Source organism: Nycticebus coucang, unplaced genomic scaffold (genome assembly GCF_027406575.1).
Source record: "Nycticebus coucang isolate mNycCou1 unplaced genomic scaffold, mNycCou1.pri scaffold_94, whole genome shotgun sequence".
In the NCBI taxonomy this organism is placed as follows: domain Eukaryota; kingdom Metazoa; phylum Chordata; class Mammalia; order Primates; family Lorisidae; genus Nycticebus; species Nycticebus coucang.
This window is the reverse complement of record NW_026515608.1, coordinates 11385-83473: the sequence shown is the minus strand read 5'-3', so window position 1 is coordinate 83473 and position 72089 is coordinate 11385. Positions and strand designations below refer to the sequence as shown.

At 35.2% G+C, this 72089-nt stretch overlaps 1 protein-coding gene and 1 long non-coding RNA gene across 2 annotated transcripts; both read right to left on the bottom strand.

Annotated features, from left to right (window-relative positions):
* Positions 1–16383: 16383 nt before the first annotated feature.
* Positions 16384–45497, bottom strand: LOC128579641 (centlein-like). Its single transcript, XM_053581609.1, has 5 exons — positions 45437–45497; positions 44543–44565; positions 40574–40768; positions 18548–18724; positions 16384–16536 (listed from the first exon to the last, which is right to left on the bottom strand). Exons 1-5 carry the CDS (start codon positions 45495–45497, stop codon positions 16384–16386), a joined length of 609 nt encoding a protein of 202 aa, XP_053437584.1.
* A 2417-nt stretch (positions 45498–47914) lies between these two features.
* LOC128579640 (uncharacterized) lies at positions 47915–70414 on the bottom strand. Its single transcript, XR_008378239.1, has 3 exons — positions 70282–70414; positions 69485–69664; positions 47915–48048 (listed from the first exon to the last, which is right to left on the bottom strand). It is a non-coding gene; the product is annotated as an uncharacterized LOC128579640 (long non-coding RNA).
* Between the last annotated feature and the right edge of the window lie 1675 nt (positions 70415–72089).

The window sequence follows — 72089 nt, the reverse complement described above, 5'->3', positions numbered from 1 at the left end:
TATCATATCGTTATTGCTATAATTATAATTCTACTTTATATACTGAAGAAACCCAAAACTTATGGCCAGCGCATATTGGATCCCACTGCAATCACTGCAGGACAATTAGCTCTTAGTTTGAAGTATTCAGCTCAAGTATCATCACCATTTATAAATGAAGCTATGCTTCACTCAGCATTTTTCCAAATCACAAGCAGAATGGAGTTTTCCTGCTTTATGTCACTACTATTCTCTCATTATTGATTTTATCACACTTCTGCTGTTCTTCCCTATGAAGTAGTGAGGACCTGATAAAAGGAGTAGCATATAATTTCTTTGTTTACCTGTGCCTAGCAGAATACCCAAAGCAGCATTTTATATAAGCTACAGATTTGTATATAAAAAAAATTACCAAACCACTTCAAATTCCTAATTTATTTAGTGAAGGATACAGAAAATGAATGTGAATGTCAAATGTGAAATACAATGAATGTCAGCACACCTAGGATTTCTAGCAAGGACATGCAGCTGTGGTTAACAATGTGCAACGTATGATTTGCTGGATTAGAAAAGCTTAATTTCCTGCTGCACTAGAGCCCCGTTTTATAATTTTGCATCACCAGTAAAAAAAAATACACACACATATTTTTGTACTAATGCTTTTATCTGGGAAAATGTTAACATCTATTAGACTTTGTTGGATCCTAAGTCTAATTTAGCATTGTTAAAGCAGCAACTTCAATTGAGTGAGAAAGCTATTGAGTCCACTGGCATTTCTGAAAGCTCTCTGGGCTTCTTATTACCTAACATCCACAGCACTAGCACATGCCAGGTACCCCTAAACCTTCTTAGAGTTTAAAACTGGAACTCTGTATATTCAGCCCCCGGTTTAGTGCCAGGCTCTGAATTATATTGTTTAAACATTGAGTGAATGAATAAATACATGAATATATCAATGCTTGTTAGATAAATACTAAAACAAGCAGCCAATTTATAGCAGTTCATAGATTGCTAAGTTCCTGGTCTTTTTGTTGAAATACAGTCATGACATGATAAGTAGATTTATTTCATAAATCTAAGTGAAATATTATAAAAACTATATTCCATGCAAAATTTCCAATTACTCAGATTCCTTTACTACTACATCAACTAATATTTCCAACCATACTCAATAGGAGAAATGGCCAACAGTAGCATTGTGATGTAGAAGTGCCATGAAATGTTTTATTAAAGTCTTTAAAAGTTAATGTTTAAGGTTGGATTTGGAACAACTACTTACTTTGGTTTAAAAGCAGCATTCCTATATTTTAAGAAAACTTGTTAACTAGCCAAAGGACCAGGAAAGGGGTGGATAAGTAAGACAAAAAATCATACTGATTACAGCCACCCTACTCCAGCTATGAACTAGTGGGGGAAAAATAAAACAGAACAAAACTAAACAAAACAGAATACAGTCATTCACTGTCAATGAAGTTATATTTCATAAACCCCAAATGTACCACTTACAGGTAACCTCTGCATAAATAGATTAAATTTCCCAACTAGTTAGATTCGGTCTCTGTATTTACTTCATCCGAGATCAACTTTTGTTTTGTAGAAGTCATTAAAGATTATCAGATAAAGCACTGATATGACATGGATGAACCTTGAGAACATGATGCTAAATAAAGAAAGTTAGTTATAAAGGTCCATCTATTGTATAATCTTGTTTATGTGAAGTGTGAAGAAAAGGCAAATCTACAGACACCGAAAGTAGATTAGTAGTTCCCTAGGGCAGAGGAGAGTGAATAAGAGGGTTGGAGAATTATAGCTAAATTGTGTAGGTGGTAGTGATGAATATATCCTAAAATTTATTGTGATAACATATGGTACAACTCTTTGAATGTACTAAAAGACATTGAATTATATAGTTTATATGAGTATATTATATGACTTGTCAGTTAAATTTCAATTAAGCTACTAAGATTATCAGGAAATGCTTCTTAGATAAATTTATGTAGTCTATAAAATAATTTTTAGAAGCTGGGCACAGTGGCTCATACCTGTAATCCTAGCACTCTGGGAGACCAAGGTGGGTGGATTGCTTGAGCTCAGGAGTTTGAGACCAGCCTAAGCAAAAGCGAGACCCTGTCTCTACTAAAAATAGAAAGACTGAGGCAAGAGGATCACCTGAGCCCAAGAGTTGGTGGCTGTGAGTTATGACGCCTCAGCACTCAACCCATGGTGACATCTTGAGACTGTCTCAAAATATATATTTATATACAATAATAGTTTTTAGATAAGAGACTTCATTATCAGGATCAAAAATGTAGCACTAGTAGAGTATATTGCACTTTGAGACATAAATGGAAGTATACATTTAAACTTGATGTCACTCTCTTAAAAGTTTATCATTACATGTAAAAGGTTGTAACCAAAAGTTATGTAGTATATAAGATAAGCTTTTGATTTATAGCTAAAAAAAATTCAGTTACACTTAATTACATTATACCATATGATGCTAAATTCTAGCACTCTAAAAGATATGCAGGCTTTCAAAAAAAACTGTTTAATCCAATTGTCAGATATTAACTCTAAATGAAGAAATAGCTAAATAACAGAAGCAGCTAATTATATTGGTCTAAGGCTTTTTCATCTCAATAAATAAATAAATAAGTAAAAGAAGAAGTGGTTTTTCTTTGGCCGAATTAATATAATAGCCTGTGAATTATAAGATCAAGCAAGCAAACTGTATGTTTTCTAAAATATGAAGTATCCTTCATCAAGTTTTATACTTAGGGCAGCTAAGAGACCAATGTGGAAAAATCAGCAGTAAGCCCTAAGGACAGGCAGTGCACAGCAAGAAAGAAAGCAATTCCCTCGTGTCTTTTGCAGGTCACTACCAAGGACCATGTTAGCAGATCCACACCAGACCCTTAACAGGCAGTTCTACTGCTACCAGTAATTAGCTTGGACAGTTCTGGCTCCAAGAGTAGCAGCAAGGCTACACCATAATGAGCTCAGCTGGGATTAGCAGGACAGGGCAGGGAACCAAGAGAGCTCAGGCATTCTGCATTGCCATATGTATCTAGGAGATCAAACAAGGATGGCTGGCTAGGTTATCCCCTCTCCACCTCATTCCAAAAATGAAGCACGGCAGTGTCTAAAATACAGGCTAATGAAGAGCGACACCTCCAACAGATGAGAGCCACATTAATTAACACAATCCCTAGATCATATTATACGGTTTCTGTTAGAGCTAGTAAATGTGCAACTTGTTATTGCATGATATATATATATATATATATATATATATATATATATATATATATATATTTCTTTTTTTAAAGCTAGCCTTTTCGTCTTTACTTTTATTGGGAAGGAACAGATTATTTCATTTTCAAATTTTATAAAGTATTTCTTTGATGGCCTTTAACGAAAATTCTCCCAAATGTTTATCAAAGTCCATACTGTTAAAAGATAAACTCACTTTTGAATCATTAGCTCCTGGTTTTCCCTTTTGAAATATGCCAGTTCATTCCATACAGCATCAGAATCTCCTTGTTGAAGTTGTTTGGGATCTGCTCTCTTTATCTTTCTAATTTCATTCCTGTTTTTAAAATAAAGTTGCCTTTTTCTTTAACATGTTCAAAATACAGTGTAATTTAATTTATATACTCTTTTGAATTTAAAAATATCTATTGACCAAATTACTAAGTCAAACTGTTTACTGGATGAATTTCCTAAAACTTACACATGTAGAAATTAAACTCCCCTATCATAATTTCCTAAAGCTCAACTGCTACTATGGAAAGCAAACTTTTTTTTTTTTTTGAGACAGAGGTTCACTATGTTACCCTTGGTAGAGTGCCAACTCTTGGGCTTCAGTAATTCTCTTGCCTCAGCTTCCCAGGTAGCTGGGACTACAGGTGCCTGCCACAATGCCCAGCTATTTTTTGGTTGCAGTTGTCATTGCTGTTTAGCAGGCCCAGGCTAGGTTAGAACCCGCCAGCTTCGATGTATGTGGTCGGTACCCTACTCACTGTGCTATGGCGCCAAGCCTAGAAAGCAAACTTTTAAGCAGATACATGATATTCTTAGTTCTATTCTTGTCATTCATCTTAATAGTAATAAAACATACACTTCAGAATTTTAGCAATCTCCAAAAAGTCCTATAAGCAACCAACTCATCTAGAATTTGCTGCCAATCAATCTGAACATGGTATAGATGCCCTATCTTATAAAAAGCTATTACCAGCGCACATGTCACTTTTCCACTGATTACTAAAAAGTTAGGTGAGCAAAAGCTAAATCTAGAACAAATTGCTTTATCACTGTTTTACAGGCAAGCAATATGAAACACTTCCATTCATCAAAGGAAAAAATAAGATGTGACAATTATCAACAAGTCACACTAAATGCCCTTTACATTTTTATTTTCTGTACGTAAAAGAAACTCTTCGTTCTTATTTTGTAAAAGTGCTGTACTGGACAATTTAGAAACAGTATTTCTCTATAGAGCAGACCAATGTGTATCATCAACATTGCCCTAAAGGATCCATCTCAAAAGATGAGAGGGTAGTAGATTTTCTGTACTCACTCAGTCCTTTGCCCTCTGTTGATACTGTTAACAGGGGAGCCACTTACAACTAACCAAGATCTGAACACCTGTTCAAAGCAATTGAATTGAGACTGCCAATTCATTCAGATAAGATGGAGAACAAACTGATGGATAGTAAAGATCTCCAAATTGCATACTAGGTTGAAATAGTTTTAAGGTAGTTAATTATATATGTGAATTTCATATTTCTCTTGTTTTTCCACTAAAACTTGAACACTTTCTGGGTTATAAACATTGTAATCCCATATTTTATTTATTTAAAAGCAGCTTTCCAACCACATGCATACTAAAAATATTTGCATTAAATTATATACTTTTATTAAGCTATTCCACTGATATTAAAAATACATACAGTAATTCATAATCATCTACATCTGATATCTGCAAATGATAGGAACATTTTTACTTACTGCTAGCACATTTCTGTTTTTATTTGTCATTTCTCCATCTAAATATTCACAGGAAAGATTTGACTACCAAATAATATCTTTAAAACCAAACAAAAGCCATTACAACACCTACATAATGCTACTCCATTCCATTTAATATTTACGAAAATGCCTTTATGAGCTATGTAACTCACATGCCACTGCCTTCTTCCCACTGTTTTAATTGCTCTTTTACTGCTCTGTAGTTGGTCTGTAACATCTGTGGCCTTTCCTTGCGTTTTTCATGGGCATCTCTTAGCTCATCATTTTCTTAGCTCTGTAAAACACAAAAAGCAAGTATGTAAGTTTGAAGAAAGTATTAGTTTAATGTTTCAATTAAAAGGTTACCTAACCAAAGATGAAATTTGAAAGAAAACAGTGTACAAATATGAATAAATTTATAATATTTAAGCAGAAGAAAGCAAAGAATTTCTCAAGTCACAGAATAGGTTTGCTGGATAAATTCAACCTACACTGCATTTTCTAAGCTGCTTACATAATGTGAAATTTTGCCATCAAGTTAATTTCATTCCTTTCCCTGTTGTTAATATACATACAAATATTCATAAGCCTATAGTATAGATTTTTAATTTTCTTTTTTAGCATATGCATTTATCTATATAAGCATGATTATTTTGTTAAGGTGCAAATACAACTAATGTAAGGATATTAATCACAGTAAGAACAATTCTTCAGCCGGTGCATTCATAATTAATATGCACAAAGCCCAAAGATGATAAAGAAGAAAGAAAATAAGACAAGGCCTGGCATGGTGTCTCATGCCTACAATCCTAGCACTTTGGGAGGCTGAGGCAGCTGGATAGCCTGAGCAAGAAATGAAAAATTAGCCAGCATCCTGAAGTGAGCCTATAGTTCCACTACTTGGGAAGCTGAGACCAGAGGATTGCTCCAACCCAAGAGTTTGAGCTTACTATGAGCTATGACACCAAAAGCTCTGTCTCAGAAAAAGAAAAAAAAGAAACTAGACTTATGGGAGAAGCAATATAGTTTAACCTTTGGGGGTTGTATAATAAAAAACTAAATAAAAAGCTAGGCTTATTACTTTTGAAATGGTCATAGAACAGGTAACTACACATTATGTTGTTTCAACACTAAGCTCAAACGATTACACTCAACTACTTCTAAATGTATAGCACATGTGATACATGTTCATTTTTAGATATAATCATAAAATCTACTTATAAAGACTTTATAAGTAGCAAATTCTTAGTCTTTGGACATATTCACATGATACATGTAGTATGTTTCACAAAGTAAAATAAATAGTGAGTTTTTTTCCCATAGAATTTCAAATATTTTAAAAACTTTTACTCCTATTTCTGTATGAATGAATTTGTATGTTTATTTGGTGGAGGCAACAGGTACTCTCTATTGTCATAGTGACGTGAGATGAGTAGGCACAGGGCAATCAGGAATATCTGCATTCCATCCTTGGAGCTTCTCCTGGTAGTTGCATTATCTTAATAACACTATTTAAATTAATTCAATTTCTTTTTTAATAAAACATGTAAAAACAACCAAAAAAGCAGGTTTAAATTGTGATGATTAAATTAAATTAGTGAACATAGAGCCCCTGGCACCTGCCCTTTAAAGACACAGAGCACAAGTGTCCTTATGATAAAAGGATTTTTTTCCTTCTGGGTAGATGCCCAGTAATGGGATTGCAGGATCAAATGGGAGGTCTAGCTTGAGTGCTTTGAGGCTTCTCCATACTTCCTTCCAGAAAGGTTGTACTAGTTTGCAGTCCCACCAGCAGTGTAAAAGTGTTCCCTTCTCTCCACATCCACGCCAGCATCTGCAGTTGGGAGATTTTGTGATGTGGGCCATTCTCACTGGGGTTAGATGATATCTCAGGGTTTATTGCAGCTCAATTTATAATCGCCAAAATGTGGAAACGGCCTAAATGCCCACCAACCCAGGAATGGATTAACAAGCTGTGGTATATGTATACCATGGAATACTATTCAGCCATTAAGAAAAATGGAGACTTTACATCCTTTGTATTAACCTGGATGGAAGTGGAAGACATTATTCTTAGTAAAGCATCACAAGAATGGAGAAGCATGAATCCTATGTACTCAATTTTGATATGAGGACAATTAATGTCAATTAAGGTTATGGGGGGGAAGCAGAAAGAGGGACGGAGGGAGGGGGGTGGGGCCTTGGTGTGTGTCACACTTTATGGGGGCAAGACATGATTGCAAGAGGGACTTTACCTAACAATTGCAATCAGTGTAACCTGGCTTATTGTACCCTCAATGAATCCCCAACAATAAAAATAAATAAATAAATAAAGTCACAGAGCAAAAATTAGCTTCTTTCAGTCTCCATTTCCCAGGTGATGCCAAATTCACTGTCTTCTTGACCATTTGCCTCCCATCTAAACAGTAAGGTAATACTTTTTACAGAATTTGCATTATTTGACTGCAATTCTGTCTGTTTCAGGGGTATATATATTTTGTCATTCTACTTTTAATACATTTCTAGTAGGATAATTCTCATAAGTAGTTATTAGCATGTACCATTTGTTTGTACCAAGAAATATTCTATATGCCATATGAAAATAGGAGTAGTTGATGGAAAAGCATGAGAATAGCATTAGTTGACAGGTGCAATCAAAATAAATGTTATCCTATAGAGTTTCAGAAGATACACAATTCACAGTTAATGCAAACTTGCTAAAAGTTGCATAACTTAAAACATCAAGTAAAAGTCAAACATTCAGGAAAGTGAGTTCAATTTTGTTCATTTCATTTTAAAAAGCATACATGAAATGCCTATGATGCAGAAGCTTAAGTGCCAGTAAGAGTTCAAATCTTGCTACTCAAAGTTAACTACATTTTACTTTGATACAATTACACAAGTTTAGTACATCTCAGTTTCTCTATCTTCAAAACATATTTATATCTCTTTTAAGATGTTAAGAATGATTTAACCTGGAAGCTAAATTTTTCATAATAAGTTTGATAAACCATCCAAATATCACTTCACATCTTTAACACAATAAGCTTTCTAATCTTAAGTAGGTTAAATAAATAAATTAGCCAAACAGAAGATTAACAATTAACTGTTAGATAGATCTACCTATCAGTTAGATAGATAAATAGATGACAATAAGCTAATTATGTTCATTGGTATTTCTTAAAACTAAAAAATAGATTAGGAATTTCAATACAGTGTATTAGAAATTTGCTAATAAAATAATTTAATTACAAGAAATTTATAGAGTATATTGGAAGAATGGTTCATGTAAAAACATAATTTCAAAATAAACTTACACTTGAACTATAACAAAGATTTCATTTTAAAGATTTCAAAATAGCTTTTTATAATTATTATTCATTGAATCCAAGTCTGTCTTCTAAAACTCTTATTTTACAATGAATTTCTTAAAAATTAATACATACAGGCCAGGTGTGGTGGCTCACACCTTTAATCTCAGCACTTTGTGAGGCCAAGGTAGGAAGATCACTTGAGGCCAGGAGTTCAAGATCAGTCTAAACAATATAGTGAGAATCTCTCTTTATGAAAAAGAGAAAAATTAGCTGGGCATAGTGGCATAGGCCTCCAGCTACTCAGAAGGCTGACGTGGGAAAATTGCTTGATCCCAGGAGTGTGAAGTTATAGTGAGCTATGATCACACCACTGCACTCTAACATGGACAACAGAGTAGAACCCTGCCTCAAAAGAAAAAAAAAAAAATTACTTATAAACCCTGTATTTGGGGAATCATTAAAGTTCTGGGTTAAAGTCATTAAAAACTCTTGAGTAAATAGACCCTAAAACATTGATCAAAAAGTGAAAATTAATAGAGTAGGATATACAAATTTTCTTGATTACTTTTCACAATGATCCTCTATTGAATTAATGGAACAAATTTGAGATTCTTTTTTTTTTTTTTTTTTGTAGAGACAGAGTCTCAGCTTATCGCCCTCGGTAGAGTGCCGTGGCGTCACACAGCTCACAGCAACCTCCAAATCCTTGGGTTTAGGCGATTCTCTTGACTCAGCCTCCCAAGTAGCTGGGACTACAGGCACCCGCCACAACGCCCGGCTATTTTTTTGTTGTTGCTGTTTGGCCGGGGCTGGGTTTGAACCCTCCACCCTCGGCATATGGGGCCGGCACCCTACCCGCTGAGCCACAGGCATATTTAGCATTTTTTAGTACTGCTTCAGTTCCTATTGATCACTGAATCTAATATCCAATGTTTTCCTTCATTCTCAAATAGCAATTGACTATCTTACACCATTAAACTTAAGAATAAACTCAATAAAAATCTCCCAAGTCCTATATATCGCTCATGATGTGCCTGTATCTAAACTAGGCATATTAATCAAAGCACTGAATACAGCCATTTTTGATTCCTAAAGCTTTAGTGTAAAATGTTCAGTATTAGCAAAATCTTGGCTTTCCTGTAGTAATTTGAATACATGACTAATTCGAGTAAGTAGTGATTATAAAAAAGGTTTCATACATGAGCTTTTTTACTTTAATCTTACTTGCTTCCTAATTTATTTTAATCTAACAGTAGAGTACTTATATAATATAAAATTATTAAAATCTAAACTATTAAAAATGAAACTCAACTAGTAATTATTAGTCCATCAATTTGACAGACATGATTTATAATACTAATTGTTTAAAAATGCAGTTTCAGTCATAAATTCGTGATTTGGGGATGCTAATTATCAAGTGTCATTCATGCAGGCCAGGCACGTAGCTCATGAGTTCATGAACCGGCCTGAGCAAGTGTGAGACCCCATCTATACTAAAAATAGAAAAACTAGCCAGGCATTGTGGCTGGCACCTATAGTCCCACCTACTACTTGGGAAGCTGAGGTAAGAAGATTGTTTGAGTTTAAGGTTGCTGTGATATATGATTCCAAGGCACTCTAGCCTGGGGAACAGAGTAAGACTCTATTTCCAAACAAAACAAAACAAAATGTCGTTCAAGCGGGGCTCGGTGGCTCACACCCATAATCCTAGCACTCTGGGAGGTTGAGATAGGTCAACTGCTTGACCTCAAGAGTTAAGAGACCAGCCTGAGCAAGAGCAAGACCCCTTCTCTAATAATAGTTGAGTGTTGTGGTACGGACCTGTAGTCCCAGCTACTCAGGAGTCTGAGGCAAGAGGATTGCTTGAGCCTAAGAGTTTGAGGTTGCTGGGAGCTATGACACCATGGCATTCAAGGGCAACAAAGTAAGACTCTGTCTCAGGAAAAAAAAAAAAAAAGTGTCATTCATGCATTCAATTAGTCCTGGAGACCATTATTTATTTGTCCTTCTTCAGAAATACACAGTAAAATTTCATAAAAATGTAAATAAGATAGAAAGATATAGCTCAAAGGAAAACATTTTCCCTATTTTAATGCTACTAGAACACGGGTTAGAAGTTATCCATCAAAAATTGTTAAGAAATTCTTTTTAAATAACCAAATACATTTTAAAACTAATCTTATAAGAAATACAGCTTAACTGTAGTTTGGAATACGATCTTTTAAATCCCATTTGACAAAGAATAGTCAAAATCAGGCCAGACACAGTGACTCATGCCCATAACATTAGCACTCTGGGAGGCCAAGCCTGGAGGTTTATTTGAGGTTGGAAGTTAGAGACCAGCCTGAGCGACATACCAACCAAAAGACAGAATAATTAGCCAGGCATGGTGGCGTGTGGCTGTAGCCCCAGCTACTTGGAAGGCTGAGGCAGGAAGTTTGCTTAAGCCTAGAGTTTGAGGTTACAGTGAACTGTAACAATGCAACTTTACCCTAGTCTGGGCAGCAGAGCAAAACCCTCTCTCAAAAAAGAAAGTCAAAGTCAAATAATAGTCCTTTATTTGGAAATATCTTACAACAAAATCAAAAGAATGGATTAAAAGATGCATTTTATATGACTAATTAATACATTTTCCTAAGAGGATACATGGGCAACTAATAAATGAAATCCACGCATTAGATCAACAAAGCATTTACTGAGTACTGTCTATAGATTTTGCAACTGAACTAGCTAAACTAGAGCTTCTAACATCTGAAAAACAACTCTGAATGACTGAACCACTACAAAATAGAAAAAAATTTGTCACTGACTTTCCTCAAAGATATTTCCAATTCTATTTTTTAATTCATAGAAACAGAATGATTTTTTATCTACTTGTCTGGTTTGACCAAAGTCTCCTTGCCAAGAATAAGGTTAACTAAAAGCATTAATATTATTCACAAATCAAGGAATGAGAGTAAGATTTAAGGGAAGAAAAGCCAACAAACATTTCTAAAATAAAATACCAAGGACTCTATTATGAATGTTCAGTTTTAGCAAAATGTATCCAATTCATGTGTACCAGAATATTGCTAAATAAGATATGTAAACTGCATTCAAAAGACATACTGATGTTATTAAAGGACACCAAAAAGTGTTAATAAAATCAAGTTGCCAAATACACAAAAGTCAGTAAGTAGCGATTCACTGCATTAGTGATCTCAAGAATAAAAATTTCAAGGGACAGGTGCAGTGGCTCACACCTATAATCCTATCACTCTGGGAGGCAAAGGCAGGAGGATTGCTTGAGTTCAGAAGTTTGTGACCAGACTGAGCAAGAGTGAGACCCTGTTTCTACTAAAAAAACAAAACAAAAAAAAACTTCAGAAAGCTCTGTTGTACTGGTTTCCAAATTATAGCTGCTAGAGTACTACATTAGCAAAGTCAGAAACATGGGTGGGATTCTAATAAAAATAGCTACAATTTCTTCCATTACTATTAGCTTAATTATTATGGCATTGGTCATCTATCTTGGAAATATAGACGACTAAGCACAAAAGTAAGCAGAGCAAGATAATGTGTTAATATTTTATACAAAATTCGTAACGAGTACAAGAATCAATTAATGCCGATATAATAAAGAACATCATTTTAATGCAAAAAAAAGTATATACACACATATTCCATGGGCTAGTGGTGAAATTTATTTGTCCTTACAAGCCTTCCATACAACTTGGGACTCTAAAGCTACCTACTGTGCCATGGAGCATGTCGTTAGTCCTTAGTTCAGCTAAACTTGTTCACAGTATGTTTCATGGAACATTACCAGCCTTTTGGAAAAATTAGCAGGCATAATATAACAAAACTAACCTGGAAAAAGACATATCTATAACTTTATGTTGGTTTACAAAGAACATTAATATGTTAAAGTTTCACAAAAAAGAAAGCTTTTACTCTATTGTTTACAATAATTATTTGAATGTGGAACATTTTTGTCTACTATGTTCCCATTAGCTTCTGCCAGAGCAGCAGTGTTCCACATACCTCCAAAGACCATGACAAAAATATTCAACACATATTAACAAGTAATGGTCTATAAAAGGAGTGCCAAGATCAACAAATGTATCTATAATGTAACTATAAGGCACCCTTAATGGGTTGAATTGTGTCCCTTCCATCCCAAAAATATGTTAAGAGTCCCAATACCCAGTACCTCAGAATGTGTTTTTATTTGGAGACACAGACTTTACACAGATAATCAAATTAAAATGAGGTCATCATGGTGGGCTCTGATCCAATATGACTGGTATCCTTATAAAAAAGGAGAAATTTAGGAGTGTCAAGATGGCCAACTAGAGATAGCTTTCACCAAAGGCTTATTCCAGAAGGAGAAAAATGGACTGAATCTATCTCAGAGGAGTTGAAGCTGAGGGGTTAAATACAAGAAGAAATCAAGGCACTCGGCGTCCACATGGAGACTAAAGAAAGTGTGAAAGAAGAAGGGAAAGAACAGAAAACATCTATGGAACTAATGGACTATAGGAGCCAAGTACCCAACAAAGGGGTAAGAGGAACCCTCCCACTGCTGGGGGCTTTCCAAGGGCTCTCTATGTACAGCCGCAAACACAGGATTTTTCACCTCATAAGAGACAGCCATGAAACCCCAGTTTTCCTGTACCTAGAAATTTCTACCCTGTGGGTCCCCATCCTGGCCTTACATAAAACTGAACAAACTTTGTCTCTGATGCCTTGTGCCCACAGCCCATTTCCCCCTTGTCAGTAAACAGACTGCCCCCTGCAAGGCCAGACTCCCAACGCTCTGGCAATTGGAGTGCTAGCTCTAGGGGCCTGGGAAGTCTGGAGGGTCTGCCTACCCCGAGGCACCAGAAAGGCAAAGGAACGCTGATTGGACCCACTGGGAAATCAAAGATCACAGAGCCTACTTTCTTCCTCACCACAACTGGCCAGATCCTTAACTGGCCATGGGCAAAAAGAGGTAGGTCCTACCCTCCTTACATATCTGGCAAGGTCTGTAAGGCTCCTCTACATTGTATGGTCTGGTGAACCCAGTGTGCTCTCCCCACCCACCACAAAAGGAAATTGTGGCTTGGCTGCACTGACTTCAATGAGGCAAGGTCCCTCCTGGGTGTCCCTTTTGCTAGAAGGGACGTGTTCCCTGCCCTCTGGAGTGGCTCTGACCACCCTCTGTTCCTACTGGGTCTCTCTTGGTGATTCAGCCCAGCTTCCTCCCTGCCAACATGAGGAGAGGTCTGGCATCAGATGAAGCTGCCCTGGGAAGGTCCAAGAAGCAGACTGCAGGTTGTAGTTTCCTTCTCCCAGCCATTGGTGAGGATCACAGTGTATGCAGTCAGCTATAGCCAGGACTCTGCTGAAAAATTCCAGTGATCTGAATTTGTTGGCAGGCATTTGTTCTGTGATGGGGCAGAAAATTGGGTGGGAACAGTTAGGTGGCCAGAGGATTCCCCACCCCTAGTCGTGGGGGTCCAAAGGATAGCAGTGGTTACATCTTTTACAGCAGTGACTTTGTGACATTTCAACTGGGGTGAGGTTCTAGCTAGAAGGGACCTTCTAGCTCCTTTTGGGGTGAGGGCGGGCTGATACTAGGACAGAAGCAGATCAGTGTGCTAACCAAGAGAACCTCTCAGCCTAAGAGTAGCTGATGGTCCACCCCCAGGTGCTACCCCAACCCAACTTAAAGAAAGGAAGACTGGCCCCCAGGGAATCTCATGCTGCAGCCTTGAAAGGAAGCTTCATAAGGCTGTGTGTGGAAAGGGCCACAGAAAAATAACTCATTTCAACAGGCAGAAGTTCATGAAGGAGTAGCAAGATCCATATCCTGGGGCCTCCGGAGCTGATTTCAACCTGCCAATTTTAGTTTAGTTGCTAAACAGGTCTCTGGGTCCCCAATTAGTTTACCTCTCAATAACTATTGCAGGATAAGCTAACATTTCAGCTAAAAATATATAATTAATATAAAAAATAAGCTGAAAATATACCTAGAGAAGAACCAGTAGAAGAATCCTGGCAACATGAAAAATCCAAGCATATCAACGCCTCCAAGATATTATAAGGGAGATAAAACTAAAAATACCACCCATAAATAAATCATTAAAGTATCAGAAATAGAGTTCAGAATATGGACAGAAAATAAGATGAATGGAATTGAAAAGATGGAAAAAGAAATCCAAAAAATAGTCCAAAAATTATCCCAAGAAATTAGTAAAATTAAAGGCAAAATCACCATGAATCTGGAGATAATTAGGCAATACATAGCAAAGCTTAAGGAACTAAAAGAGGCATCCAAGGAAATTCCAAGCACAGTAGAGAACCTCAGTGATAGATAAGAACATGGAGAAGAAAGAATTTCAGAAATCGAAAAGAAGACTATCGAAATAAAACAATCATTCAAAGAGGCAGAAAAAAGTGAACAAAAACAGAATATTCCCTGAGTGAGTTATGAGATTACTCTAAAAGATCAAACATTCAAATTATTTTAATTCCTAAAGGAGTAAAGGATGGTATAAAAGTATCGAAGCTCTACTTTAAATAAGACATCATGGTGGAGAATTTCCTAAGAATTGCAAGAGACACAGAAATTCAGATAGTAGATTGTTTCAGAACTATTGAGCACCAATTTATACAAAGCATCTCCTAGACACATTGTAATTAACTTTGCCAAAGTCAAAATAAAAGAGAAGAGTCTGCCAGCAGCCAGGTGTTAAGAAAAGTGTTACCTACAAAAGGAAAAATACCAAGATGATAGTGGACCTGTCAGCTGAAACATTTCAAGCAAGAAGAGGGTGACCATTGGCCTTTAACCTTTTTAAACAAAACCATTTCTGGCCCAGGATTCAGTATCCTGGTAAACTAAGTTTCATATTTGATGGAGAAATCAAATATTCGCAAACTTTGAAGAAATTTGCCACAATAATACCAGTTCTACAGGAAGTACTCAGACCCATTCTTTATACTGACCAGAACAATGGTCCATTACCAAAGTAAACACACCCAGAAATTAAACCACAAAGCCTAGCTTTCTCCATGGTGCAAGGATAAAACTAAGCAACAGACCTCCACAAAACAAGATGAACAAAACTCCACCATACCTATCAATTCTCTCAATAAATGTGAATGGTTTGAATTCCCCACTGAAGAGGCTTGGGCTGGCTGACTGAATAAAAAAACACAAACCAAATATTTACTGTCTCCAAGAAATGTACCTAACCTCTAAGGATAAAAAGAGACTCAGGATGTAGGGATGGAAAACAATATTCCAGGCAAATGGAAATCAGAAAAAAGCAGGGGCTGCAATCTTATTTGCAGATACAATTGGATTTAAACCAACAAAAATAAGGAAAAACAATGATGAACACTATATACTGGCCAAGGGAATAATATAACAGAAGAGATTTCAATCCTTAACATCTATTCACCCAACTTAAATGCTACTAAATACATAAAAATAACCCTAAATCATCTGAATTCTATGATATACTCCAACTCCATAATAGCTGGATAGTTCAACACCCCTCTGACAGAACTGGAAGAACTTCTGAGCAAGAGAATTCACCAAGTATGAATTAGGAAATATAAGCTCCCAAAGATACGCCAATAAAGCTATGTGCTTCTCAAAGATGGGTAAAATGCTAGAAATTCAAATTTCATGTGTTTTGAGATAAATTCAGATGAAATTGAAAAAAAATGCTCATTTATCTGTTTGACTATTTAATTTTTCTAGAAAGAATAACTGTAAATGACCTAAGCTAGGTTAATATGGTTTTAAACTCATTTTTGTTTTTATATGTTTATCACATATAAAGAACAACAATAAATTCCGTTTCTGCTTGCTATAGTTCTATTTTTTTGTCTCTGAAAAACTAAATGTAATTTATTACCAATTTTAAGCCAAAACATTCCCAAATAATTTTAAAGTAGTGAATAAACATGTAGTTTTCAAGTAAAAATATTTTTTATTACTTTGCATGCTTTTCACAGGTAATTAAATTCAGGAAAGAAAAATGACAAGTAATAATTTGTGAAATTTATGTTTACTTTGGTATATTTTTTCTATGCAAAGTTACTACAAAAGAAATGATTTAATGTTCACCTTTAGTTGTACTGCCTTCTCTAAGTTTTCAGTCTTTCTTTCAGCTTCTCTCAGCTTCCTTAGCTCCTCTGAGTCTGTGAAAGAGTTCGTTGGGGACAAAGACCTTGAATGTTTCACAGGTGGTTCCTGGAGAATAAAACAAGGACATGGTTGAACTAGTTAGAACACTGGATTATGAAAGACATGCAAAATTAAAGAACAAGTAATTTTGAATACTAATAATGAATTATAAAAAAAAAGAAACCTGCATGGAATACCAGAGAAATAACAAGTGGAATTACCACAGTGCTACTACCACTAAAAGTTTCTCTGTGACTCGTTAATGAGAATATTCATTTACATTTACATTGTTTCTTTCAGAATAATGATGTCCCATTAGGGAAGACTAAAGGGTTTGTAGACTCAGAAATGCAAGAAACCTCATTACAAAGGAGGGGATAGAGGCTGGTCTAATTGCTCTATAAGGGTCCAAGGCTACACTTGATAGGACAACCAGATACAAGAGGGAAAGGATTTTTTTCCCTTTGAAATAGTTTAACACACTGTGAAGTTGAAGGAACAATATGCTTCAGGAATATAAATACAACAGACAGTAGATCTGATATCATAATGACCATATGGTCATTAACTATAATGTGGCTAACTAGAGACAAGAATATGTTTATATTATGTACAGCTTCATATACCAATCTGGAGAAGGAATATGTGAAAGCAACTATTATGCAGGGCAACATAGCGTTCATCCTTACTGCATGTCCTTACGGAAAAGAAAGAAAATTTCGGCCCACAATACCACACCCCCTCCTCTTTTCGTGACTTTTATTAAAAGCAGACAAATGTCAAAGCAGTGTATTTATAAACTTCAGCAATGCAGCAAGCAATCTAATTAAACCTTATAATGTTCTACATCATTATTAGGGTTTTTCCATTTAAATAAAGCACAGTGTTTGTGAAACTACTTAAAAATAATATATATGTGTATGTTTATGAAACTACTTAAAAATAATATATATAAAGCAGTTATGTTTTAATAAATAAAACTCATTCTTCTGAAAATTAATAATAATTTTGGAGAGAGTGAATCAGAATATCACCGAAATATGGGTCTAATTTTAAATACTTCCTTTATTAAGATGATTCTACTTAAAACAAAAAAATATCGAAAACAATTCTTGAAAATAATTGTGACAAGTGTGAGAAAAATGATAAAACTCTTACTTTTAGAAAAATGTTATTTCATTTTATCTAGAAATAATATATTTATAAGAGGATATTATGGTATTTTTTATATTAGTAATTCTTATGTAGCATAATGCAAATACTATACAACAAATACTAAAATGTGAGACATTAATAAATGAGAAATATGCTATGCAAAATTTGCTTATCTCTAATGCTATCCCTTTAAATCTATAAAAATATATAAGTGCAGAAGTTAATGTTAAAATTCAATTAATAATTTCTATTCCACGTGGACAATATTTTAAACGTATCAGAATGAAATCAAAATATTAGTTATGTTCTTCTTTCAATTAAAACTAGAAAACTGAGTAAATGACATACCATTTTAAGATAAATTTTTAACCAGATAGGTTACTAATATATCAGGTAGATGAGGAATACTTACCAAAACCTTTTAACATAACAATATTAATTTAATAAGGTAGATATATTAATAGCAATATATTTAATTGATTAATTTGGGAATATAAGTTAGCCTTTAAAAAGGGAAAATTCTCTTCTCCTAACAAGTATTTGATCAAGAGTTTGGACATAACATTTTTCAAAAAATTCCAGAAATTGTTGAGAAGAGGGAGGAAATTTTGTGGATCTTGCCTAATGTGTACATTGCAAGGGTATATTTCAAAATAACTAAGAATAAATTATGTCTTACCAGAAAAAATAAGTGAGGCGATGGTTATTTTAATGAGTTTGAGTTAAACATTCCCCACTGTATATCAGGTCATCACATTGCACTCCATAAATGTACACAGTTATGATTTTAATTAAAAATTAAATAAAAAAGAAAAAATACAGGGTGGAAAAAAATGCTACCCTTTGTTTTTTAACTTAATCTCATCCCTTATCCCTTACAGCCTCATCCTGGCAAATTCACAAAATGACAAAATGTCCCAACCTTATGTTTTACTTTAGCACTTGTCATGATGCTTTTCTCTAAAAAATGTTTGTTAGTAGATATGTTCTCAGACAGTTTCTCATTTGCTATTTTCAGTTTCTCCTGTAAATACTCAATTTCAGACTTCTGTGAGACCATTAATGTTTCTAAGCTCGATAAGGATGGCCGTTGAGATACCTATTAAAAAAGAATATGTGTAAATAGATAAGTATGTTTGTATCTTATATTCTTCATAAACATATGCCAATACATATATTTCATTATACAAAATAAATTTATTTTAACAATAAATTATAAACTAGCATAAGCTAAACTTTATTCTAATTAAATTATATTTTTCAATAAAATAATCAAGAGTCTACATAAATATTTTCATAAATAATGTCACAATAATTTACCGGGGAAAAAATTAAAGCCTATCTCCATACTGATTCATACTGATACTATATAAACTATTTTAAAATTATGATCATATATATATATATTATATATATACATAATTCCTCACAAAATACTCTATTCACCTTAGGATCATCAGAGTTATACAATACCATCTATATAAACATGGGAAAAGGAAACCAGTAGCACTACACCAATTAGCTTTTAATGTATCATAATTTAGTAATGAGTCCTCAAAGAACGTTGATGCTTTTAAAAGTCAATACAACTTACAGTATGCCATTTTTTAAATGTATTAATGTATCAGAAAAAGTGCTTATAGCAAGCCCCTCATTTTACCAAAAGAAATTACAGGAAAATATTCTTGTAGGAAACCTGTTCATGAAAACTAGCATTCTGCTAAAATCTACTATCAGCTCCCCTAGATAGAGACCATCAAATTAATCATGACATTTACAAAACACAAAGGCATGGTCATAAAGAAAATAATATTTTTGTTAATGTGCTAGCAAAAGAAAATCATATTTTATAAATCTAATATTATCAATGTGGTTCTATTAACTCTGAAAATATTCTCATTTAATCTTACTGAGAGCCCCATCCTTCCTATGGACAATGAGGAAAAAATATATATTTAACTTTTTTGAACCAACAATGAAGAATATCACCTTTACCCAATTTTGTCTACTTTTTTTCTTCTTTGGGGGAATAGGCAAAAAGTTTCTAATTCTAACCTGTATTTTTTATAAGAGGGATCAGCTTTGATTTACAGTATTATACATCACTCGTCTTTATATCATTTGATTTATTTCCCAGCATTTATTCTATCATACTATTAAATGTTTTCTTTAAAGTGCTGGTCATACTGTAATTATGGTGCTTAAAATAGCTGTGTATTACTTACTTTATTGTCTTGCTTTGAACACCAAATTAAATGCTTCAAGCATTTTTTTTCTCCCAATAAGTCTAAATGATTTTGCCCTTTTTTCTTCTCCCTCTTTTTGTCACTGTTCTTACTTTTCCTCCTTTTTATAATCAAATTTATGACATTTACAAATATTTCCTTAGATTGGGCTGCCAAGGTAAACAATTTTCAAAGGCTACATACCCTTGTCTAGATTTCCTTTAATAAAATTATGAAGGATACATTGTCACTCCATCATTATCAAATAAATTTGAATAATTTATTCAAGGTCAAACAAAAATGTAGAATAGAAAAGGAAAAATAATATTAGTTCACTGGGATATCCAATAAACAAGCCTGTGGTCTTTAATTAATGCATTTTCTAAGTTATCACTTGATAATGCTATAGCTATCATAAGTATAAAAATTTACTACTCATTCAAGAAACAGGAATAAAAAATAGCTACATATTAATGAAGACATTAAAAGTGCTTTAACGGGATACTTTCACTGTAATAATGAATTAATATTTCTATTAATACATTAATATTGCTGATATTACTTCTCACATTAAGGAATATTAGGCAGCAGTCCTTCAAAATTCCTCAATTAAAAAAAAAAAAAGGTCAGAAAATAGCCCAGGTGCCGTCAATAGACTGGCTAAGCAAAATGTGGTATCTTCATACAATGGAATATTATTCAGCAATAAAAATGAATAAACTGGTTATATGCAAAAAATAAAAAAGCAGATCATCAGAATTAGAATACCATGAAAGTAATCATAACTGGAATTCACACAGGAGCCAAAAAGATAACACAGACAATTAAGTAGAAGTCACTATGTCATTATGTTTCATGTGTTTTAAAATAACAGCTTTAGAACTCATCCAACAGAGGCACCTTTTATACATATTAAAATTACTTACACTTTTTATATATATACATGTAGATATGTGCTTCTGTTTCACAAAATGACTTATTCATATTCCCGTTTTCTTTAAATATAGTTTTCTCTCGTCTTTTATCACTTTTGCTAGAGATACACTGTGTTTCGCATTTCTCTTAATACAATTTTTTAAATCATAAACAAAGTGAATAATCAATACTCAGGTTCACTGTGGAAGAGTAAGGGAGGTATTTGGGCAACTACTACTCAACTACAGCCAACTGTTTTCATAGAGGAATGTGGCCTACTACTGCTAAATCTACTGATTTTTCAGAAGAAACAAGAAATTAGGTCTTCTAAGGGAATGTCCAAATTTTTAAACATTGACTGGGACCCAGTTTATGACTGCTGTTCTTTGAGAACATAGTGAATAAAGTATAATCTGCTATACATTTTCTAGGGGAATTTGGAAATACGCACGAAAGCCCATAAAAATATACCAAGCCATTGACATACTACTATAATTATGCTGAGGGCTGATATAAAAAGATATAGATGATAAATTAAATGAGAAAAGCAGGATACAAAGTATAGAAACAGATTTCCCCAAACATGCACAGAGAGAAAAATCCAAACCTTGAATGATACAGCATTATCTTATGTGAAATTTTTCCTCATACTTATACGAATTTCTTGAAATTTTTTACATGATCATGCCACTAACCTTTTCAAAGTATTTTTTTCAGCAAATAAAATGAATAAAATTTAAATGTAAAGTTTTTAGTATAGGTAAGAGAAATGTAAATGAAAGTCTCTCCATAATCTCATCCAAGTTCCTAGTGGTAAGCTTGGGATGTATCTCTCAGACTTTGAAACATATAAATTCTGTCCTTTAACCAACCAACTTTTTATATTACTAGATTTTATTTTTAGAACAGTTTTATATGTACAGAAAACCTGAGCATATCTACACCTACTATCCACACACATTCAGTTTCCCCTCTTATTATCAACAAAATCCTAAATTAATACAGTACATTTGTTGTAATTAAAGACTCAACAGTCAAATGTTATTAACTAAGAACATAGCCTCATGGCATCATATCAAGGTTACATACTATCAACATGATGTATGACTGTTGGTATTGACCTATCACCTAGCTGAAGGAATGTTTTGTCAGGTTACTCCACTACGAAGTTATTCTTTGAACCCAAACCATACTATATTTTTAACCTGTGTTTTAAAACATAATAATCATAATTACATATACACACATATAACACAGAATGTGTGAATATATACAAACTGTCCAGGAAGTATCCAGCCATGTACTATGAAAAATCATATTAATAATGGCAGGATGCTTTCTAGACAGCCCGTTTATGTATATCCTTACATACCTTTATCATTTTTCTTTTTTTTTTTTTTTTTGAGACAGAGCCTCAAGCTGACACCCTGGGTAGAGTGCCATGGCATCACAGCTCACAGCAACCTCCAACTCCTGGGCTCAAGCGATTCTCCTGCCTCTGCCTCCCAAGTAGCTGGGATTACAGGTGCCCACCACAACGCCCGGCTATTTTTTTTTTCTTTTTTTTGGTTGTAGTCGTCATTGTTGTTTGGCAGGCCTGGGCTGGATTCGAACCCACCAGCTCAGGTGTATGTGACTAGCGTCTTAGCTGCTTGAGCCACAGGCACCGAGCCGATCCTTATCATTTTTAAGGGCTGTTTTACATGTATGGCAAAATCAAGTTAAATAATCCCTTCTCTGTGGAGGTTCATCCTATTATTCTTAAAATCTTTAAATCCTTGAAAAGTTAACTCTTCTAATAGTAATTAGTATTTTACAAGTAATTTTTTCCCTAATATAAAAAAATCTTTTACTCCTTTTTTGGACAGTCTTGGCATATAATTGCTTGGTGCTAGATCATGTTTAATATGATGACAAATGATCACTGGACTGGACTGTATGTCTAAAGGTCTCAGTTGGAAGCAATCTCTTTAAGTTGCCATTATAAAAAAAAAAAAAAAAAAAAACTTTCTTTTTCATATTGACCAAAAGAGCTTTTTTTTTTTTTTTAATTGAAATTTCCATAAGAAATGTAGAATAAAAGGATTTGGAGTGTTTAAGGGTTGTGCCAATTATTATTTTTAAAACTATGTAACTTAAATTTTTAGTTATGTTTCATTAAGTCCAAGCAACATTATATGGCACTATTACAATGTAGACTGAATACTGGTCTAACAAATAGAAAATTACTTCACAGATATACTAATTGCAAAGAATTATAAGTTAAACAGTTTAGTACATTTTAACCAAATATATTTGTTTTATTTATTTATTTTTTTTTTTGTAGAGACAGAGTCTCACTTTATGGCCCTCGGTAGAGTGCCGTGGCCTCACACAGCTCACAGCAACCTCCAACTCCTGGGCTTAAGCGATTCTCCTGCCTCAGCCTCCCGAGCAGCTGGGACTACAGGCGCCCGCCACAACGCCCGGCCATTTTTTGATTGCAGTTTGGCCGGGGCGGGGTTTGAACCCACCACCCTCAGTATATGGGGCCAGCACCCTACTGACTGAGCCACAGGCGTCGCACATTAACCAAATATATTTGTTTCATACCACATTGAAATAATAATGATAAGCATTTAGTTTTAAAAAGTATTTATATCTTACTTCTGGCAAAGCATTTTACATACACAGTGGCCATAAAGTTCATGTGCAATTTAAAACCGTGTGCAATTAAAAAATCACACACAGACTTTATGGCCACCCTATATATTACCTCATTTGTTTAAGAAATTTATAAATTCCAAACTTGCCAACACATAATGCAATATATTGTAAAACAAAAACATAAAAACATTTAAAAAGGACATGATACCTCAGGAAAAGAAATACTTTCTCCTAAAACTTTCTCTGTCATTAAAAATCAAGTACAATCAAACATATGTGTCTGAGTGTGTGTATGTGTATAAAATATCTAACATATACAGAAATATCAGGCAAACTAACTACATGAATGACTGTTCTCTTAAAACCAACTCAAATCTTCTAGGAAGATAACAGTAAAAAAGGATGTGTATAGTGTGTGAATATATATACATATATACATGTACATATATGTATACACATACACATATATATGATTTTCTTCCCATGAAATGCCTGACTCTCTGTTGAAACTTGGCATTTTATAATTAAAATCAACATTAGAGGGGGGAGGATGGGCAGAGGGAGGGTGACTGGTGGGATTATACCTACGGTGCATCTTACAAGGGTACATGTGAAACTTACTAAATGTAGAATATAAATGTCTTAACACAATAACTAAGAAACTGCCAGGAAGGCTATGTTAACCAGTGTGATGAAAATATGTCAAATGGTACATAAAACCAGTGTATGGTGCCCCATGATCACATTAATGTACACAGCAATGATTTAATAAAAAAAAAAATCAACATTAGAGAGAAAAACTCAATGAAATTCAAGCAGTAGGGAGGTGTATGAGGAAAGGGGTTGGGTAATCCTCACCCAACTGCATGGGTGTAGGACACATCTACAAATTTTGACTTTAACCTTACAAATGCAAACTATGGGATTCTAACTGTACCCCCCAAATTAATATAAAATAAAAAGGAAATCAATATTGGAAATGCATTTATTACCAATTTATAAAACAAACATTTTTAGCTAAAATATCCATAACTTGAAAATGAATGACTTTAATAATATTTGTATATTCTTGAAAAAAATGGTATCAAGTCAATGTGATATAGCATAAGTCAAAACAGTATTATACTAGACATTCACAAATGGAATTAAGTATACCAGTTTAAACTTACACCACTCTTACCACTAAATGGAGTCATAAATGTCTACTATCCACAAATTCAGCTTGAATTCTCTATTTAAAAATGTAAGCATTTGCATTACTTTCATCTATTCACTTTTAACCTAGTATCCAAAGACTGCATTTAGAATTGCAAAATGGATGAAAATTACTGACACATTTTGGTAAAACGTTATTACCATGTCTTCTCATAAACACTGTCACATTATATATAGCAACATTTACTACTAAACAGCAGTCAGTCAACTTTAACTTTTCTTTCATCTCTAAATACCTGTATGGTACAGTCAAGCCACTGAACAACAAGAGAGATATTTAATTTTATATACTTTAACTCCTTCCATATATTATATACTAACCTATCAATTAGTGGGTTACAAATGGATACTTTATTGGCTTATACTCACATCTAACAGATGACAACAGCATCTTTGGTATAAGAATTGAGCAACCGGGCGGCGCCTGTGGCTCAGTCGGTAAGGCGCCAGCCCCATATACCGAGGGTGGCGGGTTCAAACCCGGCCCCGGCCAAACTGCAACCAAAAAATAGCAGGGCGTTGTGGCGGGCGCCTGTAGTCCCAGCTACTCGGGAGGCTGAGGCAAGAGAATCGCTTAAGCCCAGGAGTTGGAGGTTGCTGTGAGCTGTGTGAGGCCACGGCACTCTACCGAGGGCCATAAAGTGAGACTCTGTCTCTAGAAAAAAAAAAAAAAAAAAGAATTGAGCAACCACAAGCTAAGTATTTATATTATACATGTAAGTATCACACTGAATGGACAAAATGAGTGATATTTACATGTCACAGAAGAGTGTTCAGAGTGTTAACTCCACATTATACTCATTAACTATAGATTCCAATACCAAGAATAAACTAATCCTGAATGTACTTAAAAACCAGGATGGAAAGTAGGAAAAGACTGATTTTTATATAGATTTCTTTTTAACCTTAAAGAACAAAATGAAACACATTCAGTATTTCCAAAATATGTTAGAAGCTTCACATTCTGCAGAATTTATAAGTAAGTATGAATATTTAAAATGTATAAGTTAGTAGTATCGCAAAATGAATTTCTAGAATTCAAGGAATTAAATTTCCTCTAGGGTACACGTATACTTCTAATATTTGACTTTTGGGTATAATCCATTACTTATTATAAGACGTGCTCTAAGTTTTATAAACATTTAACACTTATGTCACCAGTAAAAACATCAAAATTTGTGCACTAATAGTATAAGCAAGGGACTATGCTTGTTATACATTATCATCTCTATACATTAAAACCTCAATCATACTCAAATTCACTAAAGTGTGGTTTTGAATCTGCTACCTATGCATTCCATAATAGCCTGTATTACTAAAAACTGACAAGAAAGCTATGCCACCTGTGTTTATGTGAAGCCAGGTAATGAAAAAAACAACGCTGTCATCACCTCTCAATTCCTGATTGCATTATCAAAACTGTAGCCGAGTTTGGCATCTGGGTGTGACCTTGTTAACTGCTAGGGTAATTAAATTTATTCTATTGGGAAAAAGGATGATACATTATTAGCAAGAAGATTTTGTTCACATTTTATTAAATTGGCCTGTCAAAGGGTTGGCCAAATTATCAAGGGCCTTATTTATAGGAGGCCAGCCACATTGCCACATCTGTTACAATTATTTATAATTTCAGCAGTTGAAAACCAACTTTGTTAGGCAACCGCCATGTAAAGTAATTTACAAATGATCTGATGAGGGGGTGTTTCAGCTTCTCCCTCATTTCTAGCCAGCAGAAAGCCGCGCTGTAATTACAGAACACCATTAGGTTCTTTGGGGAACTTACGGTGCACTCACAGCCATAGTGAGATGCAGCAAGAACATATGGAGGAGCTTGTGATTCTGCTCCCTGAAGCTCGCGACCAGCCTGCCGCTGAGCCCTCGAGTTGAATTTGAATGAGAGTGCCATGGCTAATGTTCTACACATGCACCATTTATGCCACAAAACAAATTGGATCACTGTTAATTATGAAGCAGCTATAATCAGGCCTTCACATCTGTGTAATGTGAAGCGCAGTAGGCTGTGCTCCAATAATGTATGAATACCTTTGGGTCGCAAATTGCCAGCCATATTGCCTTAGTAGTAGTTACTGAATTCAAAGTAACTCCTTTGATAAAAGCCCATCACGTGGATATTTTCATCCAGCTTTATATGAAAAAAAAAAAGCAAATCCACAAGCCTTTCTTTATCAGCTATTGACCAGAACAGTTAAAGCATATGTCACAAGTTCATTAATGAACAACACAGAGCACACTCTAATTTAATGAAACCACTTGAGCCATAAAAATCAGATTTAGTTAATTCCCTCGTTTCCATTTTTTATTGTATTTACCCTAAACCTAGGATTCTACTTAATATTACAAGTTCTCCTGCAGGGCATAAAACTGAATAAAACTTTGGGAATCCTTTGCCGGCAACCCTGAATCCCCGGCGCTCCCCTCCCACCCACTGCGGTCTGGAGGCCTGTCCCCCAGGAGTTCGGATCCTTCGGTGATTTCTCAAGGGGAGTGGACAGTCCCCGAGTTGCGACTGGTCAGCATTGACTCTGAGGCGCGTGAGTGAGGAGAGGGCACCGGGCTGAAGGGGAGTCACGCCTTGGCGTCACTTCCCTGCGGTGAAGTGCAGCAACCCTCCCCGGGCACAAGACTGAATAAGACTCTAGCTTCCCCGCTGAGAGCTGAGAGCCCCTACTCTCACTCGGGGTCTGAGGGCCTATCCCCCAGGAGTTCGGATCCTTGGGTGATTTCTCAAGGGGAGTGCACAGTGCCTGAGCCGTGTCAGGTCAGCGCTGACTCTGGGACACATGAGTGAGGAGAGGGCACTCTGCTGAGGGGAAATCAAGCCTTGGCGGCACTTCCCTGCGGTGCAGTGCAGGAGCCCTCCCCTGCCGTACTGTTGCGTAAAACTGAATGAAACTCTAGCTTCCCCCACTCCCAATCGGGGTCTGGGGGCCCATCCCCCAAGAGTTCTGATTCTTGGGGGATCTCTTGAGGTGTGTGGACCCAGCACAAACTGCGGCCGCTCAGTGCTGACTCTGGGGCACGGGACAGAGGAGAAAAGGGTCGCCTGAGTGCCCACACCAGAGCAACAGTTCCCTGGAGGTAGATCAACAGCCGTTTTTTCTTTAACGGCAGAACGCTCACTTCTGGATACTCTGAGGCCACACCCCCTGTCTCCCTGTGCAACCAGAGGAGGCCACCGGTGAGCGGAGGATTTCCTGACACGACTCACAAACCCGGGAAGCTTCCAGGGCGGGGCCGACCCAGAGAGGTGTTCGGACGCAAATCTCCAGCAGCAAAGACGTTTGAACTCTAAACAGCCCGTCTTCTGAAGGCGATTTCGACAGGAACAGAGACAGAACCCCGCAAAGTTGTCTGTTCTGTTCTGTTAGCAGCATCCATCAGGGATGGGGCTAAGCCTGAGTGAACACCTCCTTCCCATCACCTGCATCAAACACTCAAAGATGTCAGGCCCCATCTCCTCCTGCTAGATAGCGGCAGTCTGCGGGGGCCTGGTAGACTTCCTTGTGATTCAGGAAGGTGCAAACCCCTGGAGTGTCTGTTCACTGCAGGCAACTGGGTTAGCCATCTGCAGAGATACCAGTGACTGGGTCCAACAGAGGGGCAAAGTGGGGAAGGAGACGTCAACCTTCCTAGACTGCTCTGTTTGCTGGGTGGCTCCTCCTGACTCCACACTGCACTGGGGTGAGCCGTGTCAGAGGAGTCACCAGGCCCCTGTGATCCAGTTCCCAGAGACCTCCTGAACTCTCCCACCCGAGACAAGTGCCGATCGAGACAGTTGATTTGGACCTTTTGAACTAGGCTAATAGACTGAGGACTTTTCATGCGGTGCCCTGGGTGTGCGATTGTAGGAAGGTTTGATTCTCCTTTTCCAACTGGGGCCAGAGGTGGGCAGGCGGGGTGACTTAATTGCTGATTTTTCCACACAGCTGAGACTTCAAGCCAGAGTAGAAGTTGCAATAGGATCGAACAGAAACCAGCTGAAAGCAAGACAGAACCACTTTGCTCCACCACACCAGACAGGGCCCCAGTTTCTCAGGCCACAACACTGTACGGGCCCTCGATAAAACCCCAGGGGAAAAACCAAAGGGAGTAAACCATGGGGCAGAATCAGCGGAAAAAATCTGGTAACATGAATAACCAGAATAGATCAACCCCCCCAAGAAAAGATAACGGCAGATGTGATTGAAGATCCCATTCATAAACAACTGGCTGAGATGTCAGAAGTCGAATTCAGAATTTGGATTGCAGACAAGATTAATAAAATGGAATTAGGAATTCGAGGAGAAATTCAAAAATTGTCTCAAGAATTTAACGAATTTAAAGACAAAACCACCAAAGACTTAGACACACTCAAGCAAGAACTTACAGCCCTCAAAGATATGAAAAATACAGTAGAATCCCTCAGTAACAGAATAGAACAAGCAGAAGAAAGGATTTCTGACATTGAAAATAAAGTCTTAGAACGCTCCCAATATCTCAAAGAGGAAGAGAAATGGAGAGCAAAAACGGATCACTCACTCAGAGAACTCTCAGATAATTCGAAAAAAAGCAACATAAGGATTATAGGAATTTCTGAGAACGATGAAGTTGCCTCCGAGGGCACAGAGGCCCTTCTGCATGAAATTATGAAAGAAAATTTTCCAGACATGCCTAGAGAATCTGAAATTCAGATAGCAGACAGCTTCAGAACCCCAGCACGATTCAACCGCAATAAGTCATCCCCCAGACATATCATAATTAGCTTCACTAAAGTTATCATGAAAGAGAAGATTCTCAAAGCAGCCCGGCGAAAGAAAACTATAACGTACAAAGGTAAGAATATTAGAATAACTGCAGATCTCTCTGCTGAAACTTTTCAAGCAAGAAGAGGCTGGTCATCAACTTTTAATCTCCTAAAGCAAAAAAACTTTCAACCCAGGATCTTGTATCCAGCTAAACTGAGTTTCATCTATGATGGAGAAATTAAATACTTCAATGACATTCATATGTTGAAAAAATTTGCCATAAGTAAACCAGCTCTTCAGGATGTTCTCAGACCTATCCTCCACAATGACCAACCCAATCCTATACCACAAAAGTAAACTCACTCAGAAACTTCGGATCAAACTCCAACTTCCACACTGGCGAAAGGATTAAAAATGTCCACTGGACCTTTGAAAAACTCAATACCCAAAATTCCACCAGACTTATCAATACTCTCCATCAATGTGAATGGCTTAAACTGTCCTCTAAAGAGGCATAGGTTACCTGACTGGATACAAAAACTCAAGCCAGATATTTGTTGCATACAAGAGTCACATCTCAACTTAAAAGACAAATACAGACTCAGAGTGAAAGGATGGTCATCCATATTTCAGGCAAATGGTAATCAGAAAAAAGCAGGTGTTGCAATTTTATTTGCAGATACAGTAGGCTTTAAACCATCAAAAGTAAGGAAGGACAAGAATGGTCACTTCATATTTGTTAAGGGTAATACTCAATATGATGAGATCTCAATTATTAATATCTATGCACCCAACCAGAATGCACCTCAATTTATAAGAGAAACTCTAACAGACATGAGTAACTTGATTTTCTCCAGCTCCATAATTGTCGGAGATTTCAACACTCCCTTGGCAGTGTTGGATCGATCCTCCAGAAAGAAGCTGAGCAAAGAACTCTTAGATTTAAACCTAACCATCCAATATTTAGAATTAGCAGACATCTACAGAACATTTCATCCCAACAAAACTGAATACACATACTTCTCATCAGCCCACGGAACTTACTCCAAAATTGACCACATTTTAGGTCACAAGTCTAACCTCAGTAAATTTAAAGGAATAGAAATTATTCCATGCATCTTCTCGGACCATCATGGAATAAAACTTGAATTGAGTAACAACAGGAATCTGCATACCCATACAAAAACATGGAAGTTAAATAACCTTATGCTGAATGATAGCTGGGTCAGAGATGAGATTAAGAAAGAAATCGCCAACTTTTTGGAACAAAACGACAATGAAGACACAAACTATTAGAACCTCTGGGACATTGCAAAGGCAGTTCTAAGAGGGAAATTTATAGCACTGCAAGCCTTCCTCAAGAGAACGGAAAGAGAGGAAGTTAACGACTTAATGGGACATCTCACGCAACTGGAAAAGGAAGAACATTCCAACCCCAAACCCAGTAGAAGAAAAGAAATAACCAAAATTAGAGCAGAATTAAATGAAATTGAAAACAAAAGAATAATACAACAGATCAATAAATCAAAAAGCTGGTTTTTCGAAAAGGTCAATAAAATAGATAAACCTCTGGCCAACTTAATCAGGAAAAAAAGAGTAAAGTCTCTAATATCATCAATCAGAAACAACAAAGACGAAATAACCACAGACTCATCAGAAATCCAAAAAATTCTTAATGAATATTACAAGAAATTTTATTCTCAGAAATATGAAAATCTGAAGAAAATAGACTGATACTTGGAAGCACGCCACCTTCCAAGACTTAACCAGAATCAAGTGGAAATGTTGAACAGACCCATATCAAGTTCAGAAATAGCATCAACTATACAAAACCTCCCTAAAAAGAAAAGCCTGGGACCAGATGGTTTCACGTCAGAATTCTACCAAACCTTTAAAGAGGAATTAGTACCTATATTACTCAACCTGTTCCAAAAAGAAGGAAGACTACCCAACACGTTCTATGAAGGAAACATCACCCTGATCCCCAAAAGTCCCAACAAGAAAAGAAAATTATAGACCAATATCACTAATGAATATAGATGCAAAAATATTCAACAAGATCCTAACAAACAGAATCCAGCAACACATCAAACAAATTATACATCATGACCAAGTTGGTTTTATCCCAGGGTCTCAAGGCTGGTTCAATATACGTAAATCTATAAATGTAATTCAGCACATAAACAAATTAAAAAACAAAGACCATATGATTCTCTCAATTGATGCAGAAAAAGCTTTTGATAATATCCAGCATCGCTTCATGATCAGAACACTCAAGAAAATTGGTCTAGAAGGGACTTTTCTTAAACTGATAGAGGCTATCTACAGCAAACCCACAGCCACTATCATATTGAATGGAGTTAAATTGGAATCATTTCCACTCAGATCAGGAACCAGACAAGGCTGCCCATTGACTCCATTGCTTTTCAACATTGTAATGGAAGTTTTAGCCACCGCAATTAGGGAAGAAAAGGTGATCAAGGGTATCCATATAGGGTCAGAAGAAATCAAACTCTCGCTCTTTGCAGATGATATGACTGTGTATTTGGAAAACACTAGGGACTCTACTACAAAACTCCTAGAAGTGAGCAGGGAATACAGCAGCGTCTCAGGTTACAAAATCAACATTCATAAATCGGTAGCCTTTATATACACCAACAACAGTCAAATTGAAAAAGCAGTTAAGGACTCTATCCCATTCACAGTAGTGCCAAAGAAGATGAAATATTTGGGAATTTACCTAACAAAAGACGTGAAAGATCTCTATAAAGAGAACTATGAAACTCTAAGAAAAGAAATAGCTGAAAATGTTAACAAATGGAAAAACATACCATGCTCATGGCTAGGAAGAATCAACATTATCAAAATGTCCATACTACCCAAAGCAATATATAATTTCAATGCACTCCCTATTAAAGCTCCACTGTCATATTTTCAAGATCTTGAAAAAACATTACTTCGTTTTATATGGAATCAGAAAAAACCTCGAATAGCCAAGACATTACTCAGAAATAAAAACAAAACAGGAGGAATCACACTACCAGACCTCAGACTTTACTACAAATCGATAGTGATCAAAACAGCATGGTATTGGCACAAAACCAGAGAAGTAGATATCTGGAACAGAATAGAGAACCAAGAGATGAATCCAGCTACTTACCGCTATTTGATTTTTGACAAGCCAATTAAAAACATTCAGTGGGGAAAAGATTCCCTATTTAACAAATGGTGCTGGGTGAAATGGCTGGCAACCTGCAGAAGACTGAAATTGGACCCACACCTTTCACCATTAACTAAGATAGACTCTCATTGGATTAAAGATTTAAACTTAAAACATGAAACTATAAAAATACTAGAGGAGAATGCAGGGAAAACCCTTGAAGAAATTGGTCTGGGTGAGTATTTCATGAGGAGAACCCCCCGGGCAATTGAAGCAGCTTCAAAAATACACTACTGGGACCTGATCAAACTAAAAAGCTTCTGCACAGCTAAGAACACAGTAAGCAGAGCAAGCAGACAGCCCTCAGAATGGGAGAAGATATTTGCAGGGTATATCTCTGACAAAGGTTTAATAACCAGAATCCACAGAGAACTCAAACGCATCAGCAAGAAAAAAACAAGGGATCCCATCGCAGGCTGGGCAAGGGATTTGAAGAGAAAGTTCTCTGAAGAAGACAGGCGCAAGGCCTTCAGACATGAAAAAATGCTCATCATCTTTAATCATCAGAGAAATGCAAATCAAAACTACTTTGAGATATCATCTAACTCCAATGAGACTAGCCTATATCACAAAATCTCAAGACCAGAGATGTTGGCGTGGATGTGGAGAAAAGGGAACACTTCTGCACTGCTGGTGGGAATGCAAATTAATACATTCCTTTTGGAAAGATATATGGAGAACACTCAGAGATCTAAAAATAGATCTGCCATTCAATCCTGTAATTCCTCTGCTGGGCATATACCCAGAAGACCAAAAATCACAACATAACAAAGATATTTGTACCAGAATGTTTATTGCAGCCCAATTCATAATAGCTAAGTCATGGAAAAAGCCCAAGTGCCCATCGATCCACGAATGGATTAATAAATTGTGGTATATGTATACCATGGAATACTATGCAGCCTTAAAGAAAGATGGAGACTTTACCTCGTTCATGTTTACATGGATGGAGCTGGAACATATTCTTCTTAGTAAAGTATCCCAAGAATGGAAGAAAAAGTACCCAATGTACACAGCCCTACTATGAAACTAATTTGGGACTCTCACATGAAAGATATAACCCAGCTACAACTTAACAATAGGGGGAAGTGGAAAAAGGGAGGGGGTGGGTAGAGGGAGGGGGATCGGTGGGATCACACCTGTGGTGCATCTTACAGGGGTATTTGCGAAACTTGGTAAATGTAGAATGTAAATGTTTTGGCACAGTAATTGAGATAACGCCAGAAAGGCTATGTTAACCACTGTGATAAAAATGTGTCAAATGGTTTATGAAGCGAGTGTATGATGCCCCATGATCATATCAATGTATACAGTTATGATTTAATAAAAAAAAAACTTATGGTGCAAAAATTAAGGAAAAATAAATAACACATAAACGTGAAAAAAAAAAACAAATAATAAATGAAATTGATATTTTATAACAATAATGTCTTATAAGGTAAAAATGTATGTAGAATTAAAATATAAAACAAAAATAACTATAAGAGGTGAGGAGGTAAACAAGTTAGAATGCATTATATAGAAAGTGTTAGTAAGTTAAAATGCACTACAAAAAGTCCAGGAATGGGGAGTTCCACTTAAAATAATGGCTGAGTAAACGTACAGATTAAGTTTCCTGCACGTAACCATTTAAACTCCAAAAAATTTATGAAAACAATTACTTCAAGGCAACAGAGAATAATCAAATACAGGCAGAATACAGATAAGAATTGATACCTGGAAAAATAATTGATACCTGGAAAATGAAACAGCATTAAGTAAATCACTCATTGTTATGAATTTGTACCTGAGAGAGGCTCACAATAGACTAAAATTGCAACAGGAATTTTCAAGAACTAGAGCTCAAAGTTCAAGTATACGACTGTAGCTAGAAATTGAAGGGAGAAATTCCAAAGGAAGCCAAAACCAGGACTGATACTTTAACTATTCAGCCACTAGGCAGTCTTACCTAAGTAATCCAGATGAGGTTAAAAGAATTGCGGAACAAATCACTTCCATCCACATGATAGGAAACAGGACTTAGAAGTTAAGTCTAACCTAGTTAAATTCTGATTAATTTATTTCAACACTTGCATGATTAAAACACATAACAGAAAACAGAGGCTCTATAACATATCTGTTACAATATAAACCATTTAATAACAAATTATTACATACAGAGGTAACATTAATACTTGATCTGTATTCAAAGGAAAAGGGAAATCAGTCATGGTCAAACTCAAGAAAATCTAAAAGATGGAAACAGAATATAATAATTTTTAAAAAGTTATTTTAACTATTATAACAAAGACCTAAATAAAATTTTTTCCAAGAAAAGAACAAATAGGAAAACTCCACAGATATACAAATGATAAAAATAAATCAAATTAAAATTCTGAAAGTGAAGAACTATTAGCAGATAATTCACAGAAAATACTTCAGAGTAAATTGGAGATGAACGGAAATATCATTTAACTTGAGTATAAACTAATTGAAATTATCTATTCTAAATAGCATAGATATAAAAGGATTTTTAAAAAATGAACAGAGGGCTATCCACAGTGGCTCAGGCCTGTAATCCTAGCACTCTGGGAGGCCGAGAAGGGTGGATTGCCTGAGCTGGCAATCTGGAGATCAGCTTCAGCCAGAGAGAGACCTTATCTCTAAAAATAGCCGGGCATTGTGGCAGGCACCTGTAGTCCCAGCTACTCGGGAGACTGAGACAAGAGAAGCTCTTGAGCCCAAGAGTTGGAGGTTTCTGCGAGCTGTGACTCCACGGCATTCTTCCAAGGGCAACAAACTAAGACTCCTATTTTCCAAATAAATAAATTAATTAATTAAAAATTAAAAGTGAACAGAGCTTTACTCATCTGTGGGGCAATATTGACATGTCTAACATAATCAAAAGGAAAATAAAGAAAAGACTAATGAAAAATATTTGAAAAATAATCAAAAATGTTCTCCAATTTGGTAAAAAAAAGTTTTTTAAAAATAAAAAGGCTCAATATAAAATATAATATAAATAAAAATATATATAAAATATAAATAAAATATAATGAAAATCATACTTGGGATCATCATAGTTTAAATGCTAATAGTCAAAAATAAAATCTTGAAAACAAAGCTTGAGAATCCAACAGACATTTCATTTAAGGAAATAATAAAATGAATTCAGGCTGACTTACCATCATAAACTGAGGAGTCCAGAAGACAGAAAAGTAAAAATTTTAAATTGCTTTGAAAAATAAAGAATCAGTTAATTAACCCAAATGAAAGAAGGGAAAAAGAGACAGAGGAACAATAAACTGGATAAACAGAAATCAAATGGTAAGGTGGTACTCCTGAATCCACCCGCAGGAAAGAGGAAGAAAATGTCAGAATGTATTAAAAAAAAAAATAAGATCCTGGCGGGCGCCTGTAGTCCCAGCTACTTGGGAGGCTGAGGCAAGAGAATCGCTTAAGCCCAGGAGTTGGAGGTTGCTGTGAGCTGTGTGAGGCCATGGCACTCTACCAAGGGCCATAAAGTGAGACTCTGTCTCTAAAAAAAAAAAAAAAATAAGATCCAAATATATGCACTTTAAATATAAAGACATCTACAGACTGAAATCAAAATGATGGGAAAAGTATACTATGTATTGAAGGGAAGAACTGGCTACACTAACATCATAAAGGTAGTTTTCAAGTCAACAAAATATTATAATTAAAAGTAATATTTTATAATAAGAAAGGATTCAATTAATCACAAAGACAGATTTAATTATGTGCGTCCATAGTAAAACAGTTTGAAAATATATGAAGCAAAGTAGAAACAAAAATCTTTAATTGTATTAGGAGATTTTAACACCTCTCTCTCTTAAGCAATTGATAGAAATACTAAACCAAAAAAATTGAAGACACAGAAGATCTGAACTCTATCAACCACAATGATGTAACCAATATTTAAGAACATTTCACCCAGTAGTTGCAAAATACAAATTATTTTCAAGTACATACAGGATATTCACCAAACTGTATGATGGGCTATATGACAAATTTCAATAAATTTCAAAACACAGTAATTTTACAGAGTAGCCATAATGGAAATAGATTAAAAATCAGTACTAATAAGATGCACAGGAAAATACACACACACATAAAATATTTCAAAAGTAAGCAAGAACAGTTCTAAGTAACCAAAGGACCAAATAGAAAATCACAAGGGATATAAACATTTCTTTTTTTTTTTTTTTTTTTTTTTTTTTTATTGTTGGGGATTCATTGAGGGTACAATAAGCCAGTTACACTGATTGCAATTGTTAGGTAAAGTCCCTCTTGCAATCATGTCTTGCCCCCATATATAAACATTTCTAACTGAATACTTGTTTGTGGAAATTGACAAGTTGATACTAAAAGTTCTGCAAAAAAGCAAAGGAACAAGAACCTATCGAATATTCTTGAGAAAGAATAAAGTAACTTACCCTATCCTCACTTCAAAAGTTACGATAAAGCTACATATATAAGTTGATATATTTCTGGAACCTATTTAGTTCTATTGATTATTTTTCAATTGTTATGATAATACCACATTGTCTTATTTTTTTAGCTTGATAGATAAGTCTCATCAGGGAGTACAAGTGCTCCTGTAAGTTCTTTGTGAAACCTGATTTTCCTCTTCTGGGTTCTTAGCATTCTCCTCTAAATTTCAGAATTGACTTTTCAATTTCTTTAAAAAAAAAAAAAAACATCAAATTCTCCTGGGAGTTCGATTGGGATTACATGATAGATCAATTTAGGAAGAAGTGCATTCTTAACAATAATGCATCTTCTGGTTCACAAATTTATAAAGTATACTATATACAAAAAACAATTTGGAATAAATTGTGAATGTAAGTGACACAAGCAAAGCTTTAAATTTTATTGAAGAAAATAGAAGTGCAAACCTTTCTGTCTTGGAGATACGGAAGAATTTCTTAAATAAGCTGCTGAAGCACAAGCTACAAAACATTAATTTACCTGAATTAAAATTAGATTGAATTTCTGTTCATCAAATGATACTTAAAGAAAATGAAAACACAAGTTATACTCGGAGATATGACACACATTTAATTTACTGGGGATTAATATCAAGGATATAAAAAGAATTCTTATAAATCAATAAGAAAAACATCCAACAGAAAAATGGACAAAAGACATAAACAAGTATTTCACAGAGGACCCACACTGGCTAATAAGAATTTGATAATATGCTCTATCAAAATTAAGTAATAAAGACCAAAATATTATTTTATACTCATTCAGTTGGCAACAAATTAAGAAGTCAGACAATACTAAATATTGAGGAGGACATGAATCAACCTGTTCTTTTTTTTTTTTGTAGAGACAGAGTCTCACTTTATGGCCCTTGGTAGAATGCCGTGGCATCACACAGCTCACAGCAACCTCCAGCTCCTGGGCTTAAGGGATTCTCTTGCCTCAGCCTCCTGAGTAGCTGGGACTACAGGCGCCCACTATAATGCCTGGCTATTTTTTGTTGCAGTTTGGCTGGGGCTGGGTTTGAACCTGCCACCCTCGGCATATGGGGCCGGCGCCCTACTCACTGAGCCACAGGCGCCGCCCTGTTCTTTTAAACACTGTTGGTGACAGTAAAACTGACAAAGCCATTTTGAGAAAGAAGTTACCATTATATCATAAAAGTAACATTTTTATACCCTATAATCCAGGATGTCCATTCCTGATATATAATCCACAAAATGCATGCACATATACATAAAGAATCACATTAAAAAATTATCAACTGCATCATTATTCTTAAGCAGAAAAATCCAGAATTAACCAATTTACTCAGCTAGAGATGCACAGACAAGTAATTATAATATATTCACACACAATAGAATATTTTAAAACAGTGAAAATAGACAGCTGTATCAAACAAGACAGATGAATCTCTGTCAAAATTGCCCAAACACCATAGAACAATACATATTATGCCATTTTTCATAAATGACAAAGCTAAACAACAAACTGTTTCACCATAAAAATGTACGTGATAATTTTTTTTTTTTTTTTATAATCAAAACTGGCTTGGCGTCTATAGCTCAGTGGCCAGGATACCAGCCACATACACCGGAGCTGGTGGGTTCAAACCCCAGCCCCAGCCTGCCAAACAACAATGACAACTACAATCAAAAAATAGCCAGGTGTTGTGGCAGGCACCTGTAGTCCCAGCTACTTGGGAGCCCGAGGCAAGAGAATCGTTTACGCCCAAGAGTCTGAGGTTGCTGTGAGCTCTGATGCCACAGCGCTCTACCAAGGGCAACACAGTGAGACTCTAAAAAAATAAAAATAAAAATAATCAAAATGATAAATAGTGCAGTGGTTAACTCTGATCACAGAAACAAAACATTGATAAAAGAGGAACATACAGTAGATATAAGTCATTAGGAATGTTCTAGTCTTCAGATGAATTGATGAGATCAAGGATGTGTATTATAATAAACAATGTAATTAAACAGTATAATAAACACTGTATTAAATAGACCTCTGCATATTAACATAATAGTGTGTCATATCACAAATTTTATGATTAGTCTCATTCTGTACACCTGATATCCAAAAATATAATACAACATAAATCAAGTTTAAAAATCATCTTATGGTTGAGGTTTTGGTAAGACAGATGTGCTGGGTTCAAAAATTACTCTTGACAAATCATTAATAAACATTTAAGCATTTAATTTCCTGTTTGCTTTTATTCCACTTAATTAAATGAATAACTCTAAAATTTAAACAAATGCTAAGTGCCTTAGAAATGCTTAAATAAATTTCAAAAAATAAGAGTAATTTTTTACAAAAGATATTTAGAGCTGAAAGTTACATTGAAAATGATCTTAAAAAGATACCATTTAGGGCAGTGCCTGTGGCTCAGTCAGTAAGGCGCCGGCCCCATATACGGAGGGTGGCGGGTTCAAACCCAGCCCCGGCTGAACTGCAACCAAAAAATAGCTGGGCTTTGTGGCGGGCGCCTGTAGTCCCAGCTACTTGGGAGGCTGAGGCAAGAGAATCGCTTAAGCCCAGGAGTTGGAGGTTGCTGTGAGCTGTGTGAGGCCACAGCACTCTACCCAGGGCCATAAAGTGAGACTCATTCTCTACAAAAAAAAAAAAAAAAAAAGATACCATTTAACATTTTCTAAGCTATGCATTTGATATGCACTATGTTATAAAACCCCATAAAACTCTATGGCATTGATGCCATTAAAAGGAACGTTTTGTGTTAGAGGAAAGTGGGTAAAAAGGTTAAGAATTTCCCAGCTACTCAGGAGGCTGAGGCAAGAGAATCGTCTAAGCCCAAGAGCTAGAGGTTGCTGTGAGCTGTGATGCTACAGCACTCTACTGAGGACGATAAAGTGAGACTCTGTCTCTAAAAAAAAAGTTAAGAAATTTGCTGATGTTCAGTAATTTATAGACAGAGTTGTAATTTAATCCCAGATTTATCTCAATCCAGAGCCTTCATACATATCTATGCCATAGGAAATAGTTACAAAATTTATTTTACAGAGGTAGCCAGCACATAGAGAATATTTTGTAAAAAATGTATAAAATTCTGTACTGAATATTTTGTAAATAGGCACATTTACCTACAATGTCCCATTTTCTCCAACTTCAGAGCTTACTTTAGGGACATCCTATGTAGCAACCAAATGATTGGTGACTTTAGAGCTGACTTTAGGGACATCCTATGTATATGGCAACGATAGAGCTGACTTTAGGGACATCCTATGTATCAACCATAGGACGAATCATTCATCACAATAACTATACATACTTAATATACTTGTATTTCCACATGCATTTCCATATGAATCGGTAATGCATATAATATTCATATCTATAAAAGGCAGAAAAATAGTCTAATGCAAAACTATCTGCAGACCTTTATCTTCCAGTATATGCAAAACTATTTACTCAATTGTAGATAATTTAATGTCAAATTACACCAAGTCACATTTTTGGAAAATATTTCTCACCTCTGCTGAGTGGTCTGAATCACTGTCTTGAGGTAAAGGATAAGTTGTTCCTTGGGATTCCTGAAGTTTTTCTTTTAATTTAGCATTTTCTTGCTCTTTTTGAAATAGCTGATCCTGAAGAGTAATAACACTCTGCCGAAGCACAGCTTCATTTGATTTTGTGGTCTCAAAACAAATATGTAATTCATTGTAAAGCTGTTTCAAAAATATATATCCAAATTATATAAATCAATAATATCAACCAACCAATAAAACAGTTGTATGTCTAAATATATACATTTATATACATAAGGACTGTGTATTACATAGTCCTTGCTTTCAGGTTATTTTAACAGTCTCACAGAAAAAGAAGATATAAACACAAAGAAAACTAAATGATATCATCAAATATCAATTTTTAAAAATGCTGTCTAAAAGGCAATATGCATTATTGGCCAATGTAATGGAGAAAAAGTGTTAAATTTCTAAAGAGGAAGAAATTTTATGCTAGCTGTATTAATATTGGAAGGCTTGATGAAAAAGGTTTTAAAATGAACCATGACAGTATTATTAGAATTGACCAAAACCAAAATGTCATTCTAAAAATGACAGAAATGTGAAAAAATTATGTACACTGATAAGAAAGAACAGAAAGCATCATAAGGTGTATCAGTCTAAGTAGATTTAATAAGTACAGTTAAAAGAAAATAAAGAAAAACCAGGAATCTTTCATTGAGGTGTCATTAAGGTTGACTGATATACTCCCATTTTGTATAATTTAATATCTACTGCTGAGGAGGGGCAGAAGAACAGTAAAAGACAAAGTCAAGCAATAAAATTATAGACAGAATGTGAAGACTCATCAATGTCAGATTAAGGAAGATAGACTTGTTCTGTGGACAACAGGGATTTACTGCAGACTCTGTGATAGAATAAAAGCAATGCTCTGGACACTTGAAAGATAATTTTATACTTTTTTAAGTCAAGGCAATATGCATTAAATAAAGTTAAAACTGGAGTTTATCAAAACTATGAGAGAACATATGCTACGAAAGTGGTGTCTTACAGAGTAACACAGGGTTAACAAAGTGGTATTGTTAATGAAAATCTAAATTATAGCTGCAATTTAATGAGTTATAATTCAATTTGTGATTTACATCTGTGGCTGACACTAGGAAAGTGACTAGAGAGCTAAGATTTGCTTTTGTTTTTTTTTAAAGGCTAATAGTGAGATAGTGTAATCGTACAGCAAAAGTAAAACCCACAATTTGGGTGGTGCCTGTAGCTCAAGTGGCTAAGGTGCTAGCCACATACACCACAGCTGGTGGGTTCGAATACAGCCCGGGCCTGCCAAACAATGACAACTACAACCAAAAAATAGCCGGGCGTTGTGGCAAGAGCCTATAGTCCCAGCTATTTGGGAGGCTGAGGAAAGAGAATCACTTAAGCCTAGGAGTTGAAGGTTGCTGTGAGCTGTGATGCCACAGCACTCTACCCAGGGTGACAGCTTGAGGCTGTCTCAAAAAAAAAAAAAAAAAAAACACAACTGGAAAAATCCCAAAATTGTGTAGCTGATACAGTAGTGATACAGTAGGTTTTTAGGTTTGCTAATTCAATTATATATGCACAGCATTTTCCATTCTTTGACCTTGTCTCATGAGAAGAAACTTAAATACACAAAGATTGTAAAGCTCTAGTTCGTCTATATACCTAGTACTTGTGTACATTTCTGTATGTAGATTATACTTTAATTTTTTAACTTTACAATTTTTAAATGGTTTATGAACTCTTTTATTAATGCATGCCCTCAAATATATAATTTGTAATAAAAATAAGACCATTCAAATCACTGTGCTAACATATAATTAGCTCAATATGTTTTTTTACAAAGTAAATTAACATTTATGCAATATATTTAATACATAGAGCATATTTAAATTTCTCCAGTTACTTTAATTATTGACCAAGCTCAATATACTTTTTATCTTCTATAAAAGATTACATCCCTTTATAATTGTAGAGATACTTAAATAACCCATTTCATTTTATAGCCAACATCTAAGCAATTTTTATAAAGTGTTGCCTATACAATTTATAAAGAATTTCAGAACATAAAATTGTACTTTCCCTTCCCATTACCTTGACACTGGAAGTGCAGCTAATATTGTTTCCACAGCTAATACCATCAGATATTTTAGGAGGGATAATAGAGTAGGAAACTGACAGCTTTGAGGGACAATGAAAAGGTCAAAGTGAGCCCTGTAGTGGCCTAAATGTACTGTTACTGCTTTCATGATTGGGTTCAAGGTACAAATTAAAAATCAAACTCTGGACATAAGACCTAAGTTGAAGCTAGGATGAGTGAAGGCTAGCCCTTCCCTGCACAGTCACTTATTCAGTGAATCTTTAATCACTTCCTATTATTTGGGTGCTATGTTTATACTAACCTCCTTGTACCCAATTTGTACAAATTAATCTCTTTCAAAATAACAGGAAATATTATTAAAGATTTGATTTCAAATATTTGAGAATTTCATGGTCATCAGTGAGTCCAGACAAGGAAAAACACATACCTTCCCTCCCAACAACCAAGGTACAAGCATGATGTTAGTGTATGGTCAGTGATTGAGGACCAATTTACTAGCCATCAGTGCCAAGGGTGTGGTATACCTTCCTCTTAGATGTCACATCTTGGGGTTTCCCTTCACAAATGTAAGGCCATGAATGAATAGCCCATTTTTAATGTTGTGTCTCTTCCTCTTCTCTATCCACTTTGTTGCTCATAAAATAGAGGATTAATAGCACTTTTCTTGTGTTGTCTGCTTATCCATTTAAGCAGTTGTGCTACTATAATAAGTTGTCCTGACTTGATCTTAAATGAATGAGTGGGCAACTCTAGACCCTGGGCTATACTGTTCTGTCTTCTGAGAAGCAGGGGAAAAAGAACCCCAAAAAAGCCTGAAACAGGTGGGTACAGTGGCTCACACCTGTAATCCTAGCACTGTGGGAGGTCACGGCAGATAGACTGCTTGAGCTCAGAAGCTGAAGACCAGCCTGAGCAAAAGCAAAAAGTTTCTCCTAAAAATACAAAAACAAACAAACAAACAAACAAAAATTAGCCAGGCATGGTGGCAGATACCTGTAGTCCCAGCTAATTTAGAGGCTGAGGCAGGAGGATCTCTTGAGCCCAAGTGTTTGAGGTTGCTCAGTGCCACAGCACCCTACCCAAAGCATAGAGTGAGACTCTGTCTCAAAAAAAAAAAAGAAAAAAAGCCTGAAACAGATGCTCTAGGAATTAGGGACAAACTCTTATTCCTTAGTTCTTAATCCAGATACAGGGTATAATTCTTCTACTTCCTGTCTCTTTGTTTACTGACTGGAGTTCACTTATTTAATAGTAATAAGATCACTCAGTTGTGACTTAAAGAGTACAGGAAGAGAAGACAGACCTGCAGCCATTATTAATCTGGGAAACTTGGTTATAACTATCTTCAGTGAGATTTAAACCTATCCTTATTTCTAAAGTATTTTTTGGTTGGGAAACTTGGTTATAACTATCTTCAGTGAGATTTAAACCTATCCTTATTTCTAAAGTATTTTTTGTTGACAAAAGCTCAGGATAATAAAATGTTTATTGCTTTATCTTGCAAGGAGGTAAATGTTTACGATGTTCCAGTACCCTGGGTAGATACTATCTTATTCTCATCCCATTAATAAAAGAGTGGGGGGGAAATTCTCAAGTAGGTAATATAATAAACTCATTAATCTGCATTGCTTTAGTTATCATGAGTTAGTAACTTCTTTCAGCAATCAGGATTCCTTATGGCAATTTTCAATGGGGCTCTTCTCTGTACAATCTTTCCTCTAATCCAAAATTCTGGAATGGATCACAATTTTTTGCAATATTCTAGGATTATAAAAAATGTAGTCATATATTCCTTTATATACTTTATAAGTATCAATCATTATAATTCATAAGTAATTTATTACGCTTACTATATTCATGCTATTTCCTGTTAAAGAAATTAAAGTGAAAAAAGGTTAAAACAATCTCCAGGGGACAGAAAGCAAATTACCTCTGGAAACAGGACCTCAAGCTCCAAATCCTTTAATTTTCAGGGGCTTTGATTTAAGTACTCTAACTTCCCAAATTTTTATTAGTGTTGAAGATCAAAATGATATTTTATATACTTTAACACTTTTTTTTTTGGCCGGGGCTGGGTTTGAACCCGCCACCTCCGGCATATGGGACCGGCGCCCTACTCCTTGAGCCACAGGCACCGCCCTAATATTCAATAAAATATAAATGATTATGAATGTCAAAGAAACAAATCCATGCAGAAACAAAGCTAAGTCAAATACATCATTTATCAACAAAGAAAAGCATATCCAAATAAGAAAGTGCCTGGATATGGTCTTTGTGTGTTTTCAGCACAACATAGAGCTTCAATAAAGTGGGATATCACAACCACCACTCCCTCATAAAATAAAAAGGATGAGAAAAATAAGACACATAGTACATCCAACAGGTAATCCTTATGCAGATAACCCAGGAGAAATACTGCAGACATCCCAACTACTACCCTGTAATGAGGGCTCAAGTCAAAGTTCTCTGCTCCACACTACCAACTATGTGCTATTATTCTCCTCCTTTATGATTTCCTGATAATCAAACTCATATAATTACACATGGTCCATTAGCCATTACTGTTTTACTGGTTGTGTAAGAAAATGTTTTTTTTCACTGTTGTGTAAAGAAAACATGCATCTATGAATATTATTTCCCTATTTACTATAACTTATAGCTCTCTCAATATACTAAATTTAAGTATATAAACCTTACCAAAATTTAGAGGAAAAAACACAACTATTATAATCCCATACCCTTCACTTTGCGCCATATCCTAGAATGGATCCCACGTTCCAGGTAATATCCTAGCACCATTCTGCTCTAAAATGCAACTGTTCTTGTTGAAATATTTTGCGCAGTTGTTGATGTCGTATTTTAAGAAGCATATTGACAATGTAAAATATGGCCAGAATGGCAACTCAAATCACTATTAATATAACATAAGTGAAACTTACATATGGAGAATTTATGTGAGAAATATAAGTAGTTAATCAAGTAATGAACAAAATGTCATCAATAACTGTCTTCTGCCAGTGAAGTATGTCATAGAACAGAGATTAATTTTTTTCTGAGATTCTCCAGAAAATAAAACTAAGGTCAATGGGTGGCAATGTAAAAAAGAAAATTTTCACTTCGCTATATGAAAAACAATGTTCAAAAAATTAAATAATATAAAATGAAGATGGTAATTTTGAAAAATATGAGAAACTTTTAAACTGAAAGTGTCAAGCAACATATAAATACTACCCTATCTTATTGGAAAGAGGATTAGAATAAATGATACTTTTTAAACTCTTTCCAAATCTAAGATTCTATTCCCATTTAGAATTACTTTTCAGACTTTATTAAGTAATTGGCTTAAAAAATGTTGACACCATGAGTAGAAACGTTAGCCAGTCTATCATGTATGAAGTTTATACTTTTCCTTACAATTATGATGAGAAAGCTTTTAAAATGTGACGTAAGACATGTTTTTGTTTTTTGAGACAGTCTTACTTTATTACCCTTGGTAGAGTGTCATTGCTCACAGCAACCTCAAACTCTTGGGCGTAAGTGATTCTCTTGCCTCAGCCCCAGAGTATCAGAGACTATAGGCACCTGCCACAAGGTTGGCTATTTTTAGAGACCAGGATCTTGCTCTAGCTCAGCTGGTCTGGAACTCATGAGTTCAAGCAGTCCACCAGTGTTGGCCTCCCAGAGTGCTAGGGTTACAGGTGTAAGCCACCACGCCTGGCCAGGGCACTTTTTAAAATTCTAATTCATTTTAATTTTATTGACTTCAATAAAGATAGTCTCCCATCCAAACTAAATTCACAATGGCATATTTAAATATACAAAATCTTATTTTACCCAATGAAATTTTTATAAAAACACTTGATATACAACAACTCAACCAATGCCCACTAACATGAAAGAAAAGCTCTCAGCCAAGTATTACCAAAAGAACTCCACTCCAATGTGTACTAGAATGGCAATGATTTCCCCTTCCTCATATGCACTAAGGTTTTTTTATTTAAATATACAATCAAAGCTTATAATATATCCCTAGCAGCATACCTTAAATTCATTCTCTTGTGCTACTAAAATACATATATACATACATATGTGTATGAGAATATGTATTAATCTGTGAACCAAGCAAAAATCTTGTCTTGATGTATTCTAAAACTATTTTCTGAAAAAGGTAATTATGAAGAAAATTAATAGTCAGTTTTAACCCTGTCATAAAACTTAAAAACATGTACATTGTGTTTACTTTTTCTTTCTTTCTTTCTTTCTTTCTTTCTTTCTTTCTTTCTTTCTTTCTTTCTTTCTTTCTTTCTTTCTTTATGTGTTTATTTATTTATTTATTTATTTTTTTAATTTTTTTATTAAATCATAACTGTATACAATGATATGATTATGGGGCATCATACACTCACTTCATAAACCATTTGACACATTTTTATCACAGTGGTTAACATAGCCTTTCCGGCGTTATCTCAGTTACTGTGCCAAAACATTTACATTCTACATTTACCAAGTTTCGCAAATACCCCTGTAATATGCACCACAGGTGTGATCTTTTAACTGTGGCATCATAACAACCTCAAACTTGGACTCAAGCAATCTTCTTGCTTCAGCCTCTGAAGTAGCTGGAACTACAGGCCTAGGAAAACTACACCTTGCTAGTTTTTCTATTTTTAGTAGAAACACAGTCTCACTCTTGCTCCATTGCTCCAGCTGGTATTCACTCTGGGCTCCAAGAGTGAATACAACCACAACTACAAGAGTGAGCCACCCGCCCAGCCTTGTGCTTATTTTTTCAAGTAATACCACTTTATGATTAGTATTATAAAATCATTTATGTTGATATAGAAAGAGTATTTCATAAGTTAAAGTACACGACATAACAAAATTAAAAGTCAAAATTGTTTCCCAGTTATTATTGTACATTATAACAATTATCACATAACACACAGCTAGAAATGTTAAAAGAAAACAATCAATTAATGTATTGTCCTTATTAAACACTGAAACAAAGGTACTCTTTGACTACGCTGTTCCAATTCTGTGGACAACCTGATTCTTCCAGTTAACTATTCCCAATTTCATGTTTATAATTCCAGATTTTCAATTCACAAACACATATACCCATAGAAAACATATTATTTACTTTTGGAGGTACTGATAATAAATCTAAATACTTACTGACATTTCTGTAATGTAAATTAAAAGTTGAATATACTTGCCTGACCAGGGTAATATCCATATCCTTTTGAATAAGTTCAGTCTGTTTATTATTCAATTGTAATGATAAGGCATTATATTTACTCTGTGATATTTCAATTTCTTTCTTTGCTTCAAATAAACTGTCTTCAAAGGCCTAAAATTAGAGAACTTGTGTCACACGCAAACATAATAAATATAAAATAAAATAAAAATTCTGTTATGTTACCTATCTCACAAAATGACAGAGAAAAAACTCAATGATTTATTTTTCACTTAAAAAATTTGACACAAACTATAATTTTTATATCAGTCATGGATTTTTTTTCAGAAACAAAAAAATACCATGGCTTTGTGGCAAAATTTGATGTTATATTTTCAAATAATATATTATAGAATTAATTTTAACTACTTTTGTGAAGAATTAAGTAAGTATTATATCTAAATAAAGTATATCCACATAAACACCATATAATCATTATTTCTAAAAATGAACATAAAGGTTTAGGTAAAACACTAGATATTCCTATATATTCACAAAAAAAGCATTGATATACACATAAGTGGGCAGATAGAGGAAGGAGAGCAAAGGAGGAGAGAGGAAGAAAAGACTTTTTAAAAAACCTAAAATACTCAAAACCAAAAATAACTATGCTGATGAATCTGAAACACATACTAAGTCAGAGCTAAGCAAATACCTTTGTATCTCTGTGCCATACTATATAGAGAGATGGCTAGATTTTCAAATGAGAAATAGTTAAGACTAAATGCACTGACATACTTAGTAGAAGAATCCAAACTCAGAAAATGAAACTACAGACTTGTAAAAAAAGAGTTCTCAATCTCTTAAAAAGAGATTAAAAAATAAATTTGAGACTATGGCCTACATATGTAGAAGAAATTTTAAAAGCAGCACACATAGGACCTATCTAAAGCTGTTCATGTCAAAATACAATGTTACTTATGCCAAGTATTAGAATGAGGCAAGAACCCCCAGGCTCAAAGAAAAACATGTAGTTCCAGACTGGGGTATCCAACAATGTCAGAAACCTCAAAAGTACTTAATGTGGACAAATAGAGGACACTGAAACATTCCCACTCAAGATAAACCCTTAGAAAGTCTAACATTCAAAAAGACAGTCAACAAAGTGAACAAAAGAAAATAAACACTATCCTAGCAAATATCAAAACCATTTCAAAAGAACTATAAATAAACTTAACATACTAAAATTTTATGAAATAAATATTACGAAACAAAAATGCAACAACCAGGCACCCAAAGTGAAAAAAGTGACAGTTGGTATCAAAAGTAGAAGCAAAGGGATCAATAAAAAATTAATGAAATAATCCAACCAAAGCTGTTGGTAGCCTGACAAGTCATAAAACAGGTGGCAAGGAGTCCTATTTCAGATATATTCTGAAGGTAGAAAGGATAGGACCTGTTGATAAGTTGCTGTGGGGTAGCAAGACAAAGATAGGAATCAAAGATTTCTCACAGGGAGTTGGCTTGAACAAATAGGTCAGTGATTTTTAATGGGTATGCTGCATCACGCCGGTATGGCATGAGAGGATCTTAGGTGTGCCTAGAAATTTTTTAAAGATCATTAATTAAATTATTTTTGAAAAAAGTTCAAAGCCCAGCAAGTATGTTCTTATTTTTACTGTTTTTGATCTACATAATTGAAGTGTGCCATGGAAGTTTAACTATTGGTTCAAATGTGCTTTGGGATTAAAAAAGGTTGAAAAACTGTGATATAGGTGAATAGGGATTCCATTTACCATGAATGTGATAGGGCAGATTAGGAAAGGGATTGGTTTGAAGACAATCATCCAGTTGTGTGCTTCATATGAATATAATATATATTTTTAAGTCATTAGAAAATACTAGAACAAGTTCCCAATAAGCTTAAAACCTACAAAACTTTTCATAAAAAACTTAAATTGCTAGAATAAAACAAATAGCAGAACTTCACTGTACCAATAACCACAGAAGGGGAGAAATCAAAGGAGGAAAGTGGACCCATAAGTACAGGTAGTCTTAAAGGCACACAGAATTCTATCTTGGGTTTCCACTGTTGGGACATCACAGCAAAAAACAAAAATACAACTCTCTGAAGGAAGGCTTCTTGATAACAATACAGTGTCAAAGTAAATTTTTCATTGCTTCCACTGTATAGTGTACAATTTTTGAGCCATTTGACTATAAATTTAAAAATTCAAAAGTAGAAAAAACAGAAAATTTCAAAAGGATAATTAAAAATTTAATAAATATCAATACATTTAACCAAATATATGAAATCTACTCACAAAAACACTTTGCCTGGTCCTGAAAGCTTCTTAAATTTCAACTCCAGTTTTATAGGAAATGTTATACGGGATTTAAAATGGAAATTCCTAGCTTATTTTATGAAATTTGCATAATTGTTTATCCAATTTGCATAATTATTTATCAAAGTCAGAAAAAGGCAGTGCAAAAAAAGGAACATTTCAGAGCAGTATCACTTAGGAACATAGACACAAAAATCCAAAATAAGTTATACATACTAAAGAAAATTTGTGTTTATTTATAGAGTTATATCATTCCAGAAATGCAAGGATGATTTAACATAAGAAAATCTATTAATATAATTTATCACATTAATAAATTAAAGGAAAAAAGTATAAACAAATCAATAGATTCCCAAAAAAAGTTTTAAAACAATACAACACCTTTACAGAATGTTTTTTTTAATTGCCAACAAAATAGGAATATAGAGAAAATTCTGAATTTGGTAATAAGAATGCCAAAAACATCTACAAATATTATAACTAATGGTGCAATTTTTAATTAAAAATCAAGAAAAACTTGCTTTACATTTTAAAATGTCCTACAGGTTTTAACTAACATAATAAGAGGGGGAGAAAGGATATTAAATATATATTGTTAAGCGAAATAGTATACTTTTTTTTTTTTTTTGCAGTTTTTGGCAGGGGCTGGGTTTGAATTCGCCACCTCCAGCATATGGGGCCGGCACCCTAACTCCGTTGAGCCACAGGCGCCGCCCAGAAATAGTATACTCTTATTAGCTATCCATAAGATCTTACACACACATAAAAAAAAAATAAAAGAAAGAATACACACTTAGAACTAGAGTTGAGCAACATTAGAGTAAAAGATGACTACAAAACTTAATTGCTTTTCTATATAATACAACATTTACAATACCAACAAGAAATACAAAATAACAAGAAATAAATCTTATAAACCAAGGTACAATAGTTATAAAATCTTACTGAAAAATATGAAATATAACCTAAATAGACGGGAAGATATACCAGGTACATGAATGGAAAGAATCCTTACTATAAACATATCAGTTCTTTCCAAATTTATCTAAAAATACAATGCAATTTTAACAAAAATTCTAATGGTTTGCTATTGAACTTAGCTACTAGTGCTAAAATTCCTATTACTAATAAGCCAAAACTAAGACAATTTTCAAATAGGACAAAGAATAGAAAATGTTCCTACTGAAGAAAAAATTTTAATAAGCTTTGCAAATTTAAAATGCAATTCTCAAAGAGGGATAAACTAATAGGCCAAAGACACATTAAACATAATCCAGAAGCAGACCAAATAATATATATTGAAATTTGATAAAAGATGAAAATATCCTTCTACATCTTTGGGAAAAGGCTGAACTGCCCAATAAATGCCAGCGGTACTACTATGATTAAATAGAAACCCACCCAACCAGGACCAAAAACATCTATCTACCCTTCTTCCCAAACTTGTCTTCATTCATTCCATTTGTCACCATGTAACACAGCTTACTTTTTCATTGCTAATGTGTTTTATACCTCTTACCACTACAATATAAATTCTATAAAAACAGGCATTTTTAAACTGTTGCTTCTGAGTTACTGTGTAGTGCCAGTCACATACTTTATACCCAATAAACTTTTGTTGAATATGGAGAACTGTAAAATTCTTTTCTCCAAACTTACACTAACCACACCCTGTCACCAACCCTTACTCTTTAGTGTCAGGAGACTAACCCACTTCATCCAACTTCTTCAAGTTAAAAATTCGATAAAATACACCAAATCACAAAGGACACAACTTCTTTCTGCAACACATGCTTAACCAAAGCCCACTAAACTTGGCAGCAGGCACCTGGCCGCTTTTGTTTCTCTCTCTATAAAGCCCCACTCATTTCACAACTTTGGTAAGACACTCCCACTACAGTTCTCCCTGTATTAACAACCTCAAAAACCACCTATTTCTTGGGTTTCAGAAAGTTTTTAAAATTTGACATTTTGATGTTCTGACTCAGTGTGTGGACAGAATTAAGGATGTCTCATCATTACCATGGTAGAGTGAGCACTGGAAGACTCGTATCTAACCTGTTTGTGGAGATCAAAGGTCTAAGATACATAAACTTTGTTCCAGGTCCTGTGCTCTCAAATTTTTCTTAACCAAAAATGGGTAATTAGATTGTTTAGGATACATCTTCTGTTCCAGTAAATCTTTGACTTTTATTTTCCTTTTGGAAGCTTTCCATCTGAGAATATCCTTTCTCTTTCATTCTCAAAACCCTTTTCACCAAATGGTACTTTTTCACTAGACATAATTTAGAAATAAAATGGCCCTTTTGGTTTCCTGATACATGTTTAAACTATTCGGTATGCAGCATCTTAAAACACAGTCCTCTAGGAATTAGAAATATGAAAGCCTCTAAAGGAGAAAACAGCACCCAATATTCAGTGATTTCCTTAAATTAACTGCAATTATACAAAAAAACAAACATTTTTACTGGATACAGTTGCTACTCTATTGACTATAAATACTATCATATGTATCATTCCTTTATCTTTTTGAGTCAAAAGAACACAGGGATGGTAGAAAATGTCTAATATCTCTTAAAAATGCCTTCCCCACCACATATTTGATTGTAATTTGGGTTTTTTTCACAAAACAGCATATATTATTCTATTCATATCATTTGAATTAACATAATAGGAAGCCATCACCTCTGCATATTTAGTTTTTCAACAGTTAAATCTTTGCCTTCTCAAGGAAGAAATAATTTGATTTTTCAACAATATTTCCCCATTTCTTTAAAGCAGCTCCTTCTCATCTTTTTTCTGTCCTTGTCTCTCTTTTCCCATCACTGAGAAAACATTAAGTAAATTGGTCTGAAAAAGTCAGTCTGTCATTATTTGTATAGTTTGCAACATATACAAATCAGAATACATATATTTTAGACTGCAACCAAAAAATATCTAAGGATCAAATTGTATTTATTTCACTTGAAACAATATATGAAGTTTCCACAACCAAAATGGCAGCATGAGAAGCTTCAGGGAGATAACACCTCCAGAGAAAAAGCATAATTGATGAAATATACAAAAAAAAAACAACAAATGTTTGAAGGATCTGAAAATTGTCCCAAAGGCATACAGTAAATGAAGAAACATTTATTTAATAACACCTACAAAGGTCCATTAGGAACAGTGAGAATCTCTAGTATTTAAAGATACCAGCCCACTACAAGTTTAGCTTCACAGAAACACAGCCAACAACACAGACATCTTCCATAGGAGGGGCAGGACACTGGCGATCACAATCCTCTCTCCCTAGTTCCTGACCTCCTGACCATTCAGTGATCATTCGCAGGGAAGAGGCTCTACTCTGGGTATCAGAGGTCAACAGTATCTGGGTACTAATCATGATCACACTCATCCCACATCATTCATAATCATGAGGTTCAATATGGAAAGAGGCAAGACTAGAAGACAAAAAGCTATCATTTCACCAAGCACCCTACTCGTAAAGCATGAATGTCACTTGAAATAAGCGGTTCATTTTTCCTACCCCAAGCTTAAAAACAGTGCTTCAGACATTGTGCCTAAGAGTAGAGGCAGGCAATAAGAACAAAGAACTAAGATATTTCTTCCCTATTAAACTAACTCTGTTTGAAGCAGACAGTGGAGAAATATATTTACATTTTATAAATATATTTATATTTTTTATATGTTATATATTATGAAAAACTGAATTTGTTAGCAAACTAAGGAAAACCTGGGATCTTCATGAGAGTAACAAGATAAACTGCAGGCCAACCAGATAACTGGAAAAAACACTGCTAGTAGAGCCCTCGAAGGCTATAAACTTTTAAAGACTGGCTGTATCAAAAACCATCTCTGCAAGCCAGAGCAATAAGGCAAGAAAAAGAAATAAATAGCATCAAAACAAGAATGAAAGAAGTAAAACTATCTCTGTCCAGAGACAAAATGATCTTATATGTAGAAAATGCTAATCATGATTCCATGGAAAAAACTGTTGGAACTAATAAACAAACGCAGCAAAGATACAGGACACAAAATTAAAATACAAAAATCAGTTGTGTTTCCATGCACTAACAATGATCAATCCAAGAAACAAAAACTAAAACAAATCACTAAGAAAAAAACGCACTTACAACAGCATAAAAGAGAATAAAATACCTAAGAGAAAACTTAGCCAAAGAGGTAAAGGGCATATATACCGAAAACTACAAAACACTACAGAAAGAAATTAAAGGTGACATGAAAAATGGGAAGAAACAGAGTGTTACTAAAATGGAAGACTTAATACTGTTAAGATGTCAATACTACCCACAGTGATCTGTAGATTCAATACAATCCATACCAAAAATCCCCATTACCATTTTTTTAAAAATGGAAAAATCAATTCTAAAAATCATACAGAATCTCAAGAAAACCTAAACAGCTAAGACAAATTTTAAAAAGAACAATAAAGTTGAAGGTCTTACATTCCCTGATTCTGTAATTATTAAAAAGCTACAGTAATCCAAACAGTGTGGTACTGGGAGAGAAAAATCCAGATAAGAGACTAATATATACAATAGAAAGCCTAGAAAGAAACTCTCATATATGTAGCAAAATAAATTTTAAAAAAGGATACCAAGACCGTTGGATGAAGAAAAGACAATCTTTTCAACAAATGGTGTTGGGAAAACTGGATATCCACATATAAAATAATTATACTAAAAAAAATCTTGTATCATATACAGGTATACTTAGTTTTACCATAGTTCTTTATTGTGCTTCACAAGACATTGCACTTCTTATAAATTAAAGGGTTGAGGCAATCCTGCAATAAGCAAGTCTATCAAGAGGCATTTTTTTCTAACAGCACGTGTGGACTTCGTTTATTTGTATTACATTTTGGTAATTCTAGGAATATTTCAAATTTTTCCAATATTATTGTATCTTTTATGGTAATCTGTAATCTTTGCTGTTACTGTCCTAATTGTTTGGAGGAGTTCATTCACGAGATTTAAGGCAAGATACCATGTATAAAACATAAAAGTACAAGGCTGAGGCTCGGCGGCCACAGCACAGTGATTAGGGCACCAGCCACATACACCAAAGCTGCTGGGTTCAGGCCCAGGCCAGGTAAACAACAATACCAACTGCATCCCCAAAATAGCCGGACATTGTGGCAGGCTAAAAAAATAGTCCCAGCTACTTGGGAGGCTGAGGCAAGAGAATCACTTAAGCCCAAGAGTTGGAGATTGCTGTGAGCTGTGACACCACAGCACTCTACCCACAGCGACAAAGTGAGACTGTCTCAAAAAACAAACAAACAAAAAAAAACCAGTACAAGGTTGAGCAGCAAGTGCTGATGTTGAAGCTACAGCAAGTTGTCTAGAAGATGTAACTAAGATTTTCAATGCAGACAAAACAACCTTCTATTAAAAGAAGATGCCATCTATGACTTTCACAGCTGGAGAGAAGTAAATCCCTGCCTTCTAAGCTTAACAAGATTTAACTTGTTGTAAAATAAGTTAACTTGTTAACTTTCTAACTCTCTTGTTATGGGCTAAGGCAGTTGGTGACTTAAGTCGAAGACCATGCAATATTTCCTATTCCAAAACGCATAGGACCTTTAAGAATTATGCTAAATAACACTTCCTGGCTCTACAAATAGAAGAATAATGCCTATATATCAGTACCTCTGTATACAGCATGCTTTGCTGAATACAGTATTTAAAACAGATTGTTATTACCTATTGCTCACAAAAAAGATTACTTTAAAAATACTACTGCCATTGACAATATCTTAGTTAACCCAAGAGCTCTGATTGTCATTTATAAAAAGATTAATGCTTTTTTATGCCAGGTAACACAGTATCAGTTTACAGCCCATGGATTAAGAAAGATTCACATTCTAGAATATGAAACCAAATGTTTGAAGGATCTGATCTGTTATTAAGAACATTTGTAATTCATGAGAGAAGGTCAAAATAGTAACATTAACAGGAGTTTGAAAGAATTTGATGCCAACCCTCAAGGATGACTTTGAGGGGTTCAAGATTACCATGGAATAAATAATTATAGATGTTGTAGGAAATCAAGAGAATTAAAAGTAGAGTCTGAGATGTCACTGAATTGCTCCAGTATCATGTTAACATTCAATAAATGAGAATTGCTTTTTATGACATAAAAAACAAAACCATTTTCTTGAGATGGCATATATTCCGGTGAAGATACTGTGAACACTGTTCAAATGGTAACAAAAAACTGAGAATATTCCGTAACTTTAATTTACAAGACAGCTGAAGTTTTGGCAGGATTGATTCTAATTTTTGAAGTTCTACTGCAGATAAAATGCTATCAACAGCATGCCATGAAAAATCCTTCATAAAGAAAAGTCAATTAGTGTGAAAAGCTTAATGGAAGAAAAAGTACCCAATGTACTCAGCCCTACTATGAAACTAATTTAGGGTTTTCACATGAAAGCTATAACCCAGTTACAACCTAAGAATAGGAGGAGGAGGGAAAGAGAGGGGAGGGAGGGGGGGAGATAGGTAGAGGGAGGAGGATTGGTGGGATTACACCTCCGGTGCATCTTACAAGGGTATATGTGAAACTTGGTAAATGTGGAATGTGTCTTGACACAGTAACTGAGAGAATGCCAGGAAGGCTATGTTAACCAGTGTGATGAAAGTGTGTCAAACAGTCTGTGAAGCTAGTGTATGATGCCCCATGATCATATCAATGTACACCGATATGATTTAATAAAAAAAAAGAAAGAAAGAAAGAAAGAAAACGAAACAGAAAAACTGAAATGTGAAGTAAATCGATTTTTCAATTTTTATAGAGAGGTATTGAAAGGATAAGAAAAGATTCACTAAATGGGGGAGGGAATTATAAATTCTCAGAATTTTGGCAGGGAATACTTTGTTCTACCTTTCCACAACTCATTCTCCAGAATTACATATGTCCAAATTATACTCCAGAACCTGTTTTTTTTTTTTTCTTTTAAATACTTATCGGCATGTTTGTTACAAATAAAAGAACAGTGCATTTAGATTGTGATTTTAAAAGAGATGATAAGATTGGCAAGATGTAAAGCGTTTCAAAGGCAAAGAGAATGTTTCTATTTTGTTTTTGAGAAATGATAGATAATGTGTTTTCATCAAATACTATACATATTTAAACCCTCATTCCTGGATATTACTTCTTCTTATTCATTTAAATGTGAATAATTCATTATGCTTCTAAAATTAACTATCAAATCCATAACAAATTAAATTCAATAATTAAGTTGAAAATAAAAAGGGATTAAAGGGTAAAAAAAAAAAGAATTACCACAGCCACCTCGCCTTCACCAAACACCACCCTAAGCAGTTAGCAGCCATCAAAAATAAGGCAAGATTATCCATAGCAAAAAGATGACAACTTGATGAAGACACAGATAATGGTTAGCATTTGTCAGAAATACTGTATTTTTTAATTATGATATATACATTGTTTTTTAGACATAATGTTATTGCACAGACATCAAGGACTTCATGTACAAGATAGCTGACCAGAGACAGGTAATTGCCAGACCATCTCAGAAAGAAGGAAAAGTTTTACCTGACAAAAACACATCTCAAGTATAATTCTGAAAGAAATTTGCCAGGAACTACTAGAGATTCCATGGGAAGAAGCTGCAGAGCAGACCAAAGAGCAAGATATCAACAGAGAACAAATGCAAGAAATTTAGAGTCCTGTAGCGAGGGTAAGTGGAGATTTTGTTTCTCTCCTCTTCATGCTTCTAATGTTGTACTGGCCAGCAGTGGAATTATAGACAAATGCCAGCACACTGATTTCAAATTAAGCAAGAGTCCTTTATTGGGCCAGCCAGTCAAGAGCAGGCTCACACACAAAGTCTCTTGACCCCCTTGAAGTAGGGGTGCAAAGTTTTTATATGGCATTTCAAGCAGGGGATGGAAAGTCCTAGCGTAAGCAGAATTTTATAGAATCTAATGTCTGCAAGGTTAGAGCTATGGGGAGGGATCTTACAGAGGGTCAAAAACTACACACAGACAGACCAGACAGACTTGTGACAGTACTGTGGTTTCCACAAGATTTCTTCAGTTGTCACAGGATTTGGCAGCTCTCAGCTAAATTTCCTTCCTGTTTCTGCAGGGTTGCTGCTTGTTCAAGGGGCTATTTTGGTTATAAAAGGGGGGTGGGGGGGCAGGGCAAGCTCTTAACAAAATGGAGTAAGTCTGGTTCACTTGCCCAAAATAGATGGAGTTAGGGCAACACACTAGTAACTAATAAGCAGCCCCCCCAGAGCTGCTAAAGAGCTTTTCTACCATTATAAACCCCAAAGCTTGCTGCTACCAATGAAGTGGGAGCTTCTTAAAGACAGAGCAGTGGGATACCAGCCCCATCAAGGTCACTCCCTGTTACCACAGACCTGAGCTGGGATGCCAGGTGCCATACTGCTTCTCCACCGTTGTCTGCCTCTGTCCTCCCAAGGGAGGTCCAGTCCTTGTGATTTTGTATCCCTTCCCCACATAAACTTTTCCTGATTCTGGCCTAGACTGCAGTAGCCATATGGGCCACTGGGTCTGGGGGGATGTGTGATCTCAGAGTTTGAACATTCCAGGCAGGCTGCCAGCTCTCAAGACTCCTTCCTCACCCTCATACCCTGCCCACTGCTGCTGAGCAGCACAGGTACCCCAAGGGACAACTGACCCAGGGTTCCCAGGAGCAACTGCTTCTCCTGTGTTGGTGTGTCCACTAAACACTGAGGCTCCCAGAGTAGGGCTCACACCTTTCACCTTAAAAACCAGCAGTGGACCCATGGGTACTAGAACTGACTCCAAGCCCCCTGCCTGCCAGCCTTCCCAGGTACCACTTGCCCAGCTGCTCCAGAAGAGCAGGGCATACTTCAAAGCGAGGGGATATTAAACCTGCTTGAACACTCCATGGGCAACTCAGAACCAGCATGCTTTTCCCTGGCATGATCAAGGACTGAACTTAGAGGACCAGGAAACAGGCCTGCAAGCCAGATCCTCTCTACCAGGAGTCAATAGTGTTGCTTGGGGGCATGGAGGAGAAATTTGTGAACTAATCTTGGGAGGCAAAAGAGCCCACACAAGCAAAACTGAAAGGACAGTGCAATGAGGGTCTAAGCTGCAACACCATAGTAGAGAACCCTTCCCAGGTTCAGAAAAAGCTACACTTTCAGTCCAGGATAGGATCCTAGGCAGGGAAGCTCCTAACCTGTGGCACCACTGCTGGTAAGCTCAGCTACTTTGGACTGCAGCTTGAAATCAGAAGCCAGAAGAAGACCTGGAGATACAGGAGGAGGAAGAAGAGTGAAACCCAATCCCAGCAGCCGGTCTGTGAACCCCAGATGGCCTCTACCTGACAAGTAGATTTTCTGGCTTGGCAGGGCCACTTTAGTCCTTCCCCAGTGGCTTTCTGCAGCAACTTGAGAACAGATCCTAGACCCCCAGCCAAGCTAGCTTTTATTACTTCTTCTGATGGACTAGAATTAGTTATAGGTCCCCAAAACAATACTAAAGGTGGATCTTTCTGAATTTGCCACCTACTGGCAGGGAGGACAATCTGTACAGCCCATAACAGCATTTATGACTCAATCACACAGGGCATAGCTGACTTTTACCCATAAGAATGAGCTACTACTATTTCAGAGTTGTAACTGGGCATGCCAATAAAATTCACACTGTTAAGAAGACCACAAGGCTAGGAAAGAGAAAGGATTTCAAAGATCTCAATCTTCCCTTGTCAACAAGAGACAGGGTATCTGCCCAATGCATATAGTACACCAGTAAAGCCTACGAATAACTAACAATTGGGAAAACAACCACACTAAGGATATCTATAACTAAGACACCCATCCAGAATCGTAGCTAGCCATGTATAAACAAAGCTGAGGGAATTCATTATCACTAGAGCTGCCCTACCTGACATGTTAAAAGGAGTCCTTCAGACTGAAACAAAAAAAAGCAGGACAGTTACTCCAAACCATATGAAGAAATAAAGATTTCTGTCCAGGCACCGTGACCCCATGCCTGTAATCCCAGGACTCTAATAGGCAGCAGTGTGAGGATTGACTAAGGCCACGAAATTCAAGATCAGGCTGGGCAAGAGAAAGACCCCACCTCTACAAAAAATAGAAAAATTAGCTGGACCTAGTGGCATGTGCCTGTACCCTCAGCTACATAGGAAACTGAAGCGGGATAATCACTTGAGCCTAGGAGTTTGAAGTTTCAGTGAGCTATGGGGATGCCACTGCTCTCTAGCCCAAGTAAGAGAGAAAGACTTGCTCTCAAAAAATAAATAAATATATTTTTTTAGAAAAGATTTCCAGTAAAGATAAATATCAATATGTGGGCAAATATAAAAGCCAATGTTGTTATATATTTGGCTTCTTGACTTCTAACTCTACTTTTTATTTCCTACGTGATTTCAAAGACATACATAAAACATGTATCAATCTGTGTCACTGGGCAAAGAACATATAAAAATGTAATTTGTGACAATAACATAAAGTGGAGGGGCAGAGCTATATAGAATCAAATTATTTTATATCCCATTAAAGATATTCAGTATCAAATAAAAATTAGACTGCTATAAATTCAGGACGGTATCTGTAGCCACCATGGTAACCACAAAGAAATTATCAATAGAATATATACAAAAATATTAAAAAAGAATTACAATGTGTCACTACAAACCATCAACACAAATAAAAGTAATAACAGAAGAAATGATCTACAAAAAAGAGGTAATATATACAGAGAAAAAATAAGAAAATGGCATGAGTTTGTTATTCCATATTAGTACCCTGTTTCCCCAAAAATAAGAAAGTGTCTTATTTTAAGGTGTGCTCCCAAAGATGCGTTAGGTCTTATTTTCAGGGGACGTCTTATCTTTCCTGTAAGTAGGTCTTATTTTCGGAGGATGTCTTATTTTGGGGGAAATGGGGTAATTATTTCAAATGTAAATGATTCATCTCTCCACTCAAAAACAAAAGATTGGCAGAATCAATAAAGAAAACATTATACAACCATACAAATTCAAAGACACAAACAGGTTAAAGGTACAAGAATAAAAAAAGATACTCCATGCAAATAGAAACCAAAATAACGGTAGATACAATATCAGACAGACTTTAAGTCAAAAATGGTCACAAGATAGCAAGGAGAGCAAAATACATGTATACTTGTCAAAAATTCAATTCATCAAGGACATGTAACAATTAAAGGGAGAAACAGGAAATTATATAACAATAGTTGGAGATTCAATACCCCGCTTTAAATGACGGATAAAGCATCTGCACAGAAGGTCAATAAGGATATGGACGTCTTAAAGAACACTATAAACCAAGTACACCTAAGAGGCCTACTCTATCCCCAAACAGCAGAATACCCATTATTCTCAAGTACATATGGAACATACGCCAGAACATAAAGTCTTTTCTGAACACATGGAATGGAACTAGAAACTAACAGCAGAAGTAATAAAGGAAAATTCACAAATATGTGGAAATTAACCCACACTCAAACAACCAATGAATTAAAGGTAATCCAAGGGATTTATAAAATGTTTCCAGATGAGTAAAAACAAAAACACAACATACAAAAACAGCAAGGCAGCTGTTCAGAAGGAAGTTTACAGCTATTATTGTCTGCATTAAAAAAAAAAAAAGTATCTCAAATTAATAACCTAACTTTGTACTTTGAGGTCAAAAACAGAATAGCAAATTAAACCCAAAGATACAAGAAAATAATAAAACTAAAAAAAAAAATAAAGACACATTATTTTTCAGTTACGAAACTGAAAAAAGACAACCTAAATAAATGAAAGAAATAACATGTTGATGGATCAGAACACTTACTCAAACATCAGGATAGAAATTGTAAAAAAAAAAAAGGTGAAAAATAAAAATAAAGGAAATCAATTAAAACTAAAGTTGATTCTTTGACAAGACCAACACAATTGGCAACCCTTAGCTAGATTGACAATAGAGACAAAGATGCAAATAACTGAAATCATGAACAAAGTTAGAGCACTAATATCAACCATCAAAAATAAAAAGTATTATTAGAAAATGCTATAATCTATTGTATATCAACAGATCAGATAATCTTTGAACTGCACAAATAGCATCTATGGACAAATATACAGATTACCTAAACTGACTCAAGAAGAAACAAAAAGAGACTGAATCAGCTATTGAAACCTCCCTACACAGAAATCTACCAAACATTTAAAGAATTTATGCCAGTCCCTCTCAAAATCTCCTAAAAGCTAGAAGAGGTGGAAAACTCCCTCTTTTTGTAAGAACAGCCTTATTCTAATACCAAAGCTAGAAAAAAGATAAAGATATCCCAATAATGTAAGTATGATTTAACATTCAAAAATCAATGTAATACACCATACCAATAAAATGAAAGACAGAAACTTCATGATCGTTTCAATAGGTGCAAGAAAAAGCATAGCAAAACTCAATATGCCCTTCCTAATTAAAAAACTCACCAAAATAGGAATATAGAAGGAAACTTCAATTTAATATAGTAACATCAACAAAACAAACTCATAGCTAGTATCATACTTGAGGATGAAAGAGCGAATGCTTTCCCACCCTTGAAATCAGAGAAATCAGAAACAAGACACAATGTCTTCCCTTTCCTTTTCTATTCAACATTGTACCAGTGGTTCTAGCCAGGGTAACATAAACTAATTAAATAAAAAGCATATAGATTGGAGAGGAACAAGTAAAACTATTTCTACTTGCAGATGCATAAAATATGCAGAAAATCCTAAGCAATTTACTAAAAAACTATCAGAATTATACTAAACCTCTTCAAAAAACTTGTAGTATACATGATCAATATACAAAGATTAATTGTGTATCTATACACTAGGAATGGAAGATCTGAAAGAAAATTTAAGAAACAATTGATTGAAAAATAAAATTTCATGAATACATTTACCCAAAGAAGTGCAAACTTAAACTCTGAAAACTATGAAACTGAAAAAAAAAAAAATAAAGACAACCTAAATAAATGAAAGAAATAACGTTGACGGATCAGAACACTTATTCAGATGGCAATTCTCCCCAGATTGATCTAGTGATTCAATGTAATCTCTATCAAAATTTCAGCTGGGGGCTGGGTGCGGAGGCTCATGCCTGTAATCCTAGCACTCTCAGAGGCCAAGGCAGGTGAACTGCCTGAGCTCACAGGTTTGAGACCAGCCTGAGCAAGAGCTAGACCCCGTCTCTAAAATACAAAAAAAAAAAAAAAAATAGCCAGGTGTTGTGGCAGGTACCTATAGTCCTAGCTACTCAGGAGGCTGAGGCAAGAGAATCACTTGAGCCTAGGAGTGTGAGGTTGCTGTGCACTATGATGCCACGGCATTCTACTGAGGGCAACAAAGTGAGATTTTTGTCTCAAAAAATTCTTTTCTCAGCTGGATTTTTTTTTTTTGCAAAAACAGAAAGTCTGATTCTATAATTCTTACTAAAATTCAAGAGATTCAGAATAACCAATCTTGAAAAAGAAAAATAAATTTGGAGGACACACATTCCAATTTGTTTTTTTTTTTTCTTTTTTTATTAAATCGTAGCTGTGTACATTGATATGATCATGGGGCATCATTCACTAGCTTTACAGACCGTTTACCAAGTTTCACATATACCCTTGTAAGATGCACCGCTGGTGTAATCCCACCAATCCCCTTCCCTCTACCCACCTCCCCCCTCCCTCCCCTCCCTTTCCCCCTTCCCCTTATTCTTAGGTTGTAACTGGGTTATAGCTTTCATGTGCAAACCCTAAATTAGTTTCATAGTAGGGCTGAGTACATTGGGTACTTTTTCTTCCATTCTTGAGATACTTTACTAAGAAGAATATGTTCCAGCTCCATCCATGTAAACATAAAAGCGGTAAAGTCTCCATCTTTCTTTAAGGCTGCATAATATTCCATGGTGTACATGTACCACAATTTATTAATCCATTCAAGGATCGATGGGCACTTGGGCTTCTTCCATGACTTAGCAATTATGAATTGAGCTGCAATAAACATTCTGGTACAAATATCTTTGTTATGATGTGCTTTTTGGTCTTCTGGGTATATGCCCAGTAGAGGGATTACAGGATTGAATGGCAGATCTATTTTTAGATCTCTAAGTGTTCTCCATATCTCTTTCCAAAAGGAATGCATTAATTTGCATTCCCACCAGCAGTGCAAAAGTGTTCCCTTTTCTCCACATCCCCGCCAACATCTCTGGTCTTGGGATTTTGTGATATAGGCTAGTCTCACTGGAGTTAGATGGTATCTCAAAGTAGTTTGATTTGCATTTCTCTGATGATTAAAGATGATGAGCATTTTTTCATATGTCTGAAGGCCGCGTGCCTGTCTTCTTCAGAGAAGTTTCTCTTCAAATCCCTTGCCCAGCCTGCGATGGGATCCCTTGTTCTATTCTTGCTAATGCGTTTGAGTTCTCTGTAGATTCTGGTTATTAAACCTTTGTCAGAGACATAACATGCAAATATCTTCTCCCATTCTAAGGGCTGTTTGCTTGCTTTACTTACTGTGTTCTTGGCTGTGCAGAAGTTTTTTAGTTTGATCAAGTCCCAGTAGTGTATTTTTGAAGCTGCTTCAATTGCCCGGGGGTTCCTCCTCATAAAATACTCGCCCAGCCCGATTTCTTACACATTCTAATTTGAAAACTTGCTACAAAACTGCAGCAATAAAGACAAAGACACAAGGATAGATCTACATAGATGAAGGAACAGAACTTTGGTCTAAACCCTATTTTTATTGATACTCAATAAAAATGTCTTTGCATTTTCTTTGGGGGAAAAGAATCATCTTTTCAAGATACGGTACTGTAACAACAGAATAACACAAAAGAATTAAGTTAGATTCATATTTCACGCCATATTAAAAAGCTAACTCAAAATAAATCAAAGAACCTAAGACACAAAACAATAAACTTTAGAAGGAAACATAGTTGTCAATATTCACAACCTTTGGTTAGGCAATGATTTCTTAAATCTGACACCAAAAGCACTAGCAATGCCAAATAAATAAATAAATAAATAAAAACCCTGATAAATAAAATGTCATCAAAATGAAAAACTTTTGGGCCAGGCACAGTGGCTCATACCTGTAATCCTAGCACTCTGAGATAGGTGGATTGCCTAAGCTCATGGGTTTGAGACCAGCCTGAGCAAGAGCGAGACCTCCATCTCTAAAAATAGCCAGGCGTTGTGGTGGGCGCCTATAGTCCCAGCTACTTGGGAGGCTGAGCCAAGAGAATCACTTGAGCCCAAGTGTTTGAGGTTTCTATGAGCTATGATGCCATGGCACTCTACCACAAGTGACAAAGTGAGACTCTCTGTCTCAAAAAAAAAAGAAAGTAAAAAAGAAATCTTTTTTGTTTTAAAGAACACCATCAAGGTCTGGTGCAATGAGTAGCAACTGCCTACAGTGCTGGCTACTTAGGTGGCTGAGGCAAGAGGATCAGTTAAGCTCAGCAGTCAGTGTTACAGTGAATTATGACTGGGCCATAGCACTCCAGCCTGGGTGATGGAGCAAGTGAGAAGAATGAAGAAAGAAAAAAATAACACACAAAATTGGAGAAAATATTTTTTCTTTTTTTTTGCAGTTTTTTGGCCAGGGCTGGGTTTGAAACCGCCACCTCCGGCATTTGGGGCTGGCGCCCTACCACTTTGAGCCACAGGCACCACCCCTGGAGAAAATATTTTTAATTTATAGATCTGATAAGGAACTTGTATCCAGTATACATAGATGAAAAGGATTTGGATAGACATTGCTGAGAGGTATATAAATAGCCAATAATACATGAAAAGATGCTCAACATCATTAGCCATAAAGAAAATACAAATCAGGTGGTACCCGTAGCTCAGTCAGTAGGGTGCCAGCCACATACAACCAAGGCTGGCGGGTTTGAACCCAGCCCAGGCCAGCTAAAACGATGACAACTACTGCAACAACAACAACAAATAGCCGGGCGTTGTGGAAGGTGCCTGTAGTCCCAGCTACTTGTGAGGCTGAGGCAAGAGAATCGCTTGAGCCCAGAAGTTTGTGGTTGCTGTGAGCTGTGATGCTACAGGACTCTATCCAGGGAGACAGCTTGAGACTCTGTCTCAAAAAAAAAAAAAAAAAAAAAAAGAAAGAAAGAAAGAAAATGCAAATGAAAACTACAATATGCTATCACTTCATATCCATGAGGGTAGCTATAAGAAAAAAAAAGGAGATAATAATAAGTGTTGACTAGGAATGAAGAAATCGAATCCCTGTACATGGCTGTTCAGAACATAAAATGGTTATGTTGTATCTACGTACAGGTTTACAGTTCCACCAAAGCTTAAAAACAGAGTTACTATATGAGCTAATAATTTCATTCCTAGGTATATACTTAAAATATATGTAGATGTAGGGAGAAAAAGTAGTGATGATTTTACAATTTTGTGCATAATTTAAAAACTACTGAATTTTGTATTTCAAATAGATTAAGTATATAGCATGTGAGTTCTATTTCTTCTAAAAAAGCTTTCTTACTGCAAAGAAAGGATGCAAACTTTTCTTACTGACAAGACAATGTAATTGTACAACTTAGAAAAATGAAAAAGTACGTACAGCCTTGGCACCCATAGCACAGTGGTTACGGTGCCAGCCACAAACACCAAGAGTGGTGGGTTCAAACCCTGCCCAGGCCAGCTAAACAACAATGACAACTATAACAAAAAATAGCTGGGCATTGATTAATTAATTAATCAAAATTAATTCACAATTCAGTATACCTCAGTATACCTCCCATCTGATTTCTAACAATTCCCTCAAAATTAATTCATAATTCAGTATACCTCCCATCTGCTTTCTAACTTTTCACTAAAACTAATAAAAATGATTCTTAGTATTCTAACCTAATGAAGAAATACAGGGCTTTTGACTTACAAAGAAATGAATAAAAACGTAGGCTTCCACTTAGGCACAGTAGCCATTGCCTATAAGCCGAGCACTTTGGGAGGCCAAGGTAGGAGGATCACTTGAGGCCAGGAATTTAAGACCAGCTCTATCAATGTGAGAACCTGTCTTCCCCCCAAAAATAAAAATTTAAAACTAAAGTCATAGTAGTATATACCTATAGTTCTAGCTACTCAAGGGGTGGAGATGGGAAGACCACTTGATTTCAGGGGGTTGAGGCTGCAGTGAGCTATGACTGCACCATTGTACTCCAGCCTGAGCAAAACAGAGAAATCCTATCTCTTAAAAAAAAAAAGGAACAAAAGAAAAAATAGACTTCCCTGCCAAACAGTGAGTCAAATTATATAACCAAAATACCTAAAACCATAAAAATAATAGGAAATACAGAGATGTGAGATTGAATCACAAATCAGTAAATTATTGAGTAAATGATGTGGAACACGCATGAGGAATTTCTCACATACGCAAGGAAATTTGGATCTGTGAGACTGCATCACAAATCAGTAAACTATTGAGTAAGTGACATGGAACATCATACTCAAAAATGAATTCTTAATTAAGACTCTGAAGTAAAGAACACTTAGTTATATATAGCTCCTAAAGTAAAAACATTAGAGAAGAAAATAATAAATTTGATTTTATACAAACTCACAAACTTTTGAAAGTTCAATTCACCTTACATAAGGTTCAAAAAACAGGAGGCATATTTGTAATATATAAAATAAAGCATCAGTATCCAAAATAAAAAATGCTTATGAATAAATAAGAAAAAGACAAACACCTCAATAGAAAAAAATGTCGCATAAGTAAAAAGTCATTGGATATCACAGAACTGATTATTTGAATGAATATAAGGAAATAAAAATTATCATCAAATACTCATATAGCTGTAAATTAACAAAAGCAAGTACCACTTACCCTTATCACATACCAAACTGTTTGAAGGATGTAGAGAAGTAGAAACTGATATAAAATTAAGAAAACAAATGCACCAAAATTCATTTATCTCAATGGCTCTGGCTCAGGCTCAGTCATTCTCTGATCGTGCACTAACAGATTTAAGATACTGCCTGAAATATCTGCAATGGATTGATTTACACAATCAAAAAGACATATCCTCCTCCCCTATCTTAAATATTTACACACATACACATACACATACACACACACATCCACTGAGGTGTCCCTCAGTATCCAAGGAGGATTGGTTCTAGGACCCTTTGCAGATACCAAAATTCAGACACTCAAGTCCTTTATAGAAATGCCAGAGTACCTGTGTAGAACCTACCCATATCCTCCCATATACCTTAAACCACCTCTAGATGATTTATAATATCTAATACAATGTAAGTAGTTGTAATACTATATTTTTATTTGTATTAATTTTAATTATTACGTAGTTATTTTTTATTATTTTTTTCCAAATACTTTCAACCCATTTTGGCTGAATTCACCAAAGCAGAACCCACGGACACTAAGAGCCAACTATCTCTATGTGTTGAATAGCTGTACATACACATGTATTTATATATTTTTAAAAGTACATGCGTATATTTACCACCACTACCATTTGTTTCTGACCTTTTCAACAAAATTTATGGTAAGAAAGAAACCCGAAATTTGGTGGGAAAAGAAATGAGCAAAACTCCTCATAAGACAAAGAGAATGCCGCAAAAAAGTATTATTTTGGAAAAATGCTGATCAAAAAGGATAGAAAAACCCATGGTTTCATTTGATTAGCCTTTAAAAAAAGATGTAGGAATATTATGATGATTTATTATAACTTTTATCTTCTATAAAAATAAAATTTATTATTCAAATTTTTATTTGAATAAGGCCCTTTAAAGCCAAAGAAAGCATCATCTGAGAACTACGATTTTTTTTTCAATTTTTTTTATACTTTATTTTTTTAAAGGACCTGGGATTAAAGTCAATACTATATTGCAATGAATTCTAGCTATAATTATAAATTTAAAAAAGTCAAAACCCAGGACTCTAAATATGTTTTTTCAAAACACATTTTATTTCAAAATGCAATAGCCTTTATTTTTTAATGATTACATTTTAGGATAACTATTTGAAGTCAGTTTCCTGCTTTGCAACATCAATTTTTAAAAAGCTGTGGGTCTTAAGTGAAAGAATATAAATTAATGCTAGTCCCCACTGGTGGATTTGAATATATAAGTTGTTATTTAAAGAAAATAACATGTTTTAAGTTTCCTACAAGAAGTTAGATCCAAACAAGCAGCGTGGATTCCATTCTTGTTGTATACCTTTATTTTTGCATCAATGCTGTATTTTTCTTTTCTCCAGTGTGCTTCTTGCTTCCTCAGTTTCTCCAGGTCATTTAGCAAGTCAGTGCAGCGGGTACTTAATTTCTCATTTTCCTCCTTCAGATTTTTTATAACTAGTCTGTTTTGCTCTTCTTTATTCTGTACACACTCCTTTGTGTCCTGTAGAACAGTACCAGAAGGGCCAATAAACAAACAAAAAAACCCACCAAAACATGAAAAAAATGTGAGAACTAATCAGCAAATATAAACTGTGCAGTTTTACCCTCATAGCAGCTTCTTCTATATTTGATAGCCAAGGTCACCTGTGTACTTTTATTGGCCTCTTTTCGTGCAGGTGGATGGGTCATGTTTTTTCACTGGATGACAGCTTTGATGAGTACACATTTGCAAAGAGCCCATTAATTGATCAAGCTGCCTTTGATGCTGTCCCCAGCTATTTTTGAGACCCACACAGACATATCCTCCCAGACCTGGATATTATCAATTAATAATGACAGTCCCATCAGAATCTAATTACAAGAAGCCACATATTCACACTCCTACTTTCTTAGCTCCATTTCCATCATTAACTATTTATCTGACAGTTATAAAGCTTGGAGTTCTAGCTTTAAAGCATCTTTATCAGAGTTTCTGCATGTGAAAAAACTGTAATGTATAGCAGGGCCTAAGGCAATTTTTCCTCCAAGCCTGTCACTTCCTGGGCCACAAAGGCTCACAAAGCTTAAAGCAGGACTTCAAAGCAACAGTCCTACAAAACTATGTACAAGTCAACATACCTTAACTTCTTGACTTTTATCTTTAAATTTCTTCTCCAAGTCACTGAATTCTTTCCTTAAAAAAGCATTTTCTTCATCTACTGCAATCTTCCGTTTTACAAGGTCATTTATTTACTGTTTTAGTAATGATTCTCTCTGTGGAAAAAAAATTTACTTATTGGTAAGCTTTTATTTTTAAGAAAAAAATATTTTATTTGAAAGGTTTTAGATTATGGTTACTAATATTAGGATTAACTAGCTTTCATATAATGTCTATAACCATAATTTTCATTTTTATATGACATACTTATGGATTTCCAACCGAAATATATAAGTATAATGCCTATTTATGATGAACACACAAAAACTGGACACCAAAAATTAAGCTATACTCAGAAATCAAACTTTCAGAATTGACATATATAAAGGAAAAAAAAACAAGATTTTACAAAATATTCTAATTAAAAAATGCATTTATAGCTTTAAATAATATTATATTTGGATATATAATATTTGGAAGAAAAAATTTTTGAAAAGCAACAATGACTTTTGAAGCATAAATCTTTAAAAAAAATGGCAAGATTTTTGGTACTAAAAAGATCTTGCTCTGTAAAGAGAATATTAACAATATTATGACTGCCATAATTTTTAAATGAATGTTCAACGGCCATAGATAACTAAATGAAACCTATTTGGTAAACATACTCATGACTCATCCTTAAATTTCCCTCTTTTCTCTTCATAGCTTTTTCTCTCAGAAAATTCACCTTTTCTCAGCTTCTAGTCTTCCCCTATCTGAAAACTATCCAATCCATAATGCAGCCCTCATTTTCTCAATAACAAATCTCATCCTTCCAACTTTCTATATAACATCTGCTACCTCAAACTAACTTGCTAAAATTGAAATCCATATACTGATACTATCTCTTTCTCAAACTTCAACTTTGGTCAACTCAGTCAATTCTCTCAATGAATATTTATTAAGTATATCCTATCAAATTATTTGAAGCCTACAAGTCAGATTCAACAGCACCATTTGTCTCTCAACCAAAAAAAAAGCATCAAGATAGTGATGCAAGTGCCCTTCACTTAGAGCTGAACAGAGACCCCATTTTCTGGGCATGAGCAGGCCCATAAACCAGTTGGATCACCATGTAAACCACCACTCCCAGGGAAGGGGTAAATGCCTAAAAATAGACCACATTCCTATATGATGGCAGTTTTAATACTAATTTCTCTGCCCACAAGCCTCTGGCACCAAACATATTTTAGACATACATTTGATCTCCCCAGACTCCTCTGCCTGCAGGGTAGGAAAAGCTGCATATATATCCTTAGATATCTGAAACCTGGGCTACCCAATCAAGATCTCCCTCCACTGTACCAGAGGGCTTTGCTATTTCCTTTCTCTCTTTCCTGTTTTTTTAAGAGACAGAGTCTCACTCTGTTGCCCTCAGTAGAGTACTGTGGCGTCACAGCTCACAGCAACCTCTAGCTATTGGGTTTAGGTGATTCTCTTGCCCCAGCCTCCCGAGTACCTGGGACTACAGGTTATTTCCTTTCTCTTACTGCTAATAAAATCTATGCTTTCACTTAGTCGTGGTGGCCTGTGAATTCATTTTTCAAATTTCTAAGACCAAGAACCCAGCAGAGAAATTCCAGTTACAATAGAAACATAATCTTTTAAAAGTAATAGTTCAGCAGACTTCTATTCCACTCGTATCTATCATTGAGGCTGATCTCTAAATATCAATTTACTTTGTACTATTTCCATATTTACTCTCTACTAAGCCATCTCCAAAGGACTTCAGGTTAAAGTGAATATGAGG

Coding starts and splice junctions, on each gene's coding strand:
- LOC128579641 (XM_053581609.1), bottom strand. CDS start 45,497: ATGGTGCTAGGATATTACCTGGAACGTGGGATCCATTCTAGGATATGG. Junction 44,566..45,436: donor GATATGGCGCAAAGTGAAGG/GTATGGGATTAT, acceptor TTTCTTTAACAG/GAAATAGCATGAATATAGTA. Junction 40,769..44,542: donor ATAGCATGAATATAGTAAGC/GTAATAAATTAC, acceptor TTTTTGAAACAG/CTTTACAATGAATTACATAT.